We start from the raw sequence: 72089 nt of genomic DNA, 5'->3' as shown, positions 1-72089 counted from the left end.
CAATGTATGTTGCAGTGTTCAGTTCTGTTATCTTAGGGAGATGATATATGAAAAGCAAGGTAGTAAAAAAGATTGAGCAGGAACATCAGCTATTAAGATAATTCATTATTGCAAAATGAATTTTTTTTACTGCACTACCAGGACTGATTAGATTTTTCCGAGTAAATTAAAATCAATGGACAACTACGGCCAAATAGTTTCTCATCTAAGGAAACTAGTGAGCATTTCGCAGCTTATGGAGAAATGCATAAGCAATGATAGTTTTACGAATTTTTCTGATGGCAGGCAATTGCCTCCTACCAAACTTTATAACTATCCCGAAAAGCTTGTTTCATTTCAAAGACCAAACAGCAAGAAGAAGAAAAGATGGAACAAGATAAATGAAATGCAAGTCATCTTTTTAATCAGATAGTCAGCTAATAAGTTGAATGTGGAGTACTTAATAACGTTCAAAATGGATTATGAGGTCAGATAATGTCTACTATAAATGCAATAAACAACCGAAGTACAATACTCTTGGTGGTCATCAACTCATTACTCGATCGCTAGCTATGATGAATTTATACGGATTATAGCTACCAAAGGAGCAAGCAGCGATCGGTTGATGCATTTTTTGTGCATAATATCACCGCATGAGTATAAATTATTTTGGGGACATCAATCTCCTTAATCCTGTCCACTTATACCAAATCACATTGCCCACTAACAAACCTATTTCTCATATTATGGTGGAGCTAACACAGCTGTAATTAATGCAGTGTAGGATAACAAGTATAGTGGTGTAGGTTAAGAGTTTTAAACTTGTGGCAGCCGGCCTGTTTTAGCCCCTGCAAAGGTCCGAAGCTTAACCTCAGCTTAGCTTATACTTGACTTGCCATATTCGTAGCCAACCTTTAGAATGAAGTTAGGAAACGACTGAATTGAGAAAAAACTGAAAAAAGAAATCAAGCAACAAAAAACTATAGATAAGATCACTTTTACTTGGATACAAAAAAATGGAAATTAAGTGTACGTGGTGGATAGGATCAGATTGTAAGAGGGGAATACTCATTGAAGCTCCTACAATGGAGTTGCTAACTCTGAGCCTTAGTGGATAAAGTTTTACGGACTAAGCATGCTTAATATGGTACTGGTTATCCAGATCATTAAAACAATTTCCAAATCAAGAACTGATCATCAAACTTATAGATGGAATGTTTCAATAGTCTGTACAAGTTATAGAAATTATAAGTGGATAGCATCATCCAATAATCCGAATCATCAATGCAACTACAAACTTATCCACAACTTTTTGTAAGCTATATATACTCATCCATAACTCATTAACCAAACTACAACTCCTTATCTTTGCTTCTTACAATCTTATATCTCTGCTTACCAGTTTACTCATAGTTTGTTTGTTACATTGTGTGATTTCATCTGTTTTTTTAATCATTGACATGGATAAAGTGAATGATTCTGCTAGTTATGATGATCGATTACCACCCTCAAAACTAATCACAGTTCTTTGTATCGATGGTGGAGGTGTCCGAGGAATTATTCCTAGTACCATTCTAGGATTCCTTGAAGCTAAACTACAGGTATAATAATAATTTTCTGAGTAATGCATGCATTGATTTTATTGTATGTTTATAACTAATATTGAATTATGTTGTGCAACTAACTATAGGAATTGGATGGTCCGGATGCAAGAATTGCGGATTATTTTGATATAATCAGTGGGACAAGTACCGGCGGACTTGTGACAGCCATGCTAACTGCACCAAATGCACAAAACCGCCCACTATTTGCAGCCAAAGAAATCCCTCAGTTCTACCTCGACCACTGCTCAAGGATCTTTCCACAACCGAATCGGTATATTATACTATACTTTTGTTGATTTTTTGGATTGCTTGATTAAGTATTATCGCATTATTCTTGTTTGTACTATGTTCTTAATATGCTTTTTTTTTGCACATGTAGTGGGATTTTTGACAATGCCAAAAAGTGGATTCATGACATGGTTGGAGGACCAAAATATAATGGTGAATATCTTCATAGACTTTTGGAGCAGTTACTTGGAGAAACTCGATTGCATCAAACATTAACTTCCGTTGCTATTCCAACTTATGATTTGAAACTAAAACACAGCTGTATCTTCACAACCGAAAAAGCAAAAACCTCTCTAATAGAGGATCCTTTACTTTCCGATGTCTGTATTGGCACTTCGGCTGCACCAACTTACCTTCCTCCTCACCGTTTCCAAATAAAAGGCAAAGTCCGTGAAATGGAAGAAGTACGAGAGTTCAACCTCATCGATGGTGGGGTAGTTGCCAACTCCCCGGTAAGGAAACACACACTAATTAACGGATTTAAAATATAGAAGTTTTGGTGACAAATTTTTTTGATTAATAAACTTCTCTTATGTTTACAGATAATGCTTCCATATGGATTGGTTCCTGGAGTCTGCAAGGGAAATCCAAATTTCTTCACCCAGGGAAAGGGAAAAATTCTGATACTATCATTGGGGACAGGATCATCGACAATAGTAGAGGCAGAAAAAAAGGAAATAACAGCTGACGTTGCAGCTAAATGGGGAGTTGCAGACTGGTTACGCCACACAAATGGACTTAGTGATTTGTTCTCTCCAGCAGAGTCTGACATATCATATTACGACAATGCATCTATCATAGCTCTCTCCCAACTCTGGCTCGGTGCTAGTCAAATCGAGTTCTTCAGAATTCAACATAACTTCACCAAGAGTGAAAGTAGTTCATTATCTTCAATGGACATAGCAACAAAAGAAAATCTCGAGAATCTTGTCAGACTAGGCCAGGATTTGTTAAAAAAACCTGTTACACAAGTGAGTGTCGAGACAGGTCAACTTGAACCCGTGGTGCATAACGAACAAGAAAGTCGCCAGCAAGAAACAAATGAAGAAGCACTCGCGAGGTTTGCCAAACTGTTGTCAAGTGAAAGGAAGGATCGGCTTGGAAGAAACTACAGTAACGAATCGGATACAGAAAGTGCCATGGATGCTAGTTTATTATCGAGTTGTCTCTAGTGCTCGTAATGTTATTGTAATACTCAAATTTGTGCACATTATCTGTCCATGATATCTTTTATTTTCCTTGTCGCATTATTCACGAAGCTCATTGTTTCTCTGTACTGGAGTACTGGTACAGTCGATAATTATATATATCTTCTTTTTAATTTAAAATGTACTTCGATCGTTAACGTATCCAAAATAAAAGATACAGTGATAAAGACAAATAATGGAACATGCCTTTATGAACGAAAATATATTGCGACCCTTTGCAGAAGGAGGCAAAGTCTAAAGAACAGATCTAGACATTGAGGACAAAGCGCAATATATTACCGTGTACCATTACCATAAAAAAAAAATTCCTCCCAAAATATATTGGTTATCTAGACAAATGGGAACTGTATTAAGACCACCAAGTGAATTCCACATAAAATCTGAATTCGCAGAAGGATTTGTTGAGAGAATGAAGGAATCTCAAAGAGGGTTTTTAGGGAAAAAAATGGGCACCCCAGTTGGAGAAACTATGTCATTACTCTACCGGTGCATTTCTTAGTTCCTGTGGATGGAATTCAGTGTTAGAGAGTCTGACCCTATAATTGGATAGTCCTTAGCAGCAGAACAATGTTATATTGCAAAAACGATGGAGGAAACGGGTGTTTTTATGGAATTACTGCAAAAACAATATATTTTTTTTCACAATGATGGTCCTTAAGTGCATCTCATCCCAACGCCAACGGCTTCAGCCAAATACTTAACCAGCAAAATATAGGTTAAGACAAACCTATGTACTTACACGAACTATATGGTGTTACCATTTTCCATCCGTCAGCAATATCTTTATGCTATAGCTCATCAACAATCTCTGGCTGTATTGCTCCAGCGAAGCCTAGTGGTGGGATCTCAATGGCCCGGCACCCCAAAACTGGCCAAATATATATGGGCTACCAAGTTCTTGGCATGAATGATGCCACCAGTGGGTGGGCCAAATGATTTGCAGAAATTTTATGCAACAGGTATTACTTAAGGAAATCGATATCATCATTTACCTTAATATAATTGTACTCTAATCTTACATCAAGGTGCTCATCATATATGTAAATTTGCTTGTGTCAGATGGCAATTGTTAGGAAATAGCACATGGTCCCCCCACCAATGAAAGCCAGTCATAAAAGTTCCTTACTTATAGTGGTAAATGTAGGCTTTCCTTATCGTGTCATCGTAAAGATTGTGTTGCCATCATCCCACCTGCAATAATCAGGGACATCCATTGGTGCTTGAGGTAAGTACTGCAATATAGTACTAGTATATCCTGAAGTTCTACAATGCAGCAGCAAACATGTGAACACGTAAATCACGAAGGCATCTATGTGTTCACAAACAATATTCACACTCTAGGTACCAACTCGTGCTGATAATACAATGGCATCGATTCCTTGGCTCAAAACCTTCGGGTTTATCATAGCCTCATCTAAGAACACTGCGAGTGGCGTTTACGCAAGGGAAGATAAAGAAAACGAAGCATAAAAGTAAAACTCATGAAGCGTTAGACAAAAATAAAGTGGTGAAGTGTAAATGAGACGGGGATTTACGTGGTTCAGCACTATGGCCTACATCCACGGGGTTGTTGTTTCACTATGTACTTGATGATTACAAAGATAGTCGAGTGACTTTGGAGTTTACATAGGTCTGTATATTGTAAAGGACTAACTTACACTCACAATCTTTCTCCCTCCTTCTCCCCCCATATTTTTGATCCCCTTACTCTTGGTGGAGAGGGGGTATTTATAGGGTTAGAGTGTGGGACCCATCTCTGAGGACCGTTGGAACCTTATCTTCTTGTGTTCTGTGTCCATCCCGCGGGGGTCTTCGTTTATTACTTCATCACGCAGAGTCGCCTTCGTTCGTTCCACGGGTTGATCGCCACGTATGTTGCTCAGAGTGTTTAATGCGGGTAGTTGAGGTGCCTGCTCGTGTCAGGCAAGTGTCTTCTGCCCCTGTCACATCCATGTCAGTTCATTTTCTCTCCACCGTTGATCTTGGCTTCTTTTGGGGATGAGATAAAGTAACTCTTCGGGAGTTATCTGGTGCTCCGCAGTACATCGTGTTACCGGTACGGCTTTTTAACTTCTGCCCTTAGATTTGTTTGGGCAAAGATCCAACGTCGGCGGGATGAGCATCTTAGCTGTGGGCACATGTCATCATGCTTTGATGACTTTGTCCGCATGCTCTCCACGTATGTTCCTATATACACGTGTTTGATGATGAAATATGTGCACACAATTTGCCCCTTTTCTTCGGGCTTGAGTGTTTAGTGGGAGCATTGAAGAAAACAGTCGTTACATATTCTTCCTCTCTCCTAATAACTTCTCCTAGAGACTTGGGCATGTTTCGTATTCGTGCATTAACTGCTCATTTAATGGGCACGTTTCCCATTCCTCCCTTAACTTACTTCTCTTTCTTTCGAGTATATTAAGGAGGGGAGAAAAATTAATTTCATTCTCCTTCGAAAATTAATTTCATTCTCTGTCATTCTTTGTTCTTCAGCCATTAAATTCTCTGTATTTCTTTGTTCTTCAGCCATTCAATTCTCTGTCTTAGTATTTATCACGCTCCCTTCATTGTTTCTAGTTTGTTTCGTTATCTGTCAGTCTTCATTCTTTGTTTTTCGACCATTAAATACTCTGTCTTGGAATTAATCACGCTCCCTTCTTCATTGTTACTGGTTTTTTGTCCTCTTCCTGCTGCTGTTTATGGTGGTAACGTTTCTTTTCTTTGTTCTTTTTGTTTTAATCTGTGTCAGTTGTAAATTTGCTGCTGTTGATCGTATTGTAGCCTCCCATTTTTACTGCTGTCGTCCTTGTTTGTGATGAAGAACCCTTTTCTAATGCTTGTATGCTAGTTTGCCCTTGTTCTTCGTCGAAAATCAAGGAGGCCATTGTTTTACGTGTATTGAATGGATTTTTGAGTTTGGCGTTTTTAGGGTTTCTGTGTTATGTTGAGATGGACTTCCTATTTTTTGGTTTTTGATCTTTGGTAATGACCTTGTGTTTGTTTCTAACTTGTTTATGTCGTATCTCTTCGCAGCCATGTCTGACCGTCCGCGTCCTCCTCATCAAACTGGGGGTTCTAGTCTACCGAGATCTCCTCCGCGCAGAGAGTCTCAAATGGATCCTCATGGTATCAGAGTTTCTTCTTCAGGGGCGAAGGCCTCTCCTCCTAGGAAAGATGGTCCAAAAAATCCTTCTGTGTCTCGAAACGCTGCCGAGCGTGCGGTTTCTCGTCCTCGTGATGACGTTAGGTGTACGCAGACACCTCCTCGTGCGGTTGCTTTTGATGTTCCTCCGCTGCGTTCAGTAGTGCCTGTGCAGCACCCTCTACCTCCGCCTCCAGTACTTCCTCTCAAAGGGAAGAATACCAAAGGTTGTGTCCCAAGGACTGAATCGTCTAAAAATCCTTCTTTGAAAAGACGAGCTTCCGAGGCTTTTGTTGGTTCGTCTGACCCCGCGGAACAGGATGAGGCTGCCCCGGTGATACGCAGTGTTCCGGTCAGCAAGAAGAAAGTGACGTTCAAGCATATAGACCTTGAAGTTTTCAAATAAAAGCATGAGCTTCAAGCCTTCGAGGTTCGTTTCTATGCCCCTGAAGATGATATTACTTATGAGCTCCTCTCGAAGTATCAGTTTGACGAGTTCCATCTGTTGACTACGGTTGGAGCTTTCGAGGCGGGTCTTATGCTGCCGTTATACAAGTCTGGCGACTCCTTCTATTATGATGTGCTTGCTGGTCGTGAAGGCTCTTCTACCAATACTCACAGCCGTTCCGTGTCGCAATTATCGGGGAATTATCTCCGTGCACTGAAGGAGTGTTATCTGCGGAGTAAGGGGCAGACGACGATGACCTGTTACGTTCCAAATCCCGCGGAGAGGGAATGGTACACTCCTGAAAATTTCAACAACTCTTTTGGCGATTACGTCAATAGTAGGAACCCTAAGCCGTGGAGTGTTAGCCTTCGGAATCTTGCTGCTCCTCGGGGTGTGATTCGTCTGTTAAGTGAGGTTAGCGATGCCAAACTGAAGTATGTTCCGGGCACCGAGGGGTCTAGTCAGCGGAAACTTTTTCCGGCCCGTGAGAGGATCAAGCGTGACCATGACTACGAGTGGCACGCTACTGTGATCGATGTCGTTGGTCCTTGGGCGTACGGTTGGATTCCCTGTCCACGCGGTTGGCGTCCTTCTGGGAGTAGCAGGCCACGTGAATCTCCTCCAGCTCATTATGGAGATTTCTGTCCCTGGCGTTTAAACTTCGCAGGTATGAACTTTCCTTACGCCCTAGACGTCGTTGAAGGAGACGAGGAGGAAGGTTCTGGTGCCATACTTCCACCGAAGAGTGCCACTACTGCTAAGGTATGGTTATATCAGTTTCTGGCCGCGCTTGGTCGAAAAGTAACTCTGTAGAAAGTAATTGTTCGGGAAGTAACTCTGTGGAACATGTGTTGGTTTGCAGGCTTCGAAGAAGAAAAATATTGGGCCGAAGCAGTCTTCTACAATTGTGATGGGTGAGGCTGAGGTTCATGAAGAAGTTACCAGTCCGGTAAACGAAGAGTTTGCCGAGGATGAGATTTCTGATGGGGAAGAACGTACTGATACTTCCCCCCCTAATGTTGAGGATATTGGTGCGGGTTTTGAAGGGGATGGAGGAAATAATGCCGCGGTAGCTGATGGCAGTGTTCTTGCAGATATGTCAGTCCCTGCTGGTGATGCTGCGGGAACTCTCCCCACCATGTCTCAAGAATTCTCGTTTGACCGGGTTTATTCCGCAGGGGATCTCCTTGACGATGCTCTTGATTTTCCTGAAGACTTGTCTCTACTTTACCCCAATGATGATTGGGATGTGCTCGGGGGATCTGGTAAGGACGACGCTGCTGCACAGGACGGGGGCGCGGGTGATCACGATGTGCGTGTTGATGCCGAAACTTGTGTTGATGAGGCAATATCAGCCAAGGGGAAGTCCGTGGTTGATTCGCCTTCTGAGGATTTCCCTCACTCGCTGACTTTTGAGGATGAGGACGCCATAATGGATTGGCTTAAGAAAAAGGGTTTGCTATTTGTCCCTCATCCTTCCCCTGTGATTGCTGGTGAAAAGGATTCCGATGCTTATACCCGTCGGATGATGGAACTCTCGTCCAAGGCGCGGGTATCCGATATGTGGGGAAAATTTTTTAGTGTTCCCGAAGCTTCCCTTGTACCGGAGCCTCCTACTTATGTCGAGGATATGATGGCCATAGCTGACGGTTACCAGTATGGTTTTCCTCAGCAGCGTGTCTTGGAGGTAAGTCTTCGTTCATATCTCTTCATGACGATTGAATCTTTCGGTGTAATAATGTTTGCCGTTTTTATGTGTAGATGATGAGGAGTGAGCATTGTAACCATGTTCTGTATCAATTATTCAAGGAGAAATCTTTGAAGCTGGAGGCTAAGCTTCGTCACAAAGAAAAGGAACTATCTGCGGCTGAGGTAGAAATAGAAGAACTGAAGAGGAGCCTTAAAGAGAAAGAAAGGCTGGGTGAAGCGAAGGATGGTCTTCGTTCAGAGCTTACTGTCGTTGGTTCTGAGTTAGAGCAAACTCGCGGCCAAGTTTCAGCTTTCACAGGTTTGATTATTTTTCCTCTTTTACCCTCGCAGTGCGTCGTAATTCCTCTATTCCTTGTTCTGTCTGAGTCTCCCCACCCTATTTCCAGTGGGTGGTGTCCCCGAGTTGATATGGCTTCGAAACGAAAGGGCACGAAAAAAATCTCGTATCAAAGAGCTGGTCGAGAAAATTAAGAGTGAAGCCAAAAAGTGGGACGCGCGGGCTGAGGTATGGCGCGAAAGGCATGTTCAAATGGTTGATATGCAGAATCAATATAACCATGACCGTACTTTGTTCAATGGTACGCTGCTGTGGACAAGTGAGAATCTGCGGGAATCCCGTGAGCGATCTTCGTTGTTGGAGTCTAGGATACATCTTATGGAAGAGGAACTACAAAAGGCTCGCTCCCTTCCTTTTCCGGGAGTTGATGAGAGCATGCTGAGTCTTACCAGAGAACGGGACGATGCCCGAGCCGAAGTTTGGGCTCTAAGCAAGGCCCTTGCTGCGTCTCGCGCTGAAATAACACGTTTGGCTGAGTCTGAGAGAAATTTTGAAGTATGTATGTACAGACTTGGCATAGGTGTATCAGAGATAAACAACGAGGTCAACCATCTTCGTCACATGGATTCGATGAAGCAGGTAGAACTAGATGTCAGTCAATTTACTCTCACCAACCTTCAACTAGATTATAAGAAATTATCCGCGGAATATGACCATCTTGATGAAGCGCGAGATGCGGTTGTTAATGAGTATGAAGAGGCTTCGGCTTGTGTCGAAGGTATAATTCTATTTCACCGAGTGTGATTGTGTCTTTACTGGGCTAACTCCCTTGTGTTGTCTTTTTCAGAGCTCGAGGGACAACTCCGCGTTGAAAATGAAAAATTGGAAAAGGCTCAATCTTCCTTAACGCAGCAGGAAGAACAGACTAATCATTTTAAGAGTTTGGCGGCGTCCCGCGAAGAGGCCGTTGGTGCAGCTTCTAAAGAAGTGAATCGTCTGTCTTCGTTGTTATCCCAAGCCCAACAGCGGACGACAGTTATTATGCATAAGGCTCGGTGTCAATTGGCTGAGGAGACAAACAAGATGCTGGAGAAGATTGAGCTTGGACTTAAGACCGAGCATGCCTTTTGAAAAGCTATCCGCGTCGTTCAGTGCCTGCTTCCCTGCCTGGCTCTTCGGGACCCTCATCTGGTTGGAGCGTCCCTTCAACTCTTCGGAACAATCCTGCTGATGGGGCGGCATCTTCTAAGTAGAGACCGCGGCATCATTATCCTTCTGTTGAGATTCCTTGTAAATTTTTGGTGTAAAGAGAATATTTTTGGTGTGTATTCCTTGTAAATTTTTGATGTGTATATTTACAATCCATGGCCTTGCCGCCTTTTGTAACCAACCTTTATGAAATTGATCATTTTTTTGATATACCTGCAATATCAGTTTGTTGTTTTATTTTAGTCATTGTGATGAAAGACGCTAAGAATAAAAGAGGATTTTAAGTGTTTGGGTGCGATACCGAAGGGAGGTACCTTCGTGATCGGCTTGAGACCTGTCACCCCGCTGGCGAACCCTTGGCCAGAGGATTCCCAGACGGTGGGGGCCGAGGCAACGTTCTAGGATATGGGGTTAAAAAATTTACATACACCCATTCTGTCGACCCGTTGCCTTAATATTGGTTGGGTATCTCTTTCTGCTGGGTGTCTTTCCCCTGGTCTTACACTTATGGACACTGATGGGGGAGCCCTGAGAGATTGTAGATTAACTACTTTCTCCAATATTGTTGATAAATTGATTTCTTGAATTTTTAGGAAAGATTGTTTGATTGATAGGTTGAGGCCTGCAATTCCTCGTCCAGAGATAGAAACATGTAGAGCGGTCACGCTGCCTTCTTCTTCTGGTACTCTTCACGCAGATGCAAAGCTGCGTTGCTCCTATGGGTAATATGGTTTAAGCCACTTAGCATTCCAAGGATGTCGGAGGACCTCGCCTTCCAGATTGCGAAGGTAATAGGAACCGCTTCCCGCAATGTCGTGTATTATAAAGGGTCCTCCCCACGTAGGTGCTAACTTTCCCCATCTCTTTTCTCGTTGATACTGTGGGATAGTTCTTAACACATACTGTCCCTCTACAAAATTCCTAAGCTTGAAATTTTTGTTGTACTCCCTTGCTAGTCTTCGTTGATAATTTTCCATCTTCTGCAATGCTGCTTCCCTTCTTTCCTCTAGGTCGTCCAATCTCTCTAACATCATGTCTGTTGTGAGATTTTTCTCCCATGCTTCGGTCTTTGTGGTTGGCATGAGGATCTCTGTCGGGATGACTGCTTCAGCTCCATAAGTGAGGAGAAACGGGGATTCCCCGGTGGCAGATCTTCTTGTTGTTATGTATGCCCATAACACATTATGCAACTGTTCACACCATCACCCCTTATGTTCGTCTAATTGTTTTTTGAGGATAAGGGCGAGGGTCTTGTTGGTAGCTTCCGCTTGTCCGTTGCTTTGAGCGTATATGGGGGTGGACTTGTTTTTCCTTATTTTGAAAGTGTCAAAGAGCATGTCTATGTTTTTCCCCTGTAATTATTTACCATTATCAGACACGATTTCTGCTGGTATGCCGAATCTGCAAATAATATTCTGGAATATGAAAGTAAACACGTCCACGTCTCTGATCCTGGCTAAGGCTTTGGCTTCCACCCATTTACTGAAGTAGTCCGTGGCTACTATCAAAAACCATCTTTTCCCTGACCCTTCGATGAAAGGCCCGACGATATCTATGCCCCATTTCGCAAATGGCCACGGGCTATCTACAGATTTTAACAGTGTTGCCGGCGCGTGTATCTTTTTGGCGAAGCGCTGACATTGTTCACACCGTCGGGACATCCTTGCGGCATCCTGTATCATTGTGGACCAGTAATATCCTTGCGTTTTTGCTTTGTCGTCTAGTGACCTCATGCCGCTATGATTCCTGCGTCACCATAATGGATGTCGTTTAGAATTCGGTGCCCCTCTCTCCGGGATAAGCAGCGTAGTAATGGCCCGAGGAAGGATTTTTTGTATAGGACCCCATCCCGGAGATCATATCTTCCTACTTTGGAGAGTATTTTACTAGCTTGTTTATGATCCGCGGGTAAGCTTCCCTTTTCGAGAAACGCATGGATCACCGTTCTCCAATCATCTTCGTTGCTGAAGTCTTCGTCTTGATTTGCTCTTGACAGGATGTCTTCTTCGTCAAAATCGTTATGGATGTCTTCTCTTATTTGGTCTTCGATATTTTCTTCCACTGTCTCTTGATTGGCAGTGAAGGAGAATTGAGATGCAATCGAAGGCTCGTATACACTTGTTATTTTAATAGCTTCGACGCTTTTATCCTTCAGCATGGATGATATATATGCTAGGGCATCCGCATGCCTGAGATCCTTTCTGCATAAGTGCCGGAATTTGATGTTCGGAATTTGTGACACCAATGTTTGGACCAAGGCCATGTAAGCTGAGAGGGTGTCATCGTACACATTGTACTCGAGCTCTATTTGCCGTATGACAAGCTGCGAATCACTTGTCAGTCTTACATCGGTTACCCCCATTTCTATTATTATACGCAGGGCATGTACGACTGCCTCGTATTCAAAGATGTTGTTGGTATGCTCTTTAAATTCTAAACTGAGTGCCTGTACAATCCTTTCTCCGGTTGGGGTGGTAATGACAATGCCTATTCCTGCTCCTTCCTTATTTTTGGAACCATCGACGAAGACTTCCCATTGTCTTTGACTCGCGGGTTCGAGGATATCCATTGGATCTTTGCTTTCTTCTTCGGCTTCTGGTATTCCCTTAATCTCTTCGTCGTTGTCGAGGGGGAGGTCTGCTAAGAAATCCGCCAAAACTTGGGATTTTCGAGAATGTTGAATTTCATGAATGATGTTGAATTGGTCCAGGTGAGTGTTCCACTTGGCTATTCTGCCCACTTTTCCCGCACTTTTGAGGACTGCTTCCAGTGGTGCTTTGCATGGAACGCGGATGAAGTGAGTTAGGAAGTAGGTTCTCATCTTTTGAGTAGCCCAAACCAATGCTAGGATAAGATGTTCGATCTTTGTGTAGTTCCTCTCCGCAGAACTTAGGGTCTTACTGACGTAATAGATAGGCTGTTCTATCTTCATATTGGTTTTGACCAACACTGCGCTGACTGCGTCTTCTGTTGCTGCCATGTACAATGCTAAAACCTCATTAGAATCCGGTTTCTGCGGGATCGGAATTGAAGCTAGGTGTTCTTTGATTTTTTGGAAGGCTCCTTCGCATTCTGCGGTCCATTCAAACTTGCTCCCTTTTTTGAGAATGTTGAAGAAATGTTTGCATTTGTCCGGGGATCGAGCAATAAATCTGCCCAAGGCTGCAATGGACCCATTGAGTTTCTGCACTTCTTTTAAGTTCTTTGGGGACGACATTTCTACTATGGCCTGAATCTTTACTGGGTCTACCTCGATGCCCCTTTTTGTTACCAGATACCCGAGGAATTTTCCCGAGGTGACGCCGAAAGTACATTTCTCTGGATTTACTTTCATGTGATGTTTTCTCATTGCTTCGAAGATATCTCTCAGATCCTGGTGATGATCTTTGCGCAGTTTGCTTTTTACGAGCATATCGTCAACGTAAACTTCTAAGGTACTACCAATCCATGGCCTGAAGATAGCATCGACCATTCTTTGGTATGTTGCCCCTGCGTTGCGAAGTCCGAAGGGCATTCTAGTGTAGCAATAAAGGCCATGTGGGGTGTAAAACGCTGTGTGTGGCTGATCTTCTTCTGACAGGGCTACTTGGTTGTAGCCAGAATGTCCATCCATGAATGACAGCTCTTCATATCCTTCTACCGCCTCTACCAGCTGATCTATGCTTGGCAAGGGATAGCTGTCCTTTGGACATGCCTTGTTGAGGTTAGTAAAATCGATGCATATCCTAACCCCTCCATTTTTATTAGGAACGACGACCATATTGGAGATCCACGTAGGGTACTTGACTTCCTTGATGAAACCTGCGTCTAGTAGTTTCCGAAGTTCTTTTTCCACGGCCTTATGATACTCCGGTGCAACTTTTCTTATTTTTTGCCTGAAAGGTGGTGTGCCTGGTTTGATGCGCAGTTCGTGTTGGATTACTTTTGGGTCAATCCCAGGCATATCTCCTAATTTCCAGGCGAATACATCCGCGTATTCTTTAAGTAATTTGGTTAGAGAATCTTCTCTTTTTTCGTCCATTATGGTCCCTACTTTGATCATCTTCGGGTTTTCTTCCGTTCCTATGTTGATTTATTTTACGGGCTCTACTGGCGTGAACACCGGCTTCGGATCCCCGAGGACTGGGACGTTCTTTGATTGCTATTTAGTATGTTTCTGTCCTTCGTTGGCTGTTGAAGTACTTGTCTCTGTGTTTAGGACATTATCATCTTTGGTCAAACCCCTTCCTGTAGTTTCCTTGAGGAACAGGTCTATGGCCTTCTCTTTCGCGGTTTCCTTGTTCTTAATTCTTCGGGTTTTTCGCTGCTCTTCTTGTTCGTTGTTGATGCGATCCTGAGTGGCTTGGCACTCCCTTGCAGAGACCCGATCTCCCTTGATTTCCATTACTCCCTCAGGTGTAAGGAATATGAGATATTGGTAGTACGTTGCCTCCACTCCCTTGAGCTTATGTAACCACTTTCGTCCGATAATGGCGTTGTAGGGGGATGGGGCGTCAACCACGTTGAATCGTATCTCTACCTTCATGGGTCCGGCGTTAACTTGCAACACGATGTCTCCTAATGGCTTCGGGGGTGAACCATTGAATCCATAGATGGTGTAATAAGAGGTCATCAGCTGTTCTTCATGGAGTTTCATTCGTTTGAATGCGTCGTAGAATAGAACGTTTACTGAGCTTCCCCCGTCTATGAGGATCTTTTTGAGGTTACATCCGGCCACTGGTAGTGTGAGGACCAGGGGGTCGTTATGGTATTCCATGTCCTCTTCGATATCCTCAGCATCGAAAATAATAGGCGAGTCCATCCACTCTTCGTGCTCATCCACCTCTATCCCATCGATCTTATACAATTCGCAGCGGTCTTCGAACTGCTTCCGTAACCTCTTTCCTATATGTGCTGTAAGTGAGGGACATGCGGCTTCAGAACACGAAATGGTGTTGATTGTGCGGTTCCCTTATGGAAGCTGAACTGGCTTGGTTCGTTTGGATCTATCCTCGGCGACATCCTTTCGTATGTAATGTTTGAGCTCGCCAGCATCGATTAATTTTTGGATCATTATTTTGAGGTTTTTACATTTTTCGATCTGGTGTCCGTTGAAGCAGTGATATTCACAATAATCTTTAGACTTCTCGGTTCTCGAGGGCTGCTTTCCCTTAGACCATGGCCACTCCAGGTTTTCCCTTCCTTTGATCTCTCTCAGGATCCGAGCATAGCTAGCATTGAGCTTCGTATAAACTTGATCTTCGAATTTTCGATCGCCTGATCGTCGTTCGTCCCTTCGTTCCTTCCTGTCTTCGTGAGGCCGCTCTGCTGAACAATTCCTTTTGGCCCCATTGGTTTGTTCTGCTGAATTGGTACGGTGAGACTTCTGCGTGTATGCCCTAGGATTTTCACGCTGGATTTCTTCAAGGCGAGCGTGTTTTTCAATAATTATTCGAAGATCTCTGTTTTAGGTACACTTCCATGAATCTCAACGAATAGTGGACTCATTCGGTCTAATCCCCATTTGTAGCAGTTGATACTTACCACCGGGTCCACGCTCCTTATGGCTTGGCATACCTTGTGCCATCTGTTAGTGTATTCCCTCGTGGTTTCCTTATAGCCGATTGCTAGCGAAAAGAGCTTATCCATTCCTGTATTAACAGCCTTGTTGTACATGTAAGTTCTTAAGAACTTTTCTGCGAGTTGGTCGTAGGAGTGGATGGAGTCTGGCGGCAGATTATAAAACCAAGACAATGCCGATCTTTTCAGGCTCGATGGGAAGTATCTACAGAGTACTGCGTCGTTTTGACTCCATCTAGCCAAGACACGGTTATAATACCGAATGTGTGCAGCGGGATCACTGGATCCGTCATAGCATTCAAATGTCGGGACAAGACACTTGAGTGGAATAGGGGTGCTGGCCAGGCGATGAGTTAAGGGCGTGGAGTTAGCCTCTCTCATAACCTCTTCTAACCTTCCCCCTCCTTGTCTACTTTTTAACTGCCTGATATCTGCCATCATTTCATCACGCAACTCTTCCATCGCGCGGTGGTTCCCTACGCTCTTCTGTTCGTGATAGCTTGACTCCCCGTCGTTATAGTCCGAGTCGGATGCACTACTACCCCTTGCCGCTTTTCCTTTTGTTGTTACGATGACTCTTCGGTCTTGGTTTGGTTCTGGTGCCTTTGAACTTGCTTCATCGAGTTGTTGGCTCGTCTTGGTGCTTAGGGTAATCCAGTCTTTTAAATCCTGATTTTCTCTGGCTAACAGAGCTACAGCATCTGCGTAAATCTTCTGGCTCTTCTTCAATTCTTCAAGCTCGGCCATCAATCGATGTGATTGGTTCGACCCCTGATTGGGAGTCCCGGCTCGCGCTACTATGGCAATGGTGCCGCCTTCTTCTATGGTTTGCACTAAAGGTGGGGGAGGTTCAGCTTCGATTTTCGGCGTTTCCAGATCGGGCGAAGTGCCCATCTGCGGCGTTAGAGCCGTCGGCACAGTTTGATTTTGCTCGTTTGTTGATGGCATTCCGAAGGTCGGTGGGTGCGCGGGTTGGTGTGTTCCAGATTCATCCACCCTTTCTTTTGGTTGGTGAAACTGATTCGTAGCAAAAGTTTTGCTGGCTTCCGTAGCCTTAGGGGTAGCCGCTGTTATACTATACTTTGTTTCCGCTGCTTTGAGGGTCGCGGCTGCGATGGAGTTAGCGTTCATAGGCGAAGTGATTTCCGCAGTGTCCTACCTCTGACTGGTCATTTTGACTCTGTCTCCTTTCTGCTTGCTCCGGGTGACGATCGGGGTTGTCCTTGGTGTTTCCTTTGTCGTGAGTTTGGATTTTCCTGCTTCCTGCATCTTTCCGTCGTGGGTCCTTTTGTCTCTTTCGTTTTCTTCCTTCACAAGGGAATTTCAAACAGCGAGAAACATAAATGTCCGTGTGGATCGGGTTAGTTTACAAAATTCCTTACTCCAAAACCGGGAAAAACTGCCCGAGGGCCATAGAGAACTTTAAAAATGCGGGTTCATTGAAGGTACGTGAAAGGATCCCCTTGAAAATGCACATAGATCTTTTTGAAATTTTTTGAAAGCAACCCACTGGAAATCCAGGTCCGTATGAGATCTAAAAAATGTAAATCCATCGATCTAAGCGATAAATCTTTTAACCAGTTTAAATCGTTTCGATGGATACTGCCAGGACCATCGAAGATAACAGATGCACTTTTGAATATAGTAAAGTTAACAAAAGGTAAATATTGCTAGAGCTGATGAAATAGAGCAAGCAGATGCTAACTTAATATGAAATCACAGGATAAGATAAATCTTTTACCGGGACGAAGTCCCTGTTTCTAGCGCCAAATTGTGAACACGTAAATCACGAAGGCATCTATATGTTCACAAACAATATTCACACTCTAGGTACCAACTCGTGCTGATAATACAATGGCATCGATTCCTTGGCTCAAAACCTTCGGGTTTATCATAGCCTCATCTAAGAACACTGCGAGTGGCGTTTACGCAAGGGGAGATAAAGAAAACGAAGCATAAAAGTAAAACTCATGAAGCGTTAGACAAAAATAAAGTGTTGAAGTGTAAATGAGACGGGGATTTACGTGGTTCAGCACTAAGGCCTACATCCACGGGGTTGTTGTTTCACTATGTACTTGATGATTACAAAGATAGTCGAGTGACTTTGGAGTTTACATAGGTCTGTATATTGTAAAGGACTAACTTACACTCACAATCTTTCTCCCTCCTTCTCCCCCTGATTTTTTCGATCCCCTTACTCTTGGTGGAGAGGGGGTATTTATAGGGTTTGAGTGTGGGACCCATCTCTGAGGACCGTTGGAACCTTATCTTCTTGTGTTCTGTGTCCATCCCGCGGGGGTCTTCGTTTATTACTTCATCACGCAGAGTCGCCTTCGTTCGTTCCACGGGTTGATCGACACGTATGTTGCTCAGAGTGTTTAATGCGGGTAGTTGAGGTGCCTGCTCGTGTCAGGCAAGTGTCTTCTGCCCCTGTCACATCCATGTCAGTTCATTTTCTCTCCACCGTTGATCTTGGCTTCTTTTGGGATGAGATAAAGTAACTCTTCGGGAGTTATCTGGTGCTCCGCAGTACATCGTGTTACCGGTACGTCTTTTTAACTTCTGCCCTTAGATTTGTTTGGGCAAAGATCCAACGTCGGCGGGATGAGCATCTTAGCTGTGGGCACATGTCATCATGCTTTGATGACTTTGTCCGCATGCTCTCCACGTATGTTCCTATACACACGTGTTTGATGATGAAATATGTGCACACAAAACAATAACTGATTTCAATCCAATGTTTCTTTAGCAATCAAAGTGCCAACTTAATAGGAACATACGGGCAGCTATGTACATGAATGAAATTCTTGTACTTTCACCACATTAGTACTTTTTTTTTTATTTACATTAGTCACTAAACAATACCACCGTTTGTACTATTGTTCGACATACTCAGCTCTCTCGTTCGCAAATGCAGTAAGTTACTATGAAGACAGACGGCCACCAGACCTGCATAGGGCAAGTGTGCACTTATGCACGTAACGCGTCCCTCCCCTAAGAGAATACTGAATAAATTCCATGCGCATGTCTGTTATTCAGCAAGAATCCAACTTTTTTGATGCTAGGAGATGTAGAAAAATGGGGGAATGCTGTTCGGTCAATATTAGTTCCCCAACGCGGACTTATTACTTAAAGAACTGTTTGGTGGGGGGATTTCCTGCATATTTTTTTTTAATCAAGGGAAGGCCATGGTGACCTTTTCTGACACGCCTTAATGGAAATCTGTTTGGCGTTTCAAATTTGGATCATGTTCTGGTTAAATTATAACGGTTGTTGGCACTAATTTTAGATGGCTTTTAGCTAAGAGTTTGAGGCATTAGCAATGTCCTTCCTTACGTACCTGTACTGTTGTTCTTTTTTGCACTCGTAACTTTTTTTTTGTAACTGGAAAATTTTATTTGAGATTAAGAGGAGTTTACATTGCGGGCATCCTCCTGAAGAAATACATAGCAGAATTACATAAAAGAAATTTTATTTGAGACTAACTTTTTTTTGCACTCATAACTGAAACAACGAAACAATAGAAATTTATGTAATTGCATGATAGAAAAAGAAATACATAGCAGAATTACATAAAAGAGGCTTCATCATCAAAGGATGTCAACGTAGCTCGAAAAATAGGGCATGTTTTCGAGTAATTAGATTCTGACCATCGTTGGATGCAATTGAGATGGAAAGAGTGTTTACACCTCGTACATATTTTATTACTGTTATCACCATTCTCTAGTCTTAAATCCTCCAAACATATAGGGCAGCAAACCAAGCCATCTACCAGCACTGAATCTCTATAATTGGAAGGTGGAGCTCTTTGTTGAGTATTCATCAAAAAGTCTACATCACCCTCGATGTTATCGTTCACAGTTATAACAACTTCGTGTTGATAAGCATATGAATCTCTTGGCAAAGCACCTGGTCGATGAGGATGCATAATTTGTCGTTGTACTCTTGGTAAAGGAGGTGGTTCCTCCCGCCGTCTAAATAAAAGGGGAAAATACGGTTTAGTCCAAAAATCAGTCCAAAAGTATAATTTAGTCCACCCCGAGTCAACTAGGTACAAATTAGTCCAAATATGTGGAAAATACACTAATAACCCTTATTACTTACAACTTAGTCCAAATATTTGCATTTTAATCCAAAATGACTCATGACTATGTCAACAATTTTAAATAATATACAAATAATTAAAAAAACATTTATCTTTCTAGCCGCTTGTCCAAAATTCAAAAACTTTACATATTCGGAAAGCTTTTTCCGAGATCTACAAAAAGAATATCCATATGACTATATAATTTTCACATTTTAAAATTTATAATTCACACTAGTGTACAATGTACTTATCGACAAAAATATAGAAAATCCAACATTCATATAACCAGACTGCGAGTCTAGTCTGCGCATACTGACAAAAATATGTAATCACGCCAAGCTCTAGCTGCATAATGGCTGGATTTGCATAGGATGTCTTAGCATTTAACCTGTATTCAGGACAAAGATACGGAAGCCACAAGATGATTTGCATATCGAAGCACGATAACAGACTGACATGGTTTTTCCTGCAACAATAGATACAGAATCAACTGTGAGTTCCCAACGAAGTCACACACATATAAGAGTCAGTTATTTGGAATTGTGAATATCTGCAACACCTAACAAAAGAGTGTCCCATGGGCTTAGTCGATATCTTATGGGAGCTCAAATAGCATGGCTTAGAAGCTAATGGGAAACTCATGTTTTTACTTGGCAATACACCGGAAAATCTAAATTTTAATTCCAATTGGACATCATAAAGCTCAAACTCAAACAATAGCATCACCAATCAACCCACATCTCCTTCTAGTAAAAAGAACATTGTAGTTCAACAACACATTTCACTCCGAACGAAATTGAATCAATAAACGGACAAACTAGAATACAAGGAAATGAACTACTGTTATATTTCGAAACAACAGTTCCATACCAAAGTGTTCTAACCTATCATTGTAGTAATTGATGTCTCAACCAAATTACTCAAACTTTTCTCCACATTATACTCTAATCTCTTGTTCAACTGGTAAATCTCAGTCGATCTAATTATACCCGGTACTAAACCAAACAACAGTAACAGGTGATTAGTTGTCATGGGATTCCGTTAGTGTTTCAGTAATCAATTTATCTAATCAAAATATGAGTGAGATCATTAGGACAACAAACTATACCTATTCAATGTTATACTAGTAACATTTGTAACTTAATTTATAAATGTTTGGTACCTTTTTCCCATCTATAGTAATGAGGATGCCTGATATTACTGGAGTAGATAAATGAAGTCCTCACAACCTCTGCTTCACATCATCATACGTGACAAGTCTTGATATCGTTTTTTTCCCTTCATCCTGAAAAGAGTTCTCTACTTAATACGATGACAAGTTTCGATAAAATGTTTCGTCGTGCTACACCACTTATAACATGGTGAAATTTACACGTACATACTAAATCAGGGCAATGAAGGAGTGCAAAAACATCCCAAATAACAACAGATACATTGAAGGGTCAATTACGAAGTCGACTGAAATGGATGATTGTGTTAGATTTGCCATGGAGCACATGAAAAATGTCGATCAAGGAGGTCAGAAAGAAAATTTGGAGCCTTCTTAAAGGATGAACACGAATTCAACGATGTGGGTTCTGTGTTTGATGAAAATCCAGTTCAGGTGAGCCCTATTCAGTGGATGCAAATATGTTGGTGGGTAACTTTTCGGAATAATCCAGAAGATCTCGATATTTATTACATGTATTGGTTGGCCGTGTTTTGTTTGTATGTGGACAATGGGTTATTCTATTTAGATTTTAATACTATGTATGCTAAATGTAGGGATTATTGTGAGAATTGTGAAGCTGATGGGGTTGTAATGGAGGAAGTCGAGATGAAAACCAAGTTCCTTAGTTGGCTATATGAAAAAGTTTGTATTGGCGCTCCTGTTTGTTAGCGTAGTAATGATGCAGTATGCTGATGTGTTGATTTTCTTTTCTCTTTCATAGCTTATATCAGAAGACAAAATGGATACAGATTTGTGGCGTTACGTTAGAGGTCTAGTCTCTTAGAAATAGTACAAAAGATACCGTGTGAATGGATTTAATTTTTGTTCCCAAGCAAACCAGGAAAAGTATAATACCTAGGACAGTGGCGTCACCATGGTTGCATCGACCACTTTTAGGAGCTCGAAAAGGGACAAAAGACTTGTTACTAACCTAACCCGGTGGTATGGGGGTATTAGACAAATCCTAGAGTTGAACTATGGTACATTTAAAGAGACTGTATTCTACTGTGATTGGATGAAGGTAGAGAATGGAAAAAAGATCTGTCAGGATTCAGATTTTCCTTTGGTAAATCTTTCAAGATTGAAAAGCCATACCAATATTTTGGACGAGCCCGTGATTCTCGCTGAAGATGTTTCACAAGTTTTCTACTCCAGAGACGTGAAACATCCAGATTGGTGGGTTGTTATTCATGCGCCGAGAGGAATGACTGCAGATGTGGAAAAAGCAGAGATACCAGGTCTCGACAGGTTTCAAGATATTTTAGAAGAGGAACCACATCTACGTAAATTGCTGGAGAAAAAGTGTCTACCTAGATCAAAGAAATGAAAAATCTTCAATATATGTGCGATCAATAAGTTTCCTTTTTTAATGATGGTCTTGAATGTATGCAGATTCCAATTGCAAGATACTTTGCATTTGATCAGATTAATGCTGGTCTTGAATAAATATTTGTTGTTTTTTTCAACCCCCTCTAATTTTTTCACATATTTGCTTACAGATCCCTGTGTGTAAGTTACTTTATTTTTTCCGCCCCACTTTTTAGCCGCCTTAAGTTAGAAGATGTTGTTTCCACCCGATATCTCCTTTTATCACTACCAAACAAACACTCCCTATCCCAACAAAATCATCTTCTTTGGGAAAGTAGTTTATGTTTTCTACTCAGAGACAAAAAGCCATCAGTTATTAGTTGCTCTTCAATAGTTCAGAAGCTGAAGTAAGTGGGAAAACAACAGCAAAATCATCTTCAATTTTAGATGCCTCTGAATCTTTAAATAAACCATACTCTTCAATCTTCATCTACACAGGTATGGGTTTGTATTCTTTTAAGTGTTGTTTTTCTTCATCTTTCTCTGCATGATTGCATCAAAATGGATTCTCTTTTTAATGATACTTTTTCTTTGTTGCAAAGAGAATGCAGAGAAGTGTAATAACACTTAATGTATTATTTTAATTTATTTATTTTTACTCTGTTTTGTGGTAGACTATCTAGTGGGAACAATTTGTTTGTGTTGGTGGTGTGTGATTGATTTAAGAATTAAGTGTAATCATGATATGGGTTTTGTTTGAATTACATTATTCTACTATGCAGATGTGTTTGATTTAAGTTTTGTGGTGGTTGTTAACTTTTTTTTTCTAGGGTTTGATCTGTTTTTTGAGTGAAAATGCAGATTGTTTCTGTTGTTGTTTCTAGGATTTGATCTGTTTTTGAATGAAAATGCAAATTGTTGTATCTCTTGCAATGTATTTGGTTGTGCTTAACACCAAAGTAATTGTTTTGCAGCAATACTTTTTATACACTGTTGTATGGCGTCAAGGGGGAGCCGCAGTCCTGATTCATCACATGAGAAGGAGAGAGACAGGAAAGGAAAGAAGCCTAAGGTATGTTGTTAGGATGATGAACCAGAGGCAAGCAGCTCCAAGGATCCTCTTGCTGAGTCTTATAAACTGATTGAACTCATGACCCCTGAACAGTTGAAACAGCTCCAGAAGCGTGTGAACAACTTCGTCGCATGTCATGAAATAGGGCTCAAAGTTAAAGAGGATGACGCGGCACGACGGAGGAAGGCTGCTGAAGAAGCTGCTTTGCAAGAGGAGTATGACAAGTTCAGAGACGAAAAAATCCGTCGTGCACAGGCATTACTTGCATCAAGTATGCCGCGATATCCTCCACAAGTAGATTTGCTGGCCTCTGTTGCTTAATCAAAGGATGAACCAGATTGGGAACCTTTCAGCATGTGCCTGAGCCATACTCACCAGATGAGGAGGTAGAGCAGCTCGCGCATGCTGATTTGGAGGAAGAATTAAAAGCAGACAATTGGAATGACTTTCTCATGGGGCCTGTTGATCCAGAAGAGGAGCAGTATGCTCAAGCACTAGTGGATGCTGAAGATAACGACGATGATGATGAAGACTATGAGGAAGATGAGACAAGTCAAGTCATCGACGAAGATGAAGATGAGGAAGAAGAGGATAAAGATGTGGAAGAAGAGGAAGATGAAGATGAATCTGAGGAACATAATGGATATGACTTGTATGAGGAAGATTCTAAAGATGATGATGAATGAGGAGATTGTTTTAACTGCTGATGGATGAACTAACTTTTTGCGGGTATGTTTTGGTATATATATACTTAGTGGTGATACCTAGGGGTATATTTTTTGGTTTACTTTTTGGAACATGGTTAACAAAACAAAACAATTGATATGTGGATGATACGACGACGATATAATTTTTGTTCAGAGATCGCTATGTGGATGTGATCTCTGTTTTTTTGTTTTCCTGCACCACACCCTTTGAAGACATTTTGTGCGTGCTATGTAAAACAGATATATTTGAAAGCTCAAACCTCACCTGGATGAGAACATCGGGTCTGTATATGGTAATCTTGCAACCTGAGTTCAATAATAGGTTGCAGTTTCATCCAATCTGATATATTTGACACCTCAAACCTCACCTGGACGAGAACATCGGGTCTGTATATGGTAATCTTGCAACCTGAGTTCAGTAATAGGTTGCAGTTTCATCCAATATGATATATTTGACACATCAAACCTCACCTGGACGAGAACATCGGGTCTGTATATGGTAATCTTGCAACCTGAATTCAGTAATAGGTCGCAGTTTCATCCAATCTGATATATTTGACACCCCAAACCTCACCTAGACGAGAACATCGAGTCTGTATATGGTAATCTTGCAACTTGAGTTCAGTAATATGTCGCAGTTTCATCCAATCTGATATATTTGACACCTCAAACCTCACCTGGACGAGAACATCAGGTTTGTATATGGTAATCTTGCAACCTGAGTTCAATAATAGGTTGTAGTTTCATCCAATATGATATATTTGACACCTCAAGCCTCACCTGGACAAGAACATCGGGTCTGTATATGGTAATCTTGCAACCTGAGTTCAGTAATAGGTTGCAGTTTCATCCAATCTGATATTTTTGACACCTCAAATCCAACTTGGACGAGAACATCGGGTCTGTATATATGGTAATATTGCAACATGAGTTCAATAATAGGTTGATGTTTCATCCAATCTAATATATTTGACACCTCAAACCTCACCTGGACGAGAACATCGGGTCAGTACATGGTAATCTTGCAACCTGAGTTCAGTAATAGATTGCAGTTTCATCCAATCTGATATATTTGACCCCTCAAACCTCACCTGGAATGGAACATCGGGTATGTATATGGTAATCTTGCAACCCGAGTTCAATAATAGGTTGCAGTTTCATCCAATCTGATATATTTGACACCTCAAATCCACCTGGACGAGAAACATCGGGTCTGTGTATGGTAATCTTGCAACTTGAGTTCAGTAATAGGTTGCAGTTTCATCCAATCTGATATATTTGACACCTCAAACCTCACCTGGACGAGAACATCGGGTTTGTATATGGTAATCTTGCAACCTGAGTTCAGTAATAGGTTGCAGTTTCATCCAATCTGATATATTTGACACCTTAAACCTCACCTGGACGAGAACATCGGGTCTGTATATGGTAATCTTGCAACCTGACTTCAATAATAGGTTGCAGTTTTATCCAATCTAATATATTTGACACCTCAAACCTCACCTGGACGAGAATATCGGGTCTGTATATGGTAAACTTGCAACCTGAGTTAGTAATAGGTTGCAGTTTCATCCAATCTGATATATTTGACACCTCAAACCTCACCTGGACGAGAACATCGGGTCTGTAATATTTATATGGTAATCTTGCAAACTTGGTATGCCTTGTTTTGTTTCTGATTATGTGTTTGACCACAATTTGACCAACTTGACCACAAATTTGATCAACTTGACCACAATTTTGACCAACTTTACCTCGATCCGAATGCCTTTGACCTAGATATTTTGAGAGAAAAGAAAATTTGTCCTCTATTATTGTACTCTTCTATCTTGTCCGAAAAAGTAAGGTTTCAGTTTTGGGTCTCAAATTTCGTTCCCTCTCAAATCCCCACTCTGATACATCTTTTAGATTAAAATTTCCTCTCAAATTTGAGAAACCTTTTCTAATTCCCTCTCAAATTTGAGAAACCCTTTCTTATTCCCTCTCAAATTTCATTTCCCCCCTTCTCAAATTTTCAAAATGATTTCAAATCTAATCCTTCTCTATAAACAGAGGGAGATGAAGATGTTAATTTCTTTCCCTTCATTCTCACCATCCTCCTTCACGATTCTCACTGATACCCCTTTCTTCTTCCGTACCTCTTACCTCGCATACATCTCTGTACCTCGTTCATTCTCCAGAGGTAGTCTATGTAGCTTTTACTTTGGAATATATATTTCAAATTAGGGTTTCTTTTTTGTTGGTTGGTATCTCCTTCATAGATTTACTTGTATGTTGTTATTTACTGCTTTGCAATTCTTGGTATTTGGTCGTTATCTCTTTCCATAAATTACAACAAAACTCAGGGTTTCTACATGGTTATGAAGTTTTTCTTCATAGGTTGTTCTTATTACTTTAAAATTATACCTTTGTTGGTTGTAATCTCCTTCCATAGATTTAAACCAGAATTTGGGGTTTTGTATTTTCGTTCTGCATCTGATGTTCGTAGTACTCCATCTCATGGTGGTTATGAAATTGGTTCTCTATCTCATGATGAAACTCAATTTGATTCTGACTTGGAGGAGACACAACTTCCACCCAGACTCTTGGTGGAAATAGATCAATTTGGAAGACCATTTGGCGAATATGCATCAAAGTTTTCAACTCGTGCAGGGGAACTCATTCGAGTTCACTATCCAATTGACTAGAAAGATTGGCGGATCATTCATGCAGCCTTCAAGGACCAAGTCTGGAACACGCTCATGGTAGATACTCATAAGACTATTCTAATGGATTACAGAACCAACCTAATTGAATTAGTAAACCTTATTTATGCTAAAGTTAGATAATAAAGAGGTATAAATCTATAAATGGGCTTAGAACCATTAGATAGCTCACTTAACCTATAATTAGATACTTATATGAGATTATGTTATGTACTTTGTATGATCCTTTTGGATAAACTCTTAGAGTTATTGTGTGATTAACAGTTAGTCCTTATTAACAATGATCGATTCAAAGGATGAATTAGTGGATTGAGGTTCTCAAGGTAGGCGAGGCTTGTCATCAAATCAGGTGGGAACTATGTAACCTTCTTATAATCATTAAGTTTACTTTATCTGCGAGCATGATGAGTCTTTAATTTATGTAATCATATTGTTTGTAATTCAATGACTATGTTGTGTGATATACGTTGTGTGATTTCCCCGCGAAGAGTGTCTGTGTTTCCCCATAGATCTTGGATAAGTTTAGCAGGGAAATGCTACGTTGTTTGAATATTATTTAGTAGTTCGGATGTACCCCGGTTGAATATTATTACATTTTATTGTCTTAATATAGTAGTCCGGCTTTACCCCGGTTGATTATTACTTAGTAGTCCAGGTTTACCCCGGTTAGATATTATATATGAAAAGTCGAGGGTACCCAAATATACCTCAAGATAAAACTTTTCCTTCCTATAAGTCCTTTCTCCGAAAGTGATTGTCTATGAACTGAGTCGAGACAATACAACAAATCGGTTCACACTTCGTGTGATCATCTATGGATACGAGATCGAGACAATACAACAACGAAGTATGTTTACTTGATACAAACGTTCAGACTTGACCAAACACAATAGGATTTCTTATCAAGTAAATAGGAATTAACATTTGTGTAATTTACTTTAATTATAATAAAACAATTATAATGCGGAAATATAAAGTAAATGACACAACAAGATTTTGTTAACTAGGAAAACTGCAAATGCAGAAAAACCCCAGGACCTTGTCTAGAATTGAATACTCTCCAGATTAAGTCGATATACAAAATAAACCAACTTCGTATAGTTGAGACCAAGCAAGTAGACCTATAGTTCACCTAGTTCCGTCTGTATTCCCACGACTCCAACATGTAAACAAGTCATGTACTTGGACCAATTCCTTTGGTTCGTATTCCAAACAGTAAAGGAAGAACACATCTGTTTGGTATCAACTCTCTTCAACCAAGTGATATGAGTTGGACAAAGGCTCTTCTATTTATCTTAACATAAACTCCTTTGCCAGGTTCCAAGATATATCTTATGTCCAATCACCAAAAGGTAATTGTTAAGATTTTGCAATCAATACCTTTAATCCCAAGGAAACGTATTGATGCCGATCTACACAACTATTCTATCAAAATACCACAAGGATAGATCGATTATAGTTGGATCCTATTTTATCGAAACAAGTATTGTGCACATCAAAGATTTATATAAAACCAAGTCAGAAATCTTCTATCTCTTCTATGTCTTCAAATCTTCTTAGATTTTCGATAAAAACCTACACACAATCACTTGAATCTCTTGTGATCAATCACGCACAGAACGGAGTCTGTTAACAATGGATTATCACAAGATCGTCTTTAGAACTAACAACAGTCTAAATATCCCTGTCGAAACTCTGAACTAGTTTGAGTGAATCTTATATCAGAAGAGAAGATTCTCAAGAATAAATAAAACAGGTGCAATCCGATTTCAACCACCGTTAGCCAATCAAATCAACCGAAAATAAAAGATAAACCGCAATTATCTAGTTTCCCACAAACGGTACACGCTAGAGCTTCTCAATCCCAAAGAAGACTTTAAACTGAGTGGTCGTAAGAGATTTCGCCTAATTAGGTTACTCTCCTCTCCGAATAGGCGGCTACACCAGTAACAACAACAGAAGAGGAAGTTTGTTGTTACGAAGGATTAGTTTATCCGAAATGCAAACTTCAAGTATTTATAGACAAGGAATTTTGGACACCAAGGAATTTCCAAAACCGAATATATTCTCAATACATTCTATAATAATTTCCATAATCGGTTTTCATAATTCCTGAGAATGCTCTGTCCAAAATAATGATCGAAAATCTCCTTGGAAAAACTTTAACTTGCAAATGCACATTACTAATTCTTATTTTCCATATATAATTAAAAACCTTAATTAAAAGATTCTTAACTTATTTAATTTCGATTTTGGGATTTACTTCCTTCTTAGCCATTAAGGAATATCTTTGAACAATAAAAAATATACGCATTACTGCATGTGTTCAAAGTGTGTCGACATCCTTTCTTTGTAAGTCCTCTTTCATACTTACTCACTTGAAACCGATTTACCACACTTCCAAACAAGTTTAGAATTGGTTCATCTGACTTTCAAGAGCTATGCGATTGATTAAGAACTTCTCAATCACAAATCATGGGTTTAACGGTTCTACCAAAACAAGTTTCGGTTCTACCTCCATGTGAGTATTGTGCATAGTCACACTAGCTTCCCAAAATTTGCTTGACTAGGTACTAGGATCGGTTCCCCACATATATATGGTATCTAACTCATATGTGTTGCACATGTCCATAGTATCGGTTCCCCTTTGCCTAAAAACGTGTTGCACATGTCCATAGGATCGGTTCCCATTTCTTCTATAAACCTTGCTGCACCCCGTACAAGGATCGATTCCCCTTTGTGACGTGTTGCACCTCTTACTAGGATCGGTTCCCCTTTACCCAGTGTTAGGCCTTACAAACTAAATAAACTCGATCATACCAACAGGTGATTACTTAAGATCGGTTTCACTAATAAAAGTCATACCAATACAAAAGTCAGGCCTCATGTGAATAGTTTTACCAAGAACACAAATAAGTAATGAGCGGTTATACTATTGACACATATTTCTCGTTCATAAGATATGCAATGAAGAACAGCCCCAATAACGCCTGGCGATTTCCTTTTCGGTTCACAAACAAAGTTCATGAACTTACTTCCTTAAAACACATGTAACAACATTGTTTCCTAGGATGAAATCCTCACCTCATACCCATACATAATCAAAATAACATTCATACGATTTTGTTGATGTCTTATCTACAAAGTTTAATGGTTAAGCAATAAACCCCGTATTGAATTCCTTAATACTATGTCTATCTAGAGTGTTTATGCTTCGCAGTTTTGTTTTCAATATGCACTTGAAAGATAAGCTAGGGAAAGAAACAGTTCAAGTCAAATATTACTAACCTCAATTGGAAAGATGATGTTGTGGTTGTAGCTCTGTACTTCTTCACTTCTTCAAGTCTTCGCAATACTTGTAATGTCTCATATCCTAATACTTTTAAGCTAACCTATACGAAGTTGACTCTAGTACATTTAATCAAGCGACTCTTAAATGAGTTTTAGTTCACTAAAATATGACAACCAAACTTGACATACCAACGCTTGGTGGGTTCAACCGAGCTATTCTCTAACAATATATACTATAGTTTATTTGGGGAAGTCGCTATGTGCATACCATACTTGTTTGTTCAGTCTTTGTAGTATGACTGGGTTAATATGACCTTGACTTGGGAAGAAATTCTAGGTTCATGACTGGATGTGGTCATTATTGGAGACTTCGGCCTACAAATAATGATTGGGCCTTTTGTGAACCTGCTGTGTGGGTTCAGATCATAGTAATCAAAACCGTATTTTATTATAGACTTAGATGGTGGCATATGGATTTATGAGGTGTACGCATTCCACATAATATCTTACGGTACCTGTATTCATGCTATCATTTGAGACTGGAGTTATTCCTAGCATCTTATTATCCACTGAGTGAGACGAGGTTAAGATAATATAAGTTTAGGTTGTTTAACTCTATTCTCGTAGATCCATCCAGTGATGGATCTTTCACGGATATTTCCACGATGGACGCAATATCTGGGGAAAAGAGTTGAAGAAATCTTCTGCTTCGTGTTGTGTGTAAAAGGTGTTACCTGTTTTCTTCTATTATTCTCTTTTAATTTCATCATCTTTTAGAACTGTGAAGCATGTTAGTGATTACTTATAGGTTATATGTTTCCAATGGGCACCCCTTTGGGATGATGTGCTCACTCGTTCCCACTTTAGTTTCAGTAATCAGAAGAAATGGTGCACGTGAAGATATCCATTATCGTAGCTTAAAGCTTTTTGCGATATTAGATATGTTATGAATCTTTTATATATCTTTATTCTTTATTTATTCTTTAAAACAACACATTAATATAGTCATGTCACAAGAGAGTACTTCATTTATATAATATCAAAGTGTATGGGTTTGTTTTTGGAATTAGCTTATGCAACTGAGTTTCTTAAGATCAGTAAAATAGGTTTGATACTTCAATTAGGTTGTAATCCTATTAGCTAAGAAGGTGATTATGTTGGGGCGTCACATGTTGGTATCAGAGCTCACTATCAGATCTTACATGGGTGACACTAAGAATAGCCAGTGTCAGGAAGATAATTAGATTTGTTTAGAACTGGTTTGGGTTGTGAGATAAATCTTAATTCACTAAAGGCTATCAATAAATAAACGATTTATTTGGTTGTTTGATTTGTTAGTTTGATTGTATGTACTTTTTTGAAGTAAAAACTGTAGGGTAAACCAATTATCTTATTTTTGCAAAGCTAATAGAACTTAGAGAATAATTAGTCTAAAAAGTATGAACATGTAGACAATCTGATACTAGAAAAATTAGTGAGATTAGTACTCCCTCCGTCCAACTTTACTTGCCTAAATTGTGTTTTTTTAACAAATTTGTACCAAAACTATTGGTATATTTCCTATTAAAATTTTCTTTTTATCAAGAAAGAAAAAAAAACTATGATATGAAAACTAGTATATTGAACAAACAATTTTAAAGATCGATGGTGGATGTGGAAGTAATTTGAATTTCTTTCAAATTTTTGCAAAGTCCAAACTAAGCAAGTAAACTTGGACGGAGGGAGTATATTTGATAGATCAAAAAAAAAATCACATAGCAACTTATTGAGTACCTTGACTTATACGTAAACCTATCCAATTATTGAGATAGAAAAATTAGTGTGAAGAACTTAGTCCTATTTATTTATTAATGTTTAAAATAGTATACTTGAGGTTGATAATTTTGATTGATAAATTACAGATCCATATAGAGCCTTTATGAAAGAGTATCTTCCAATGTACTTAGAACCAATAGTCTATTAAAACAGAAGTTAGTCTACCAAACCTAGAACTACAAATTGTAAATATTAGTTGTAGAAAGACATATAGATTTGTGTTTTGTATATAGAGATATTTTATAAAAGGGTCGTGTGTTTATAGTTAAATTAGTGTCTGGGTCGTAAAACATGGAGTTGATGCGTTAGGGTCGTAGACTAAGGTTGACCGTCTGAATTATTTACCGAAATATCCTTGTAAAATAGTCATATGACATTATATCCTAACCCAAGTTAAATACCTAACCAAATTATAGAGACATTTCATCAAACAGCTTAAGGAGGATAAAAATTTCACCCAGAACCTAATTGCTTAATCGACACCGATTAACACCCTAACTAGTTGTCTCATCTACTGTCCATCATCTCCTCTATACACATTTCAAACAACCAAACTAACAAAGCTTTTCACATCTTAAACGTCTTCCTCTAACATTGTTGAATCAAGTGTACATCTATAAACTATATCGGTTTCACTTTGACTTCAAAAATTCCTCAACAATCATTTTTGTAAAGAAAGAATGATGGGATGGAAAGAACGACTTGCAGTTCCAATATCAAATGGAATCATATTTGTATCCAAGAACTTCTATACCAAATATGGAAATAATACTGGTTTGATTATCCAACGGGAGGTGTTACAATCCCTTGTAGGAAATAAACATTTATAAGTTAATAAAACTCAACTTTATAAAACTCAACTAAATGACTTGACATCAAGTACAGAGAACTTTCTTAGAATATGTAAAATACAGTCATGTGAATCTCTTGTATAAATTGATGGAATTGAAATACCAAATCTGGCTAGAAATTATACCTTTTAGCTGTTAATTATTTCGCCATCTTCATGTTCAATTAAAGTGATCATGTGGTTTAAATTCTCCATCATGATCCACAAATTATCCCCTTAAAGTGTATGTAGTATGTACGTAGCACCCAATTGTGGAAGAATAAAGAAAATTCATCAGATGGAAGGAAGAAGATGGGAGCGGAGAAGGGGATGAAACCTAGATTAATGGAAAATACTCAAACCGTCAACGTTATCCAATTGACAGTCAAAGCTTTTAGCAAAATAAAGAGGTCAACTAACAATTTTCTAACAGTCTCCGGTTAGTCTACGACCCTAATACATCAACGGCATCTTTTAGGACCCAGACCCTAATTAGGATATAAAGATACGACCCTTTTATAAAATATCTCTGGTATATAATGGTTTCGAACTCATTTAAAATGAGTTAATTTTCATGCATTTGTAAGTATGAGCAGTACTAACATTTAGTCGAGAGATAGTATTTCTCTATAAGGTGGGAGTTTCGAAGACTAAAAGGATGGTTCGATTTTCGAGGACGAAAATGAATAAGGTGGGGAGAATGTAAGGACCCTCAAGCTCGTCAACGCTATTAGACCAGTCAAGATACGACTAAGCCGCTAATGACTCGATTAATTAGAGATAAACCTTAATGATTAGAAATTAATCTAACAACGATCTAGATACGAAAATAGTACCACTAGATAGTTCTCGAAAAGTTATGTGATATGGTATGCTCGAACGCGTTAATCGGATATTGGCCGAAGAAGGAATCATCATTTTAGTAAAAAGGGTAAAATAGTAATTTTGGATCTTAACCTTGTGGCTTCCCTTGGTAATACGCCAAATACAAGGTAAAACACGAATGAACCTTCTCTACAAAAATACAAACAACTAGTCGCAGAACTATCAACAAAAATACCAAGCATAGATTGGAGGCATATATGCAGGAAGGACAATCGATTTGCATATGCGTTAGCATTTGTCTCCTCTATGTTGGTAGATCCGACAACGCGATACATAAAGGTAGAGCCGCTCTCTTTTCCATCAATCAAAAAAGATGAAGAAGACACAGACGTTATGCTTGTGGAAAATCAAGAAGAGCGGCAAAATGAAGCAGGGTGTACTAGAGAACACAACTTCGCACCTATCTGGAAAAGGGCGAGGTACAAGAAACAGATTATAAGTGCATAAGCTTAAGAACAGGGCGACAAGTTACGAATTAAGAGAGGGCGTCATATATAGAAAATCTTTTCTTGGGACATCACTCAGATGCTTTACGCGGAATGATGGAATGGAGATACTAAATGCCATACACTATGGAAACGCGGGGAACCATAGCGGAGGAAGATCACTGGCTTTCAAAAACAAAGATCCAAGGATACTACTGGCCATATATGCATGAAGACGCAAAGGAAGTATCTAGGAGGTGTGAAGAATGCCAACGTCATGGAAAAAGAATACATGCACCAGGGGCGACACTAAACTCATCAACAAGTGTATGGACCTTCCCAAAATAGGGCTTGGACATTGTAGGGCCATTCATACCATGAATAGGGCAAAGAATGTATTTGAGAATGGCGACAGATTACTTCACAAAATGGGTGGAGGCGAAAGAAACCCAACATACCAGAGATCGTGATATATTCACTTTCATATCTGAGAATATCATCTGCAGGTTTGGGATTCCAGCACAAATAGTATCTGATAATGGAAAACAATTTGAGGGCGAAAATATAGAGATGCTATTTAACACGTTCAAAATCCAGAGTGTAAAATCAACTCCCATGTACCCACAAAGCAATGGGCAGGCGGAGGAGACAAATAAAACACTCGCGGATACATTGAAGAAGAAGTTGGAAGGGTATAACAAAGGATGGTGTGAGAAGATACATAATGCTTCATGGACGTATAGAACAACAAGAAGAGAAGCTACAAGAATGTCACCTTTATGTTTAACATATAGAGTGGAGGCGGTAATCCAACTGAAGTCATCATACTGACAACAAAGACAAAAGCATGGGAAAAGAACTTGAACACAAATTTGATTTTAGCAAAGCTTGATGATTTAGAAGAAAACAGAGAAGTTGCCCTATAACATCCATAACAAATTATCTCGTGAGTATAACAAGCGCGTCAAGAAAAGAGAGTTCCAATCAAGATAGTTAGTATTAAGAGAAATAACGCCTTACCAGAAGGGAGGAGACGGGAAACTGGAGAAGACATGGGATGGACCGTACATTATATATAGAATTGTTGGAACTGGAGCGTATGATTTAATGGATAGTGAAGGAAGAGACGTAGGACGCAAGCTCGATCATCTATGGAATGGAATCTACTTAAAGAAATATCATCCTTAAAAAGGAGAGTGCGAAGAAAGCAATATGTACGCACATTTAATGAAGAAGAAAGGCGGCAATAATGTATTAATGACAATATGAATAAAATTGAAGAAATCTCATTTTTATCAGATATCAAATATAATTAAGAAGTAAAAGAACGAGGCAAAAATAAGACCTCATAATAATACCTCAATAGGAGGCAATAAAATTCAAAACCTCTAACTAGGGAGGCTAGGCATCCAATTATGGTGTGCACCCTAATTTACATAAATGCAAGAGGCAAGATAAATAATCCCTAACGCGCGTCATAATTGGGGAAAACCTAGTAATGCCTGACTTGGGGGAAAGCCATACCAACCCTGAAACCTGAGTCATGGAGAATTGAGGAAATCAGGAGGAATATAAGGACGTCACCCTCCATTAAGGAGCTGAATTGTGTCTAAGACGTCAATATTATAACTCTTACTCACGGGAGTAAATAGGCTTGTCGTATTGGCGCGTAAACATATCTTGCAGAGACAAAAATACGAAAAGATGATAGAGCAAAATCAATGGGTTATTACTTGAAAGGGTAATGACCGTCTGCGATTTTGCCGCCCGACCAATAAAAATACCCTGGGGCAAGGATAAGTTTTATTAACAGGGGGAGGCTGATTAAGACCTCTACTTAGGGAGGCACAATAAGACCTCAACAAAAAACCCTTAGACCTATTTAAACAAAACGTTAATTATTTTTGCAGAAGAACGCACACAGCATGAAGTAAGATAGACAAATAAAGATCATATAACGGAGGCAGGTATGCATTTAAAATTTCATAAGAAGGCGTAATTACCGCCCACTAAGGATAATTGTAAATTCATTGTTGTCTTCACAGCCGAAAAACAGAGGCAAGTATGGGAATAAATTACTTAGAAGAGGTGTTATTCGCCTTTTCCGAAAAGTAAGACAAATGGATAATAAAATATATCAGAAAGGCAATAAATGTATAAAAACATAGAAAACAAAAACATGTCTCTTTAATCTGTAGCTAAGAACAGGTAAACAGAAGTCGTGCTCCACAAGCTTCGGAACGTCTAGTTACACAAAAGGTAGAGAAAGAAAAGGAATTAAAGATCATTTTGTGGAACATCTTGATTTGGTGCGGGAACTTCAACATTAATCTCAGATCAAGATTGGGGTCCTTGGTGAATTCACCATCAACTTCATGTTCCCCTTTGGAGAGTTCACTATCTGTATTTCCCTGGGCTTATTTTCTTGAAAAAGGAGTTCCATATCATCATCACTCTCATCAAAATAATCACTATCAGGTTCAGGAAGCTCTTCGTCAGCAGGAACTTCAAGAGGCTCCACCTCCACCAAAGGAAGTGAATGAGTGAGGCAGACTTGATCAGCAAGAATCTTAGACTTGACAAAAAGATCACGTGCAACATTTTTCTTGACATTCTCCACAGAAACTTTCATTAATCTTTCAAGATACAAACATCTCTTATTCTACTTGTCTCGAGAAGATGAAAGTGTAACGGAAAGCTTGCCGCGTTCTTTTCGCGCCTTTGAAAGATCAGACCTTAACTTCTGGATGGTAGACTGACTGACATGCTTTCTCAGACGCCACAAAAATAGAAAGATTTACGAATAAAACAAGGGCGGTAAAATAGAAACAAGTAAGCAAATTACAAGTAAATAAAAACCGAGGCAGTCAGCTCAATTCGACTACCTTCCCACTGAGAAGCGAAATGATGGGATAAGGAAAGACCACTATTTTTCATATCTTCCATATACTTATCAAAGTCATCACCAACCAAACCTTGAAGACGGGATCGAATCCTTTTTTCATCCTTGGAAAGAGAGGCATTCTCCTTTGCTAAATTATCATAAAAATTCTTTAACTGTTTGTGCTGATCTCGGAGTTGGTTCATATTCACAGTCACGTTTATTTTACTCTGAATTATTTTTTCATTCTCTAAGGTTAATCTCTTCACTTCTTCATCATGTTGGTTTTTCAAGATGCGAAGAGATTCTTCCTGATAAGTACAGGTCTTCTTAAGATCTAGATAGTTCAGTGTAGTCGATCTCGGTCATCTCGGCCGAGATATCGCCGATTATTCCGGTCTCGCTAGTGGAGCGAGACGATAACTAGATATCGCCGAGACGAGATTCTACGAAAAATATCGGCTGTCTCGGTTAAAACCGGTCTGATCGGTTAAAAATCGTCCGAAATTCCGTTTTGGTTAGATAACAAAGAGAAGAATAAATATCATCAAACTAATCTCTGATGAGATAAAAAGATCATCATTCACTGATTATACACAAACCCATCTTATGTTTTCTCTAGATACCAGCACAAAACTTCAAATCTGGAGGTGCTTTATCAGTTGACGGTGAAAATTGAAATGATCAAAAGTTGCTTCATATCTTAGGTGATCGATTAAATTAATGATTATTTGAATTTTTGTTAAGACTCCAGAGTCACGATATGTTGCTAGTTATGGGTGATAGTGGACAATGGAGTATGGTGGAGCGTGAGTTTTTCCTGAAAAAATTTTCTGAAAGAGGGAAAGAGAAAGCTAGGGAGAAAAGTGTTGATAAGAACGAACAATATGAAGCTTTTTTTTTCTTTTTTTCTTTCTTTAATTACACGTGGATGCAAGCTTTAAGATTTTGGATTTAACTTATTGTTTATCCTCTTAACTTTTTTGTTTGAGGTGTAAATCCTGGAAATATGAGTATTAATGGGCATATTTATTTTTTGAGATGTAAATTCCGGAAATATTAATAGGCATAGGCATATAAAATTGGGATATATATGTACCAACAGGTGTAAAATATATAATCAATATTACACCGATATTTGGTACCGAAATCTCCCCGATACAATGTCATACCAGTGTACCGGTGCTCCGCCGAGACAAACCGGTATCCGATATTAACTATATTGAGATAGTTACGCGTAAACTTTGCGTTCTCATTCATAAAAGACCGGTTCTCTTCAGCAAGGGTTCGATTTTCATCTGATAGAGTTCGATTTCTTAGATCAGAGATATATAATAATCCTGAAAGATTGGATATTTGGGAACCCAGGAAATCGTATTGGTTACATATATAAAGGTTTTCGTTCTTTAAATTATCGATTTGGTCAAACAAATACGAATGATTACTAATTAGCTGGTCCAATTGATTCTGCAACTTCTCATTATCAGCACGGGCATCTTCAGCAGAATGTTAATAACTAAACCTCTCCATGACACGCCTCTGGTTTAATCCTTTACATGGGTGCGAAAAAATTCAAAGAATAAACAAAAGTGCAACAATGCAAAAGTAATTATTAGAAAGAGGAGCATACCTCTGAGTTCTTGATTTTTCTTGCGAAGATTGTCAGACACAACAGATTCAACTAAAAGATGCACCTTTAACTTAGTAATTTGTTGAGAAAGCTCTCGGATAGTATTGCTCGATTCAGAAAAACCCTTAGTTTGGATCAGGCGACGACGAGAGTCCTAGAGAATAAGTAGTACACAATATAAATGAGCGGTAAAATAACATAAGTCAAAAGTGTAAATGGAAGAACACATACCAGACGATCAAAAGCAAGATTAAAGCTTGGATCTAACAGGGAGAAAATCTCACCCCTAGTAGACTTGTCTAGAAAAGGTTCACATAATAATTTAGCAAGGGCATCACAAACTTGAACTTGATAAGGATCACAATTGGATGAACGGGCGGCATTGATAATATCCAGCAGCAACGTAGTTCCAGAGTCGACCCTCTCAAAACGCACTGATCAGCAGAAGGGGTATCCAAGGAAGAGGGAATAACCATGATAAGAGGAGGAGTAACTACAACATCACCCATGGAAGAAGTAGTGGTAGCATCCTTAAGAAACAAAGTAGCGGTGCCCTCCATAGGGGTGGTAACATTCTCAGAAGAAGAAAAGGTAGTATCCATTATAGACGCGGTAACATTCTCAGGAATTGATGCGGTAATATCCTTCGCGGGAATGTTGATATTTTACTAGAAGAGACCTTCTGTAGCTCAACGGAAGGGCCAGACGCGGCAAATGCAACATTAACTTCAGTGGACGACAATGAAGCGTGACGCAACGGGTGAGGACGAAGCTTATAATCAAGCACTGGCAAGTCAATGGTTGTATCAATTTTGGGAATGGAGCGTAGTTTCTTGACCTTCTTCTTTTCACGATTAGGTTCTCCCTCAGAATCCTTCCCACAAACAAGACAGATAAGAAACAGAGGCAACAATATTGTTTTTTCTCTAAAAAGCGAAAAAAAAAAATTAGGTAAAAAGGTATTTCTTACTACCTTGTTGCGCGAAGGCTTCTTCTTATGAGACTCGTTACTCTTAGAACTCGAAGAAGAATTAGGGTTCGGTACCTTGAAGATCAGATCACCATATGAAGAATCCTTGCTGAAATCAAAGCAGTATGGGAATACGAAGAAAAACCAGTAGCAAAAGAACATCAGCAGAACAACAATGGCGATTGAAAATCAAAGAAGAAAAACATAGCAATGGAATAACAAACTAACCTGGCAGTTGAATCCATGAAGCCAAGAAAAGATTGACACAAATGAAGATTCTGAGAAGAAATAAACTCGGAGAAGATGAAGATGATGAAAATTCACAGGAAAAGAGGAAAAGGAAGGAAAGAAAATTGTTTCCTCACTATAGTTATTAAATAGGGAGATTGTTGAGAAAGAGACAGCCGGTCAAATAGTGAAACGGGTCAGTTAAAAGGCAGAAGTCAACACCCGTAGACGGTTACCCGTAAATTCAGGAAGAATGTTGGCAAAAAGAATGGGAATAAATGAGTTGGTGCCGAGAAATAAGGTCGTACGACTTCTCTTACCGCCTTTTCCTCCGAAAGAACGTTTCGAGAAGAGGCAAAATGTAGATACAAAATACCGCACAACTATCAATAGCGCGAAGAAGTCCATTTAATAACAGGCGGATATAACGCATGAAGTATATTTCTGTTGACGAACAGGATGACGTCACCAAGTCACACCAAAAGTATGGAGAACAACGCGGTAGTTAAAAGATCAGCGCGGTTATATAGAAATCAGGGCGAAGTTGACGCGCTCCAGATCCGAAAATAAGGGCTTTATTAGCTGTCCTCCACTATGTAACCCCCATAAAAGGGACAAGAAGCCATTGTAAAGAGGGAGATCTTTTTGAGAGCTAAGATAAGAATTTTAGGAGAGAGAAAGTTGTTTTGTTCTCCAAGTTAGGGTTTCTCTTCATCTCTTTTGTATTTGTTCTATCTTTTAATAAAATGATTTAGAGTTCTTTTTATGATGTCTTGAATTAGGTTCATAGATTTACTTGAGTGTGGTTGTAGGATTTCCTGCAACTACAAAAATCATGGAAATAATGAAAACCATCCAAGTACACGGACTTCGTGACAAGAAATTTTTTGGAGGACATAACATCGGATTCGTAGAAATGGCATTTGGGACCAAGATATTTGAAACTTGTACCCGTTTGCAGGCATGTTTCGAAAGGTTTAAGGAAGAAAACTTACGAAGTCGTGATGTATTGGTCGCTCGTTATAAACCTCGTTAGTTGGTTAAATGTCACTAGAGTCGTTGAACCAATCAATAACAGCTTGTAGCTTGTGATCAGTTCTTGTAACTTCTCTTCATTGCTAAATAAAATGTGAGGTTTTAAGTCTGATATAATTATGACAAGAACTTGTGCTAAACCCCAGTTCAGAACTTCGAATCCTAAGAATACAGTATGTTTTAGCTCTACCTATTTTACTTGAAAGGTACCAGATTCATGTTGTTCACAACTTTGTTTTTTACAACCAAAAAAAAAAAAAACATGCCTGAAATCTTCATCGAACTTGAGAAAAAAAAGATTGGGGCGAGAGAGGCTCGAACTCTCGACCTCAGGATCACTCTATATAGCTATGAGACCTACGCGCTAGCCAACTGCGCCACCGCCCCAAATGAATACCAAGAACACTGACAATAATCAAGTGGACTGATTTGCACGTTCGTTTTTAATACTCATAGAATCCAGGTATGACTTTCCATCAAGTTTCCGTGCAAAGAAGTTCTTCAAGTACGTCTCCCCCGTCTCTCTTCGGAATAATGCTGGTTTATGTGGTGGATTTATCAAGCTATGTGCAGGGCCTATCTCTGCATCTAAATTGATTGAGTGGAATGCAGCAACCGAAAGCCTCTCTTTTGTTGGATTTACAACTGCCCTGTGCTCGATACTGCGGTAAACACCATTGCTCATAATCTGCCAAACCAATGGGTATGAGAAATGAAACACGTTATGCTTGCAAACCAAATTTCTAGTCAAATTTATTGATGCAAATAAAAGGTCTGATAAAGTAAGAGTATTGGGTTACCTCCATCATGTCGCCGATATTGACTACAAAAGCATTATGGATAGGTTTTACTGGCAGCCATTTTCCATCTTTACGGATCTGAAGGCCTTCTGTTTCATTAAGCTGAAGTACAATCGTCAAAGCATCCCCATCAGAGTGTGGTGAGAAACCTAAGACCTGCTCAGCTTTAGGACAAGGAGGATAGTAATTCAACCTCATCGCTTGATAACATTCACTAAATAAATCTCTCATCTCATCAGAATCCATCTCTAGAGCTTTAGCCATTTTTTCTAATATATTTATGGTCAGATTTTTTAATCCTAGAGCGTACTCTTCCAAAGCCTCCCTACAACCAGAAAAACACAACCAAATAGAATTAAGGTTGGACAAACTAGAACAACCTCAACTGTGGCACAAGCAGGACATTGCAGATTCACCCATGCATATGTGCTTGAATGGCAAATTACAAAGGTCAAACTGCGTATACCTTAAAGGTAACGGAACTCCTGCGAATATATGAGGCTTTCTCATTATAGTTGGTAGCGTGGTTATACCGAACATGTCAGACCAATCAAGTTTCTGCTCATCTGAAACAACAAAGAGCTGCCCAAATCCCTCAAAATCCCCTGGTTTCTGCCATAGCTTCTTTTTCTCCTCTAGTGGGAGTTCAAAGAAGTTATGTATTTCCAACTTTATTTTCTCAATTGTTGAGGTGCTAACTCCATGATCTACCACCTGTGCATAAAACAACAACATAGGACAGACATAAAAGCTCAGGATGATGAGTATTTCCTTACCTGGCAGTTTTACAATGTGTGCATCTCTATATGCCAGGTCAACGGTGTTTTCATGATACTATGGAAGATATATTCTAGTATAAGTAAGTACATGAATCCGCCAACAGTATTACCTGAAAAAAGCCCCAGTCTTTGCAGGCAGAGTGAAGTTTCTCTAATTCATTATCAGCCAATATTGACTCTCCAGAAAGAAGGCTCTCAATGTTGATCACAGGTATTATGTGAGCAGCGGAGTCACTGTGATTAATTTCATGATCAAGACTAATGCTACTGCAGCTTGTACGGATATATCGGTCTGGGATTTCAGTTATCTCTTTTCTAACCAACTCTTGAACGGAAGGAACTATAAGTGAACTTCCAAAGCTGCTCATTTTTTGTGATCGATTCAATTCTAGAGGTGCGTTTCTAACTCAGTTGCTCTGATCCTTAAGAAGGGTGGCTCACCTCACACTTGAGGATGAGATTCAATCAAGTCTTATTTTGTTTTCATGGTTGTCTTAATGTTCATTTTACCTATTAGTTTAGTGTGTTGCATCCGTCCATATTTCCTTAAAATAATTGGCCATTGTTTCCATCGAGTATAATACTCATCTTTAATTTACATTGCTAAAGCCGGTGATACCTCGTTTTCATATTTTACTTCTCCAATGCTGTAAATTGGGATTGAAAACTAAAAAGCAGCACATCCACGCCAGGAATGAGCTTATCATGCACTACTACATTGGTGCGGGCTTTGCATGAGCAATGAGAAGTGAGTTTAATAAAATTCTTGCTGGAAAGCATAAAAGGTAGAAGAGATCAATCCTTGACATTTCTCTCCAATGTTCAGGCTCAAGGTTAGACTTAATGAAGTAAGCCAAGAAATGGAAAAAGCAACAAAAATAGATTTACTGGAAAGTAAAACGCACAAGCAATTGACTGGACGGCAGTATGTGGTATCGTAACATGGAATATATGGAAGGCAAGATGCTAATTGTTTTTTGGAGACAAAAAGCAAAATCCAAAAGACGTAGTTAACATCATTGAGGGTGACTTAAGGTCTACTCAGCGGCATTCATCAATTTAATTTCTGTACAAACAATTTGTCTTGACTAAATAAGGAACAGGATGCTAATACAATTTAGACCAATCCATCATCCTTCAACTCAAACTTTCACTGGGGCATTTCCACAAACAACTGAGAGGAAGTAATTTAAACAATACTCAAACTTTTACAATTTAGATCCAAAAGTGTATACATACCGAGATGATTTGCAGCATCGAAGAAAGGAGAATGCAAATGAAATTCGGCCTGCATCAGCGTGTTGGGGTTTCTTTCAATTGTTGAGTCATGGTATTCCTGAAACCGTCATGGCCGAGCTGATACAAGCTGTTGCTACATTTCATGAGCAAGATACGGAGGTGAAAATACAGTTTTACTCGAGAGATTTCACTAGAAAAGATTTGACCAGTATGCTTATTGCAGTATTTAATTTCTCTCAGTTCAACATGTTTTAGAATCCCAGCACGGTGCTTATAAAAATGTTTATCTGGAAAAGCAAGAAATATGTGTTGTACATCTCAAATTAAATTTACTAATACAGTCAACCTCTTGGAAATACTCAAACCTCTTGAAGATGCTGCAAGTTTTCTACTGCCACTGGGTTTATCAGCAGGATGTAAAACCAAAGAACCCAGGTTTTGCTCCAAAAAAAACTAACCTCACACATAACCAAACTGTAACACAGTCATAGAAGAAATCCCCTAATTCTGGATCTGAATACAAATATATACTCTACGAAACTTAGTTGTAATGCATCCAATGTTAGTTCTAAAATTAATAAACCCCATTTCTAACCAAATCCCCAAAAAGGAGACAACCTGGTGTTTAATGCGTGAACTACTCTCTATCGACAGTCTTCAAATTTTCAAAAAATGGCATTCATGACATGACAACAAATGATAGATCCATGAGAACAACATTTTTAACAGGTAATCTGTGGTTGATAAGTGTCAACCATAGGAATCAGGAACATAACGTGATGTGAATGTGATAAACTCATTCAAATATTAGTACGCAGGAAATGTAAATGTGAAATGCGTCTATTACCTAGAAAAGAGTACATTGCACGCAGAAATGATGATGCCCATATAAAAATACACCGCATAGTATATATATATAGCTATGGTTGAGTATCACTGTATCAGAACTGGCTTTCTAGGCCGCATATCGATCAGTTAGCGCAGAATTTCTGCTCAGACCCCGGTGCAAACTTCATCATATACTCAACCCAACTAACTAATCACAAATTTGAATCAAACCTAGCCGAATCAGAACACACGACCACAAAGACATTGAACAGGTCAAATCAACGAAAATGTAATTTGTTTTATCAGGATACTCAGAAAAATGTTTTTCTTCTTTCAGTATTATCTTTCTTATAAGCTGTGTACCTATGCCTTGCAAAAAACTCCACAACAAAACCAGTCTTTAAATATCCAAAATCCTATTCATCCATCAAATGAAAAGAGACACACAAAATAGACTGCAAAACTCAATAAAAGTGCATTCATCACAAATATAAGATGGAGTTGGTAGACAAACATCCCAAATGGTTGTTGTCTTGCTGCTACCAATTGATAAAACTAACCTGTAATAACGACTGCAAAGGAATTCAGACTAGATTAACCCAATGAATGCAAATATTTGATCAAGCAACAAATTTAGTACTCTAGCATTCAGTTATGTATGTTTATCTATGCCTTTTGTTTTATTTACTTACACTATGCTGCAAGTTTTCTACTGCGAATTATCAGCATGCCAGTGCAAAGCTACCCCTTGAAGGATGATGTTGAGCATATCCCAATTGCCGGATGTTTGTTAAATAAAGAACCCAGGTTTTGCTTCTTCAAAAAATAACCTCAAACATAACCAAACTGTAACTCAGACCTAATTCTGGACTTAATTAACCCAATGAATGAAATTTATTAAAACTAGTTGTGGTTAAGTATCAGAACTCGCTTTCTAGGCCGCATATCGATCGATTAACGCAGAACTTCTGCTCAGAGCCCAGTGCAAACTTCGTCATATACTCAACCCAACTAACTAATCCTAAATGTAAATCAAACCTAACCAAATTAGAACAGAGACAACACAACTACAAAGACATTAAACAAGTCAAATCAACGAAAGGTAAATTGTAAAAAAGTCTACAACAAACCAGTCTTAAAAGCCATCTTAAACTCACATTATAACAAAATCTTTTCCAAAAAATTCATTACAACCCCTATTAGCCATCCAAAAAAATCCTGCTGCCGTATTTCTCCAAACAATCCTGCTGCCGTATTTCTCAGGGGAGGCCGGTTTTCTGACAGTTTGGATAGAGATCCTTTCCAATCCCACGACCCAAAAACCAGCCAGCCCGACTTAATCCTAAGAAGTTCAGACACTCCCCTACCATCGAATTCCCCTCCTCCGGTCAAATCATCCAGACAATCCTGCTAGACTAACCTTGTCTGGACTTAAGTTTCGTGAAACATGAAAGGAACCCATAGTCAAAAGATCCAGACCTTGTTAATCCTGAGGAGGAAATTGACCTCCCCCACCCCCCAAGACTAACAGGGGCTGGATGTTACACCGTGAGTCCCTTCCCTATCTCACTTAGGATAAACCATGGTTGGGATATCATTTTCCTAATCAAAAAATATCCAAAATCCCATCCATCCATCAAAAGAAAAAAGAGACACAAAAAATGACTACAAATCTTAATAAAAATGCATTCATCACAAATATGAGACGGAATTGGTAGACAAACATTCGAAATTATTGTCTTGCTGCTACGAATTGATAATAATAACCAGTAATAACAACTGCAAAGGAATTTAGACTTAATTAACCAAATGAATCAAGCAACAAAGGATGTCAAAACTTCTTGTTAACTAAAGAACCCAGGTTTTGCTCCTTTAAAAAATAACCTCAAACATAACCAAAGTGTAACACAGACACAAAAGAAATTTCCTAATTCTGGATCCGAATACAACTTTTTTTGGACTCGTCACGATACAAATATTTTCTCTAGGAAAATTATTAAATCTATTGAAACTAGTTATGGTTAAGTATCAGAACTGGCTTTCGAGGCCGCATATCGATCAATTAGCACAGAATTTCTGCTCAGAGCCCAGTGCAAACTTCATCATATACTCAACCCAACTAACGAAATCTAAATTTGGATCAAACCTAGCCAAATCAGAAGAGCTACAACCACAAAGACATTGAACAAGTCAAAACAATCCTGCTAAACTAACCTTGATTGGACTTTCAGTTTGTCCGTGAAAAATGAAAGGAATCCATAGTTAAAAAATCCAGACCTTGCTAATCCTGAGGAGGAGGAGATTGACCTCCCCCACCTCACAAGACTAATAGGGGCTGGATGTTACACCTTGAGCCCCTTCCCTATCTCACTTAAGATAAAAACCGTGGTTGGATGTCATTTTCCTCTTAATAAAAAAATATCCAAAATCCAAAGAAAAGAAAGACACAAAAAAAGACTACAAAACTTAATCAAAATGCATTCATCACAAATATGAGATGGAATTGGTAGACAAACATTCAAAATTATTGTCTTGCTGTTACGTATTAATAATACTAACCAGTAATAACAACTGCAAAGGAATTCAGACTCAATTAACCAAATGAATCAAGCAACAAAGGATGTCAAAACTTCTTGTTAACTAAAGAACCCAGGTTTTGCTCCTTCAAAAAATAACCTCAAACATAACCAAAGTGTAACACAAACACAGAAGAAATTTCCTAATTCTGGATCCGAATACAACTTTTATTTTTTTTGACTCGTCAAGATACAAATATTTTCTCTAGGAAAATTATTAAATTTATGAAACTAGTTATGGTTAAGTATCAGAACTGGCTTTCTAGGCCGCATATTGATCAGTTAGCACAGAATTTCTGCTCACAGCCCAGTGCAAACTTCATCATATACTCAACCCAACTAACTAATCATAAATTTGAATCGAACATAGCCAAATCAGAACAGACACAACCACAAAGACATTGAACAGGTCAAATCGACAAAAAGGTAAAGGGACAAAGGTACCATCTAATTCCCCTCCTGTCAATAATCCAAACAATCCTGCTAGACTAACCTTGACTGGGCTTCAGTTTGTCCGTGAAACATGAAAGGAACCCATAGTTAAAAAATCCAGACCTTGCTAATTCTGAGAGGAGGAAATTGACCCCCACCCCACAGGACTAGCAGGGGCTGGATGTTACACCGTGAGTCCCTCCCCTATCTCACTTAACAAAAATGCATTCATCACAAATATGAGATGCAGTTGGTATACAAACATCGCAAATGGTTTTCTTGCTGCTACCAATTGATAAAACTAACCAGTAATAACAATTGCAAATGAATTCAGAGTTAATTAACCCAATGAACGCAAATATTAACAAATTTAGTACACACTATAGATATAACAATAGGCTCATACCAAGTGTAATTTTGACTCAATCACTGTGGGAAGATAAAAAGCAATCTGATATCATAACAAAAGAGGAGAATAGATATTCAAAAAGATACCTTACCTTTGAACCACAGATTTACATACATGATTGCTACAGGGAAGACCAATTTGCACTACTATGATTCAAAAGATGGCACATATTCTAATCTTCTCTTAATCATGAAATCGAAGAGATTCAATCTTATGGTACCCCACTGGAGCCCTCTCTCTTTCTAATCACCGCCAGGAATCACAATCTAAACAACATAAATCTGAGAAGTGTAAGAAAATCAAGGATTTTTTCCAAGAAAAACTAGTTGATACAATCCTCACACTTCCTAATCACTGCAAAAGCTAACCAACTCTTTATTAAGCTTGATTTTGTGCAAAATGGATGTTAACATGAATATTTGAAACAAATTAAAACAGGCAATTGCATTCACTGTTTTTGCAATTTAGTACGACGCATCCGGCACGACAAACATCACTAAGAAAGAACAAGAGCAGGCGCAAGCAAATTTTGCAAAAAAGAAAGGAAAAAAGAAATGAAAAAGAGAAATGTGTCAGTCTAGGTTTGAGTACCATTGAGAGGACTATTGGAGATGTGTTTTTGTGCTGCTACTCTTCTCAAAGTTTGCTATTGAATATGACTTTACTAATTTGCATTTCATTGCCAAAAAAAAAAAAATTGATAAAGGGGATACCAGTAATTGCGAGGTGATACCAACCAATACAAAACAAAATAATCTTGATCACTGGGTAAGTGGGTTGGTATCCCCCTCCTAATACCGGTATCTCCTTTATAAATTATTAACAAAACAGTCCGTGTTGACACAAAAACAAGCGGCCACAGACTTGAATTAGTAGCAAGTATGAGTGCATAATAAATATCTTGTTCTTGAATGACATCAATTGCTTTTAAAAAAGGCTAATTCTGTTCTTGAGAGCATCACTACGAAATTTTCGAACATCCCAGGCACAACAGTCTGAGTTATATACATAAATTTTCGAACTTCCCAGGCACAACAGTCTGTGTTATATACATTCAAACACATATTCCAAACAATGTTGTTGATTATGAATTACTTGTGAAACATAAGTCGAAATCAGATGATTAACAAGGCCTGACACAATAACCATCAATAAGTAGTTTTACACAAACTTTTTAGACACCAATTTCCTTTTTCATCTTCTACCAAGTGAATCTTTCACAAACAATTTAAAGCTTAGCAAGATTTTAGCACGTTCACGCAGAAGAAGGCTAGAAAGGATCCATGGAAAATCTCTGTTTGGACACATATTAGTCAGACTTCCGTGGGGCATTAACAGTTCATAAAAATCATCCAACCTATATGGCTATGCATATGGAGAGCCAATGTAAACAAAAAAAATAATGTAATTAGGCATTAAAGCACAGCCATGATAACATTTAACCAAGTCCTTTGAGTAATTATTTTCATGGAAGAAAACATACCGCAAAAACAAAAGGAGGAAACACCATTTGGCAAGGGAAATCTTGCTCACAATGCACCTGTTGCAAGTCTTACTTCTGGACCGAGTGTAGAAGCATCTGTAGTTAGTTAACTCTATTTAAGAACTTTCGTCTGACTACTTTTGGTTGCAGGCTCTAGTAAAGCTCCCATCGTCACCTACTAAGCTTTAATGAAACACCAGCTCGATACTTGAAGAAGCTGTAGGAACTGCTCTTAGCTTATCCTTGAATTGCTTAACTTGTTCCACTCTATCAGGTGAGCCAACACCAGAACGAAGAAATAGAGCAACTTTCTTCAAAACCATCGCATTTTTCAACAAAAAACTCAGAATTTTGAGCTCAGCATCACATCCTACCACTTCTTCAATCTGGACAGACTTGAGGTGAGACAACATTCCTGGCAATGTCAATCCTGCTTCCTCCCGGTTATCTCCAACGTCGGCTAAATTTGACTACATCCAAACAATCCCAACAACTGATACGTCACTTAGTGACAAAGATAATAGTACAAAATAAATAAATAAACACTCAGATTTTCCAACATTAGTATACAACAAAAAAATGTCGCCAAATGAGATACATGAAAAACTTAGATGTAGCAAATAATGAAACGGAGAGCTTAGTTAAACGTTACCTCCTTCGACTCAAGGTAAATCTCAACTATTTTAGGAGAAATACCGAGTAAGAAAGCTATAGCCCGCAAGAAACCTCTTGCAGGCCACATTTCCAGCGTCAAATATTGTAGATTACATAAGTGAGGTGGTTGACAGTCTGATAAGTCAGGAACTCGTGAGAGGACCTTGAGAAACAAAAGAAATTTCTTAATCACTTAAACCATTCAAAATATATTTAATCACTTCTACATATATGTAAAGATGTTTGATTCAAGGAAGAGAGGAAGCACCTATACCTCAAGCAATCCAGATGATAATTTCATTGTTTTCACCATATTAACCGCTCCAAGAAATTGCATCATACGTTTAACACACACTTCTTTGTCCTCCGAAGTGAGACTTGAATATGCTTCTGTATCCCCATCTTCTTCTGGTTTCCAGCGTAAAACTACCTCAAATAGTGAAGAACAGTTTTTCTAAAGAAAAATCTTGTACCAAGAAAGATGTCCAATTGAAGATTTTCAAATTTGGAGCGCATAACTTGATACTGTGATCCATTTCATCAATTAGCCAACAACTGTACGTAAACTTCTTAAGGCTGACAGAATCAATAATCGAAGGAATCCGATTATTAATTTCCATAACGCAATCAACTATCTCTAAAGTTTCAAGAACTGGACAATTAGATAAGAGTCCATTAAATAATTCTTCTTTGGAGATTGATAATCCATATAAAGTTAGTACTTTAAGCTGAGGTAAATTCATTGATCTTGGTAGAATGACATCTGCAAAGGCTTCACTTAACACTTTTAGTACCAGCTTTCTCAGTGACTTACAATTCAGGAGTCTTCGAGGAATTTCATATGGCGAATAAAGCAATTCATCGATTACTATACTTGTTTCCTGAACATTATACTTGACCGCATTTAGGCTCCATCTATTAACATTCATTATCATCGTACTGCAGAGTCCTCCCAACCCACATACAGACTGAACTTTTGGTGTCATCACGATATAGGAATACCATGTAAACAAAATCAATGAACTTGTCAGCTTTCTCATGGGAAAACGAATTCCTATTGAAATTCTGGAAGGGTAGAGATTTCCAAATATCAATCCACCTTTTCGACAAAACACTAGTCTGGACTGCATATTTAGTATCAATGAAAGACAGGATTTGGTGAATTAAGGAATCAGGTAACCTACTAATTCTATCGATCTCAAATGGTGCATTTCTTGTTTCTTCCATTTTTCTAAAAAAACCCTAAAATTTGTTGTTCAAAACCCCAACCTCCAACTTGCAATGAATCAATCTTAGCAGAACCCTAAATTAGAAGATGAGATAGAAAAAACAAGGTACCTTTGAGTGTGGAAATGGCTGATCTTCAAGTGTAATGTTTAAACCCTAAAACTCCGATTTGAAGCCTTCAAGTGGAAATGTGAAAAACCCCGAAAGTATAACTTCGCCTCTGATCACTGTAATACCTAAAGTTTATAGAGAAACGCCATAAAATCCGCAAAGCTTTATGGTCCGATTAAGGAGCTGATTTCTGATAAAGATAAGAGACTGGTACTTTTCTACAGAAATGTTCCGGACTACACGAGGCACTGTTATTCTGAAGGAGATGACGGCATCCAATCTAAGTTGTGAAGTCAACGATTGTTAAATGGGAAACTAAGGGGAGATCCAAAAAAAAAAAATATTTTCATTGTCACGTTCACAATTAATTTTTGGTATCGTGACACCCATAATTATATTTGTAACATCCATGATTATATGAAATTATTAAAAATGTCTGCACGACGGGTTATGCATACTATCTTTTCAGGGATAACTCGTTATGCATCCAAATTTTTCAGGGGTATAATTGGCAACATAACTTGGATATAACATGTCTAAAAAACCGCGTCTTGGAATTTAACAAACTTTATACCATTGGAAAGCTTTTAAAGAGAGTTATGCAACGAGCATAAACAACAATATCAATTTTTTGTTTTTCACGAAAAAATCGGAGGTGATCATCATTTTTAGGCAAAATTTTCGAAAACTTGATACAGAACCACTATGCAGCCACCAATAAGGATGCATAACGCATTATGCAGACGCATAACGAATTATGCAACCATTTTCTCGACTGCATAACAAATTATGCATCTGCATAACAAAGTTATGCATCTATAACAAGTTATATAGTCATTGTTTTGGTTGATTTTAGTGCATACATAAAAAATTGATGCATAATGCGTTATGCATTCATATTTACAGATGCATATCAAGATTGTGCAACAATTTTCTCGATGCATAAAAGATTGTGCAACAATTTTCTCGATGCCTAATGCATTATGCAGCTATATTTTCAGCTGCATAATAGGTTATGCATGACAAGGTATGCAACCTAATTCTTTATTCTTTATTGGTTTCAAAACCTAGACGTCTACTGATCTCCACGTCATCGGGCAGAACTGGGTTTCGTTGACACGTCTTTTACTGTGTGTGATGACTGATGCGCTGGCGAGTTGCTTGGTGTTATCAATTATAAGAATTTAGGGTAGCTTTGTCATTTTCTTAAATGAATACCTATCTTCTTCCGATCTGCAGCCGACAGTAATTACAAAGAAATTACATTAACTACTCTCCATTAAGACTAATTCCTATCAAAGTAAGTAGGCCGCGTAACCACCTCCTCTCCCTCCACTAACATACAAAGTCCGTCCACATCCCTCCTCTTTCTTCATTCACTCATTATTTCGCTTCTCTCTCTCACTGGAGCGCACCCTTCAATAAACAATCACAGAAAAAATACACCATCACCACCGCAAAAGAAGAGAAGAAGAAAAAGAAAAAAGGAAAAGAAAATCATCATCAAAACAAGAAAAATCATCATTAGAAAACACACTTAGAGAAGAGTTTGATCATCAATCGTGGTTGTATATCAAGTAAAGAATGAAGAAATTTCTGGTATTAACCACTACTTTCTTGTTGATCAGTAGTATCTTATCAGCATCAGCGTCTTTGATTCTGAGAAAAAATCTTCCAATACTCTCATTCGATGAAGGTTATAATCATCTGTTTGGAGATAGTAATCTCGTCACTAATCACAAAGATGATGGTGGTAAAACAGTTCAACTTCAACTAAACGAAAGAACAGGTAATTCCATTTTTTCCTTTGTTATGGATCTGCTGTTGGTTTTGTCGGAGGTGGTGGCTGTGGAAGTGTTTTCGGAGGTGGTGGTGGAGGTGTTATCCGTAGAGATGGTGGCGCTGTGTGCCATGGTGGAGCGGAGGTGGTTGTGCTTCTTATAGTATCTGTGGCTTGGTTGCCGGTGGTTGCAGTGGTGATAATGGCGGTAGTGAAAATGAATAGAGATGAGGATTATAAAAGAAAGAAGGAATAGAGACGAGAAGAACACTAGTAAACGAGAGAGAAGAGAAGAGAAAATTAGACCCCAATATAATTTTACAAATTCTGGGTTTGTGAGATTTTCTCACAGAAAATAGGTGAACGTCTTTGTTTTTATGGGGTGGATTTCACGGTAGGAAAATGTGTAAGAAAATATGTAAGAATGGGTCTCCTTGTAGTTTCCACTTGTTAAATCCAGAATACTTGTGGGCCACAAAAAAGGAGTCCAGATGTGGACCATACATCAAGTGGTTCATGGTATTTAGAAGAAGGTTATTATTGGGGCGTCACATTCCATTAGAGAGGCGTCACTTAATAGGACACAAACGGGTCACCATAAGTAATATCAAAAACCCTTTATCTTAAATAGTTTTGTAATGACTAAACAATCCTTATTTAGTTAATTTTAATTTAATTTAATTAGATAAAAATTAAATTAATGAATTTTTTTTGTATACTTGGTGAATTCTGGGACAAAGTTTTTGTGGGAAGAAAAACTGGCCGTAAATAAACTTCTACAGTTCGAAATAATTCAAATATAGACGTAAAATCACTTCTACGGTTGGAAATATTCCAAACCTGCACGTAAAATCACTTTTACGGTTGGAAATATTCCAAGTCTGAACGTAAAATCACTTCTACGGTTGGAATTAAAAAGAACCTGGACTTAAAGTGAGTTTTTACGGTTGGAACTAATTTAAACCTGGACATAAAAATACATGCAAATAAAATTCTACGGTTGGAATTAATCCAAACCTGGACGTAAAATCACTTCTACGATTGGAATTAAAAGAAAACTGGACGTACAATCGGATTCTACGGTTGGAATTAAAAGAAACCTGGACGTAAAATGAGCTTCTATGGTTGGAACTAATCCAAACCTGGACGTAAAATTACATGCAAATAAAATGCTACGGTTGGAATTAATCCAAACCTGGACGTAAAATCACTTCTAGTTAAAGGGTAATCTAGACATTTTGTATATTTGTTAGATATCCCATAACCATTTTTTTGGACATTAAGAATTTAAATGAAGCCCTTTTATTGGAGTGTGACGCCCCAATAATAGCCTTTATTTAGAAAAAGACCAACCGCTCTCCCTCTAAGATGGCTCACCATTCCTAATTCTAACATTTAGATTGTTGAACCCTATTTCTTGCTCCACTGTAGGTCATGTCCAAGTTAAATATCTTAAATGGATTCAAGTTTATTGTTGAATGGGTTTTCATTGACTCCAATAAAAAGGAAGTCAGGAATTCAACCGCGTAAAATTTCGTATTAGTCTACTAGTTGGATTTAGTAGATTGGGTCTGGTAGCGGGATCAACCCAACTAGCTTGGTTCCAAAGAGGCTTGAACCCAGTTTTTGCATATTAGAAAAAAATAAAAACAGATTAAAGGTTAACCAAATCAAATGACATTCCGAATCCTCCGTCGCACGTTAGATAATGTGTTTTTTTATATTGTTTTATTATAGTGGATATAAGCTAGTTTGCTCGCCTAACTTTTGGGCTTGCACATTGTCGTAGGAATTGACATTACAGGTGGGAAGGGAACGTGCACCCTGTGTTGAGTGTTGTACGAAGTCACACTCGGACTTTCTTGGATGCATGAATGAATTAAGAAAAAAATCTGCTGCAAAATATCAACATTGCTAATGAGGGTGCCGGATTACTGGGAAGGGGTATCAAAACTCATATACGACAGAGGATTTTTGTTTTTGTCCTATATGCATTTTGTTACCCTCACCAGTAATCCGTCACCCCTCATTAGCAGCCATGCAAAATATCTTGTAATCTAGATTAAAAAGTTCAACAGAGGATAATCATTTTTTGTGACTTGTTTTAAGTGGGAATTTTTAATCAGCACAACCATCTCATGCCAAACTGCGTTGCTATTATCTGTTCCTATATAACTTTGCCTTACGGCCCATACATAACCAAGAAAAACCTGGGAATCATATTTAAAAAAGAGATTCAGTGTTTGTTGCAATGCATTGATGAAATTGTGGCTTTTGGGGAGTATGTTGACGAAGCTTGCTAAAATGGTGAAGTTGAGACAATTCTTTGGTATAAGTTCTTGCCACCAGCAGTAACAGGCGCATGGCCGGTTTTTGGTCACCTGCATTTGTTTGGATCAGGTGAGCATCCACATGAGATGTTGTCAAAGTTGGCAGAAAAATATGGACCTGCCTTTACAATGAAGTTCGGGAAGCACACAACACTAGTTGTGAGCGATACCCGAGTCGTCAAAGAATGTTTTACAACTAATGATACCCTCTTCTCCAACCGCCCATCTACCACAGCTTTCGATCTTATGACTCATGCAACCGACTCCATAGCTTTCACTCCTTATAGTCCTTCCTGGCGTGAACTCAGAAAGATATCTACTCTCAAACTTCTCTCTAACAACCGTCTTGAATCGATCAAACAACTTCGAACCTCAGAGGTGAGCGTATGCTTCAAGGAACTATTAAACCACCATATCAAAAAATTCATGGTTACCCCATAAAAACTACTTTAGTTAACAACAAAATTCTGCCCGTCAGAATTTTTCAAGAACGTTTCTCAGTTTTGTAAAATATCAAAAAAAAAAATTTACAACTCCAAAATTTCTGAAATTTTACGTGGGTAACTATCAGGATGTATACTACTTTGTGTCAAAAGGGTTCATCGAAATTCCTTCTAGGTTAAGAGATAAACTCGAAACTCTATAGCTGACCAAAAATTCGTTTTTGTTTTTCACTCCACAATTCACATCCATGATTCACAAACCAATCAACCATTTTTTTATTATTACAAATACTAATGTCTTAAGATTGTTGGGTGCAATAATCAAAAACAAGGAAAAATCAAATAAGCAAAAGTTATTGATACTTAGCTCCTTTATAATGGAAGTGATCGATTTGATGAAACGAATGAGCTCCCTATATCTCCGCAACAGCAACAAGGAAAAACTTAGGAAAAAACAGAGTGAGTCACGTGTTCAACACGTTTCCCTTAAGACATTAGCGCCCGGCTACACTCAAGAGTGATACTATAGCCCTCACAGGACGGATATCTTCAGGATAAAACACCCTAATACACCTACTACTAGCATATGTAGTAGATGCTCAACTTGAGCTTGGCAACTCCGAAAAAACATAAAGGAAAATCTCGAACGCTTGAGACAGCAATATAAAATATTTTTTTCTCTTGGGGGTCCCTCTAAATATAGAGCAACCCCTTTCCCATAGATTTTACAAAAATAGTGAATTTGTTTATATAATTGACAAATACAACTTAAGAAGAAACACTCCCCGATGTGGGACTAAAAGGTTTATATAGTTTCTTAAAACTACTAAAAAATGGAAACTCCACGATGTGGGACTAAAAAGTTTCATTCACAAAATAAAACAATAAATTATAATTTTTTATTAAAACTTTAAAAAATTATTTTTTTATTAATCGTTTTCCAACAATCCCCCACATGAATGAAAACTCAATAAAACATGAAAACACAGATAGATCTTGGTAAATCAACATCCCAACCTCACGATCCAAACAGACTGATCGTGCAAGTGTTGAAATCATACTAGTCATTTCTACGTTCTCTCCCTCACACAAAAGTGTGTTGACCCCAGGGTCATACTATGGATTGCATAAATCATAATGGTATTGAAAGCTTTCATCTTTAGTTCTCACATGGTGAGACTATAGGTATCTTTCACCAAAGTGAAAAAGCATGAACTAGTGAACCCTTAGTGACCTTTAGGTCCTAAGTTCCAGTAATATCAAAACCATCAAAACGAAAATCACATAAAAAACGCAGGAAATACCATTTTAGGCAGAGGTGTCCATGAGGTCTTGAACCTTTGCTTAGTGAGATATTACCGGAATTACTTGCTAGAGACAGTGAACTATGTCTTGAACTGCTAGCATTTGATGTAATTCGTGATAACAACCACGGGTGATATCTCCAAGATTGCTCCCAAGCTCTTGCCGTTTTGTCCAATTTGTCCCTGGACATATCTTGTTTCTCAGAATGCTCTAGAGAATCAAAGCTCATATTCTCATAGGAAACGGCCCACTTCCTCATTCAGATAGGTGAGTTTCCATAAAGAGTGTTACTGCTACACCCCACTTCAATCTTAAATTGAAACTATAGAACTCATTAAGACTTCTTAAAAGTCATCCTTCACATGCAGTCACACTATCACGTCTACACCATAGGGAAGGGACAGAGAATAAAATTCTCTGATAGTGTTTACCTTTACCCACCACAAATTAGTTGTCTCATTCGAAACCTTGATCTTGGGATCTCCAATCAGCAAGGTTGAGTATCCTTCATGACAAGTTTAATTTATGAGTTTAATTTTTGATTTTTGATTTTTTTTTTATTTTTGAAGTAAAAACACTTTGAGTGTACTCCCAGTCCACATAATCCACTAGTCCAAGTGTCGCTTAAATAGGTGAAGGAGCACTAATCCTTAAGTCCACTCTACTATCAGCTTACGCACTCGGTGAACAAATAAATCCACTTTGGTCACAAGGCCTTACCACGTTAGGCAACATCTCCTTTTCCTTGGGTACCGTAATACCACAACAAGGTCTTGAATGAATATATATACAATATAATTCTAGGTAGGTTTATATATAAGAATTATCATAAATCAAAGACTCTACTAACATTTCACCCCGTTATGATATGTACGAGTTACCTCATCTACTTTAAGGCAGGTTCCCGAAAGTGTCATGGGTACATCTGCTAGATAAGTACATGAGAAACTTGTAGATATATAATGTGTATGTTCTAGACAACCTTATTGAAAGCACTTACTATATGTTTGACGAATCTGACTCCCAAGCTGAAAGAAAAATTGTAAAAGAATTCATGAAACATATGAAACTAATTAATTGTCTTACCCTTGAAAATCATAGACTAGAATTAGAATTTAATGGTCTTCAGGATGTAACAAGTTACTAAAGACTTGCAACTCGAAATCTAGACTAACGAGAACGCCCTGTTACTGAAGAGGAACTATCCTAATGAACCTCCAAAATAAGAAACTGAACGTTTTCCTAAGTATGAAAAAAAAATCCCAGGAAGAAGTTTTCTAAAAGAAGGTGACAAACTCATGTTTCTGAAAGATACTCAAGTTAATCTACCTGAAAATGTCAAAAGTTTAAAAAGGTGATTGTAAATATGAAAACGAGATCGGAAAAAAACTAATCTTGAATCACAATAATGTTTGCCAATGAAATGACAAGTTTTCCCTTCTCGCTCCAAATATAATTTCTAATTCCGAATGACTCAAAAATACCTAATAAACTCAAAAGCATACATAAGATACACAATTCACAAGATAAATAGTAAATAAAGCATAAACAATAGATCATAATCAAGGTATTTTAGACACCTATCAGTATACTTACTTAATGTACTAGTGTTTTGTTAAGGTCAAGAAAAATATTGGATACAAATTTACTTGGTTCATAACTGGCAAGTAAATTTGTTAATGTCTAAGAAAATCCTTCTATTGTGATTAGAGTAAAGGGCGTTCATGATGTTCTTTCGAATATGACATCAAATGGGAGAGAGTTCTTTTGAACTTGTGCTTAATTGACATATCTTTGAGGGGAGAGCAGATGCGGAACTGTACAAGATGTTTGTAACTATATATCTCCTTGATGAAATCGCCGAGTTTTCTTGGTGAAATCGATAAACTAAAATCTGGTATGTGTTCTCTAGTCTTGACACTCTTTTGTTTAATTCATTATGATCCCTATTTTTCTCCTTTGCCAATTTTGTTGAAAAAATGGGGAGAATTATTAAGTAGTATCTTACTACAACACATGACTTCTCGGAGCATTATGTTAGGGGGTGGATTATGATCTGTAGGTTTACCTATTTTGTAAAAGATGTAAGTATTGACTATTGAACATATCACTGTAGTATTGATTCAAATTTGTAGATAAATTGAAGTTTGACGAAGGTAACAATAACATGTTTATGTGTAATTACCATTGAGTAGAGTTATTTTTCATTCTAACAAAGCTCTTTTTAAGTATTTTCATAAGTTTTATCCCTACGGATCTTCAACAACAAAGGTGATGAACGAAGACATGCAGAACCATAAAAGAATTGAAGTACGAAGAATTCAAGACGATTGTTGAAGAACCAAGGAAATCAAGCATAGTGGATTTTGAGCTAAAAGATCGCTTTATTCTGAATGCATATGTATTGAATAGTTTTGTTTCTAAAATTGACAAAGGGGGAGATTGTTAGAGCAATGCTCGTTTGAACCCACAAGTTTTGTTATCTCAAGCTTGTTGTCAATGTTGGTTGAAAAAAAACATATTTTGATTTCTAGTCTACTAAGTCAAGTCTCGAACTAGGTAAGAATTTGGTAATTGAGTATCAGTCATCACCCTCTAATACTTAAGATCGACGAATACATTTGGAGAACTTCATTAACAAGGTATGTGAAGATTGAACCATTCTATTTTACTCACTATCTTACCATTCTCTCTTATGAGACTATGTCGTATACGAATTCTAGTATATTTATTGCAAAGATGAAATTTTTAATAAAACTTGTCTTGTTAAACATCTCAAAATATGATTCAAGCATTGGATGTTCAAAGTTCGGTAACAATATTAGTTTGAAATAATTTTTTATTCAAGAATTAATTTTGGATCATTTGAAAATATGTCGTACAATGATTCTATCATTTGGTAATGTTTCAAACTTCAAAAGAGAGAAATTCAGAACTTCTGTTATTTATTTCGACTCAGTGTAGGTTGGCGAACTAGTTCGTAAACCATGGATATCTGAGTTTGTGGAATACAAGAAGGTTGGCGAACCAGTCACAAACCTTAAGTTCAGAAGGGGACTTTGTTCACGAACCGTAGTGATCTGAATTTTTATGTTGGTGGAAAAATGCTAATAGTTGGCGAACCCGGTTCGTTCACAAGCCAAGTAGGGTTAGAGAACCCAGTTCACAAACCGTTGCACCCTAACTCGTGAACTGCCTATACGGTGCAAGAACCGTTTCACCAGCGGTCCCAGTAAAAGTTCAGCAGATGCTGAAAGACATATTTTTTTAAGTATATTTAGCATTGCTATGACTCCCATAAACACCTCTAAGACATCATTGATTATTACAACGCTGGTGTATGTATATTATTTTTAAATTCTGAAGTGTTTAAACGAACATCAAATTGGTTATAGTTTATAAGCCATATTTTTCAGAACAGTCATTATACACAGTTCCGTAACCGGACCACTGTGTATATTCTTTTATATTTTTTCAAAACTAATTTTCACATGCTTACTTGAAAACCTAATTGAAGTTTCATATAAACCGAGAAAGTGTTTGCTTGAACCTTCAAGTTATCTTAGCTTGTATTCTAAACAACCCTCAGTCTCGAACACCTCGATAAATCAATGTTCGATAAACGAATAACCTCGTCAAATGAATAATTATCTTTAGTCCCGACTTGGGCAAAGAGGCTAAATGAATAACCTCGCTAAATGCATTAATGAATAAATTCTTTCGAGTCCTTAACGACCCTACGAAAACATAAATGAATAATTACTAAATTTGGTACAACAAATATATATAGGACCAAAGTATTTCATCCATTCAACAATGTTTATACAAGAATTCATTTATTTTCAAAAAATGCATGCAAAGTTGATTGTTTTTTCCTTCCTCCTAAATCAAAATGCATCATGTCATTAATTTTAGGTCATGATGCACAATTTCTAGAATATTTTGCTATGTGCAAAAGGTAATTTTTTTATGGTGATTGTTGCTTAGAAAGCTTCATTTGATATTACACTACTATTACGGGGTTCAAGATCATTCTCATATTTTATTAAAGATTCAATAATTTCTTCACAGGTAGGTAATTCCATAATTGCATATTCTTGTTAGGATCGATAAATTAAAAGATGTTCAACGCCTATCATAATTCTATAGCGTAAACTAAATTTGACATCAATTGATAAGATGGAGAAAAAAATATCTAAATGAAAAAATATTCAATTTCCGATAAATAAATAACCTACCACACGAATATTTTTTATGGTCCCAAGGCTATTCACCAATCGAGGTTAGACTATAGTTGATAGCTAGAGTCGTCCTCTATTGATCTAGGTTTCCCCTAAGAAACATAATCAGGTCCAACTATATTTTACCTTGATAGTTCGTGTATCCTTATCTTGCTTTTCTATTGTCGAGGTTCTCGTAATTTCTTTCAGGAAAGATAGATAGCAATCACGAAGTTCTCTTCGTCTCAGACTTTATGATTCCTCAAGATAGATATTTATTCTTATTTGATAAGTTGAAGATTGTTCTTGAGAGGTGGTAAAGAATCCAGGCTTCTCATCTAAGTGAGAGTAAGTGTTTCAGATTTGTGAGGTTTGTTAGCTTTGTCTATTACAAACAGGTTCCCAAACATTCATCTCTGACTTAAAGGAAATCAAATAAGCTAGAGACAGATTGGTATCAAAAGTATTCATTTAGGTTGAAGAAACTGTTAGGCTTTAAAGAACGTCATCTACGAGAATCAATTGCGTAGAGCGTTGCGAGGTTCAATAGATATAAGGACTAGTGCAACTGTAACTGTATTGCTTGGAGGGTGGATTCGGTCTCAACTACATACAGTCCGAAGTCTGATAGTATGCTAGTGTCTGTAACGGATGAATACAGTTTAGTTTTCAATTCTGGACGAGGTCCAGGGGTTTTTCTGCTATTGCGGTTTCCTCGTTAGCAAACTTCTTGTGTTTGTGCGTGCTTTTTACTCTTCCGAAGCTTTTTATTGTTAAAAGTACTACACAGGTTCATGCTCTTATCAAAAACAAAAAATTTAGTGGTGTACTTGGTACCTTCTCATTTTCAAGATCAATTAAAAAATAATTCAAAATCCCTAAGGATGATATGTTGGAAGGCGGGCGAAAGTTTCTAATACTAACAAGATCATTAAACTGAGATTTACTCAGAAAAATATGAACTTAAGATAGAGATTTCGAAACCACTATTGAATGAGACTGATAATATACCGAACTCTGTTGCTCCCTAAAATGGTTAAATATGTAAGGTAACTGCAAATCAACAATTTTTTATCATTAGGAAAGATTAAAACATGAATATAAATTAAAAATGATAGAAATATGGAGATATGAAGAAATAAAAAAATGCTCGAACAGTAAAAATATCGTATCTATAGTCATTATCAGAGAATTTCCTTCTTCATCCTTTTCGTTTTTTAAACATCTAGGAATTTACTTATTTGATATCATTAAATAGTATAAATTTAGACTAAATGACACCAATTTAATAAATAAGAACGTAATATTTTTTCGAATTCTCTTCTTGAAAGAATTGAGCATTTTTTATTTAAAGGAAGGTTTGAAAACGATAGCTTTTCCCAAAAAAACGACCGTTAAAACGGTCAAAGCTATGTAGCGGTGTTCATGAGGCTCACCGATACCCATATATTTGTAACCGATAAATAGAAAATAACGACGTTATTAGACCCATTATAACCATTTTCACACACCTTCTCTAGAATTGGATTTTATGTTTTTTACTTTCCAAATAACATTTTAACGTGAGTTTTTTAGACCATCTGTTCCTTTTTCATACCCGTTATAACAGTTTTTATTAAAAAAAGAACACAAATATTTTCTCACACAACTTTTTTATTTTTGATACTAAAGATTAAATATTACAATTAGTTTCTTAACAGTAAAACAATAAAATATAAAAAATATAAAAATATTTTATCAGTGTTTTAAACATATTACAATTGTTTTCATGCACTTAAAACCGTTTTGGAAATTCTAATCATAATTCGTTTTATTTTCTAATTAACTGTTATAATCTTTAAGTAACATATAAAGAAAATGCCTTTCTATTGCTAAATAACGCCCTTTTGGCCCGAAACGTGATACCCGTTAAAACACGTTATACGGTCACGCATAGTAGCCGTGACCTAAGTCATGACCCGTTTACAAACCTTACTTTAAAGAGAATATCGAAAAACAACTAGTTGTTTGATTAAAGGTTCAATAATAATTTTAAAAAATAAATAAATAAAAATTGAAGGCAATATATAGATTTTGTCATTTCAAATTAGGAAAGTATCTCTATTGCAGGTGGATATAACCAAATTGAAGAAAAGAAATAGGTTTTCCAGGCGTTGAATTATTACTAAGAAAAGCAATGCATATGATAATAATGATGAAAAAACTCAAAATTAACATAAACTCAACATTTATTATTTCTGGTAAATTTGAGATTATTCCAATACTGAACGTACATTCAAAATAAGCGTCTCTGCTGCAAACGACGATCCAAACATGCTCTTAACGTATAAATTATAATTAACAAAATGAAACGTCCTAAAATGGTCGAAACTTGATTTTGAAACCCTAGATGGATGAATTTGACTAAATTTTGAAGACCAAATTGCCTTGATCATTGTTCTTTTTCATCAGAATATATCTCTCTTGAGATGATTCACGAAAATCGGGTCTTTAGTATCCAAATTACGTCATTACAATATCATACTTGCATGAACCATAACATGTAATCCAAGATTAGGACAAGAAAGAAGACGATGTTAGCACTTGAGATGATAACTGTAAAGGTTACAACCATGTGAAAAATACTACATTATGCATCATTTTGTTTGGGGTGTACCTTAAATATTTAAGTGATGTTTTTTCTTATATGGATTTTGGTATGCCCTCAAACGAACTGATACCCTATTAGTTTCTTTTTTTTTTCTTTTATCATCAAAAGGGAAGGTTTTATTACTAAAATCAAACCTAAAGACATGTATAATTTAAGTTCTAAATATCTCCCAAGTTTCTACGCAAATGCACTTGGTTTTTATGATGAGCATTGACTCGTTGAGTGACAATGTGTATACATGGATTTGCATAGGGAGACACTATCTAGATCTCAAAACTGAAAACTTAATCCTTGTGGTCTCTTGGTATATTAATCAAATATCCTCCAAATGAATTTGGTTGGTTCCGGTTATATATTATTCTTGAGACTTACTAGAAAATTTTGAAATCAAGAATTTTTGCAAAGGATTTTAAAGATCTTACTTGGGTCAACATTAGCAATTTTGGCAACACCTCTGAAATCGCAAACGGCACCTTGATTCTTAAACTTTTGATAGTAACTGTTGAAAGCATATGAAGCATGGTCTTCTAGTATGTCTGGGAGATAACAAGGCTTGTATTGTTGTATATTAAGACAAATATCACTCCTTTGCCCACACGCCCAGTTTAGTGCATCTTCAAGTTTTTCTTTGGATGCTTGACGATCAGCAACACACCATTCACCAGCTGCCTCAACTATTATCAAACAAAACCCAAAACATAGAAATATAAAGATGATTATGACTTTGATTAGTTTTTTCAGTACAGAGACTTGCCTAGAAAATTACTTATTGTGTTTAAAAACATACAAAAATTCAGCAAAAAAACATTATTTACTGATCATGCATGTTACCTGGATTTTGTGAGATAACCTCAACAAGGAGAGCAGACAACACAAATGCTAACACAAAAATGGGTGACATCTTCATCCTCCTTAGTTACTTGTAGAAGAAAGTGTTTATCTCTGACTATTCAGTCTCTTCACCACCACAAACTGTGAAACCTCTCTGTATATGAAAACAAACAAGGAAAGATGAATTTTCAGTATAGGACTTGCACTACCTTTTTATAGGCCTGAATAAACAAGAATATATTTCTCCGAATATCCGGCCAATTTTCTGGGATTATCCAATTCAAATAAAAAAGATATTACAGAGAATCAATATTTGGTGTACGATCATAAAGTCGTCTATATCCAGTAATGCGAACATGCAACAATAAATATGAAATATATGTTGCACTTAAGTATATTAGAGTTGTATATTAAAAACAGGCGATTCACGCATTTAATTGAAAAATATGAAATATATTTTTTCAAAGAAGTATGTGAGGTTTTAAAAAGATAACCCGACTTTGTCACACTCAATCTCCCTCCTTCTTATCTATCTCTGTAACAAAATTGAGTCTAGATTTTATAATAAACTTTGAGTTTATAGTATGTAGACCTTTAAAAGGATTTTTTTTATTAATGCGCTATAAAAGGGCTCTTGTGAAAAAAAAAGGATATTGAAATGTTAGTGGATCATTTTTTTTCATAACAAAATTAGACTTTCGAACTCCATATTTCATAATGAGGGGAACAAATCATTTTTTTGGTTTTCTTTTGACGTATGTTAAAACATCAAAAACCAAGAGTACAACACCAAATAGATCATTGGAACGCTATCTAGTAACTAATAAGAACTTGAAACCTTGCCTGATTTCTTTATGTTTTGCAACCAGTCCCTTGCCTTAATGAGGAAATAAAAAACTGACTTGCTATTGATAATCAAGTTTCTAAATTATTTTCTGTTTAGTAAAAAAATTACTATGGAAATAATGATGGACAATCAGAGAATAAAAAAAGGTGGATCTATATCTTTTTGTGGAAATATTCAACAAAACCAAGTCCGGTCTCCCTTTCTTCCATAATTTATCCTTAAGATATTTAGCCCAAAATATGAGATTTTTAGGTAAGAACGGTAAGTTTTAAATTTTATTTATATTTTCACATTTTTAACATGACTAAACTAACCTTTATTAATTTCTTACATATTATTAACAAAAGAAATTAAAAGGAAATTTCATTGATTTACGGTCAAACAAATATGGGCATTACAAAAAAAAGGAAATTCTTTTTTTTAATTTCTTTTGTTAATAATACGATAATAAATAAAGGTTAATTTAGTCAAGTTAAAAATGTGAAAATATATATTTGATTTAAAACTTATTATTCTTAGGTAGAGATCTTATATTTTGGGCTAGCCGGTGTCGCTGTAATATAGTGGTAAACTTACTGGGTGATAAAACCACTGACCTGAATTTGAAACTCGTCAGCACCATATTCTTTACCAATCAAAATAAAAATATGGGTGTTATTTCCGGGAGTTATTAAATTCGGTCAAATAAATTTCATAAATTTACGTGCTAACCTATTTATCTAGCATTGCACATGCACAACCAGTCAAATATCTCTTTCTTATCTAATAATAAAAGTGAATAAGGATACATTATATTCTTTTTTAGAATCTTAACTACATGCCCTAATTTGTATAATAAAATTTTGATTTGCAAAGATACACATTGATAAAAGAAAATATAGCAATGACTTTATTATTTGATGAAGAGTTATGAATATCCGATGATGATGATCAGGTGCGGAGCCATGGGTTGACTAACCCTGGATCTAGCCCACCCTAAACTCATAATAACCACTTAAGTACCATTATATTTATTTTAGAATTTGTATTTATCCCACCTAAAATTTTACATTTTGTCCACTGAACTCCAGGTATTTATATAATTTTTTTAGCTCCCCTCCCCTCAACTCTAGTTTCTGGTTCCGCCACTGATGATGATAATGAAGAATGGCTAGCTTAAGTGAAAGATTCAAAGAAGGCAACCAGCCAAGGATTTGATTTTCACATTGTCACAGATGATAACTACAGTGAATCATGTTGTTGAGTCATGTTGTGATGAGGTCACCCTCGTAATAAATTCTGTAAGGGTACACGTAGTAACTGATGATCGAATATTTTAACAAAATTAGGTACATTTATCGAGGTAATTTTTCTTGTTTGTCCAAAAGGCTCCTTCTATGCTGGCTTAAAATATCGAGAACACAAGTTTTAATCCGGTAATTATACTGAACGGTTATTTTATCTCCTTCCTAGTCATACCAACAACTATATAAACGTTGCCAAAACCATAGTTATCTTTCGTATATATATTATTCGAACAAAGTATTCAAAGTTTTAAACCCAAGGAGGAGGTTAGTTACAGGTATAACAAATGGTCGCAAAAGAACGTTAAAATCAGATGAAAGCAGAAAAAACTTAAAAATTGAGAACAAAACATAATTGACGGTGTATGAAGAACCATTTAGAGCCTATTTGGTACAGTTTTCAAAAACAGTTTTCAAAAGTAGTTCTCCACTATTTTAAAAACATACCCTTTTTTCCTTATTTTCATTTTCTAAAAATTGTTTGGTAAACTGTTTTTGAAAACAAGGAAAATAAACTAAATTGGATCAAATGTAAAGATTCTTCTAAGACATAGTAATATTAGCCATGAGTCAGTTGCAGTCGTTCCCCCGATCTCTTATTTGTTCTGAAAAGAAAAAAAGAACAAAAAAATGAAAAAAAATGAAAACACAGAAAACAAATTAAAATAAAATACATGAAATATATAAAGAAGATTCAAGCAACAATAAATTGAAGAGAAAGAGTAAAAAATTTCAAAGTTCTACGTAGTTCAAGAGTTTATCATCAACAGTTGAAGCCGAAAACACAAATTAAAATAAAATACATGAAATAAGAGAAAGAGTACAAATTAAAATAAAATACATGAAATATATAAAGAAGATTCAAGCAACAATAAATTGAAGAGAAAGAGTACAAATTTTCAAAGTTCTACGTAGTTCAAGATTTATCATCAACAGTTGAAGCCGAAAACCAAGAAGATGAAGACGACGACCGAAGACGTTTTTATTAGATGTTGTGAGAGTGGTGTTATCATTATTGACGATTGAATGTGAAGGTGAATGATTATTCTCATCCTCGCATAGTGGTTGATTTCTTTTCTTATATATTATCAGAAAACGATTTTTATTTCCCATTATTTTGTGGGGTCTCCAGAAATTATTTCGGAAGGTTTCCTTCGTACCAATCAACGTGTGCAGTATTTCTATATTCATGCATGCACACATGGGAGACCCATAAAAAAGTCGTCTGACTGAGTGCAATTATCATAAAACCCTATTGTTGAGGCAAAAGTCAAGGTTAAATGCTTATTGGTCTCTCTCGAACCTGAATTATTTCGTTCGGTGTGGTTATTTCTCGCTCAACACTTAAACATGAGAAATGTGTTATTTGGTACTTTTAACTTTTTATTACTAGCGTGCAGAAACTTTTTGTCCTCGTAGAGTCTTGGATACTTGGGACTCTGGAATGCTTTGAAGTTGGAGAAAGTTTTGTGTGTACACTTCTTGTTAGCCCTCACGAGACTATAACTCATCCACTAGGGATGCCTAAGGATTTAAAGGCTTGTTTCATATGCTAAGTGCAACCGTTTTCTCAACAAAAGAAAATTTTTGTATATTAGTTTAATTTTCTCGAGGACTAGAAAAATCCAAGTGTGGGGGAATTTGATAAGTGCATAATTTATATGATTTTAATGTCCATTCCACATTTGTTTTAGCTATATTCTTACATATTATTCTTTTTTTCTATATTTGTTTCTATTAATTGAATCATCTCAAAAGGAGTGAAAATTACTGTAAAGAGCTAGGAAGTGTAGTACTCCAAGTATATAAATGTCGAAGTCAAAGAGAAGTGGAAGAAGTGCGACAAATGGAGGAAAAATGCTCAAAAACATGAGAAGAGTCAATCACCAAGTTCAATTCACTAAAATCCAGGAGTTCCTAATACGATTTTAAAGAGAACAAAAATACAAAGTGAACGCCAAAAGGATGAATTCATTCCGATTTCGGAAGAAGAAGTTACGGGAAAAACAGTTGAGACGAAAAACGACGTTCTACAGCACAACCGTCGACATTTCTAGTAACAATACCTATTGTAGCACTATTTCGGTCAGAGAAAGTGTATTTTAGATCCCTACAGTCGGCATTGCTCATAGGAAATCGACAATACCGACTGGAGAAAGTTTTGGGGCAGAAAGTTGAGTTATTTTGACCCATAGAGTCGGCATATTTATCATTGAAAATCACCTATGCCGACTGAGACAAACTTATTGGGTATCTTTTGAATATTTTGACTTTCAATTAATCAAGGAAACTTGGTCCGGAATGGATTCTAAGACCTAGATATCATGAATATGATATAAGAGGAATCCCAAAACAATTAGAAGAAACTTTTGACACAACTTTGCAAGTTTGGAAAGGAGAAGCAACAAACAGAGAAAAACTAGGGTTTCAGAGCGGTTCTCATCAATCGTAACGATATCTCTTCTAGTTTATTATTTTTATACCATGGATGCTTCTACATCCTCGAGTAGCTAAACCCATACTTGATTCAGGATTATGAATTCAAAGTTCTAGACTTGGTTTGACTTAATATATGCATCTATTTTGATTTCTTCATATGATTATCGTTTTCTTCTACTAGGATGAATGATCATGATCGATTGATTATTCTAGGCGGCCAACTATAATAGTTTCTTGATTGATCGTTTGCTAGTAAAGAGTTAGGATATCCGTGTAATTATTGAATAACCCCTACACAAGTAGAAAACGTGAGACCTTGCAGAGGGCTTTTGTGGAGCAATCGCGTGTAGAAACAACATTAGAAGGACCTTGCGCTAAGAGTCTAACTACTACTATTGACCTAAATGTTAGAGCACTGCTCGGTCGAACTCGCAAGCGTTGCTGTCTCAAGCTTTTTTGTCAAATTTAGTTGCCAAAACTATAAGTCTTGATTTCTTGTCTACTTATAGCTAAGTCTCGGACTAGGATAGAAAGTGTAGTTGAGCTCTAGACTCCACGGCGTTCATCAAAGACGAAGAACTAATCAAGGAACTAGTGGATCTTCATCGACTAAAAGGTATGTGAATAGTTGAACTTATCTATCACTCAAAAGTCTATTTACCTTATCTCCTATATTGAGACAAAAAATCGTATTGCTATACAGACTTCAATTATACACGTATGCTATTTCGAGCCGAGTTTATCTGGCTTATCTATTTCTCGGATTATGTGTTGGTAAGCTTTCGCTTTGGCCAAGTTCATCTTTACAAGTGACGAAAGTCATGTTGATTATTTTAATATCTTGAAGATCGCTTTGATGAAAAATAGAGTGTGAATAACCTCTATATAACATCCTCTAAGAATGTTTCAATGATTGAAATAAAGAGTTTAGAGAATGTAACCATCTTTGGATATAAGCATATAGTGTGTTCGCACATTAGTGTATAACTCCAAAACCGGGAACCAAATGTATGCATACTTGTGTGTGTACTAAATGGTTGATGGAGACTGGGTAAGTATGCGTACCCGTACACATACTGGCGGAAGTTCACGACCGTGAATTTCTGCTGAGTTTGGAAATCAAAACTAACTCAATCCGGTTACCTAAGTATGCGTACCCGTACGCATACTGGAGGAAAGTTCACGTCCATGAATTTCTGTTGAGTTTGAAAACCAAAAAAAACTCAAATCCGGTTACTTAAGTACGCATACCCGCACGCATACTTAAGTGTGTTACTTTCTCAAATTGGTTTGTTCATGAACTATAACATTTATATAATAAGAAATGCAATTTTTAAACTGTGGATATAATGTTCATGAATCGATTCTAGTGAATCAAAACCGATTTTGCTTCGATTGTGTCGTGTGTACTTCTATGAGATATATGCAATTGAACAACTCTCTAACTAGTTATTTTGAGTCATTTGAACTATTTATGGTGAAGATGAATAAGGTTGATATGAAAGTGCTCATATGGCTAACCATTGGTTAACTACTGCTGAACCAACTAGGTGTACACGTTTAGGTACGGTTACACAAACCAAAATGAACGTGCATTTCATTTGTATATAACAATCTAAGTTCGATCTAATGCTTAAAAGATATTAGCTTGAATCTAATCAGGTTTTCATCTAACGGTGAATATTAAATGCTTTGTTACCAAGGTAACTTAGATTGCAAACCCTGATTTGGAGACTATATAAAGGAGAACTCTAGCAACTGGGAAACCTAATCCCCACACCTCCTGTGTGATACTAGTTGTATAAGCTAGAGTCGATTCTCCTTTAACCTTAGGTTTCTACCGAGACCCTGTAGTTTAACAACTTGAAGACTTCATTGGGATTGTGAAGCCAGACCCACCTATTTTCTCTGTAGTTGTGTGATCTAATCTTGTTGTTTCTATAGTGATTGAGTGCAATCGTAATATTGGCTTGAGATTTATATCTCTGATAGGCAAGATAGAAAAGTAATCACAAACATATTCGTCTCATCGTTTGTGATTCCACAATATCTTGTTTCGTTAGTCGATTAAGATTATTGTGAGGTGATTGATATTTCTAGGCTGTTCTTCGGGAATATAAGTCTGGTATATCAATTGGTTCATGTTCACCTTGATTTATCAAAAGACGGAACAAAACTCGTAGGTATTTCTTTAGGAGACAGATTTATCTATTCTTGTAGACTTTTTTGTGTGATACAGATTTGTTTATTAAAGTCTTCGACTTTGGGTCGTAGTAACTCTTAGTTGTGGGTGAGATCAGCTAAGGGAATCAAGTGTGTAGTATCCTGTTGGGATCAGAGACGTAAGGAGCGCAACTGTACCTTGGATCAGTGTGAGATTGATTGGGGTTCAACTACAGTCCAGACCGAAGTTAGTTTGTAGTAGGCTAGTGTCTATAGCGGCTTAATACAGTGTGTGTTCAATCTGGACTAGGTCCCGGGGTTTTTCTACATTTGCGGTTTTCCTCGTTAACAAAACTTCTGGTGTCTGTGTTATTTATTTTCCACATTATATTTTGTTATATAATTGAAATATCACAGGTTTTGTATCGACCAATTGGTAAATCCAACCTTTGGTTGTTGATTGAAATTGATTGATTCTTGAACATTGGTCTTTGGTACCGTTCAAGTTAATTTATCTTGTATTCAATTAGGATCGCAAATTTCTATTTGCTTGAGTAAGGATTGAATCGAGAAATTGAGGTATAACTCTTTGATATACATTTATTAAGATTGAGTCTGACTGTCTAGTTGATTCTCTTAAAAGTATATTGGAGTTAGTCCATACAGATTGCTACATGAAATATTGGGTGAGGTTGTTAGACCCCCGCTTTTTCAATTGGTATCAGAGCAGGAAAACACGTTTAAAGACCTTATAAGTCTGT

The 72089-nt window shown here is 37.5% G+C and overlaps 3 protein-coding genes and 5 non-coding genes across 13 annotated transcripts; 1 reads left to right on the top strand and 7 right to left on the bottom strand.

Annotated features, from left to right (window-relative positions):
- Nucleotides 1-1439: 1439 nt before the first annotated feature.
- On the top strand, nt 1440-3043 carry LOC113343290 (patatin-like protein 2). Its single transcript, XM_026587530.1, has 4 exons — nt 1440-1580; nt 1670-1854; nt 1963-2323; nt 2414-3043. The coding sequence occupies exons 1-4, from the start codon at nt 1440-1442 to the stop codon at nt 3041-3043; spliced, it is 1317 nt and encodes a 438-aa protein (XP_026443315.1).
- Nucleotides 3044-35876: 32833 nt separating this feature from the next.
- LOC113343304 lies at nt 35877-39618 on the bottom strand. Of its 4 annotated transcripts, XR_003357147.1 has the most exons (5): nt 39465-39618; nt 39240-39345; nt 38498-39140; nt 38267-38420; nt 35877-38186 (listed from the first exon to the last, which is right to left on the bottom strand). XR_003357147.1 is itself a non-coding variant. In XM_026587538.1 (3 exons), the coding sequence occupies exons 1-3, from the start codon at nt 39479-39481 to the stop codon at nt 38868-38870; spliced, it is 396 nt and encodes a 131-aa protein (XP_026443323.1). In that variant the 5' UTR covers nt 39482-39618; the 3' UTR covers nt 35877-38867. The 4 variants fall into 4 exon arrangements, 1 of the variants encoding a protein (XP_026443323.1); XR_003357145.1 differs by having other exon boundaries at nt 35877-38420; XR_003357146.1 differs by having other exon boundaries at nt 35877-38420; nt 38551-39140.
- Nucleotides 39619-40771: 1153 nt separating this feature from the next.
- LOC113343241 (probable 2-oxoglutarate/Fe(II)-dependent dioxygenase) lies at nt 40772-51290 on the bottom strand. Of its 3 annotated transcripts, XM_026587494.1 has the most exons (7): nt 49974-51290; nt 49698-49862; nt 49046-49515; nt 43318-43450; nt 41766-42013; nt 41300-41624; nt 40772-41187 (listed from the first exon to the last, which is right to left on the bottom strand). In XM_026587494.1, exons 4-7 carry the CDS (start codon nt 43333-43335, stop codon nt 40915-40917), a joined length of 864 nt encoding a protein of 287 aa, XP_026443279.1. In that variant the 5' UTR covers nt 43336-43450; nt 49046-49515; nt 49698-49862; nt 49974-51290; the 3' UTR covers nt 40772-40914. The 3 variants fall into 3 exon arrangements, 2 of the variants coding, with proteins under 2 accessions (XP_026443279.1, XP_026443278.1); XM_026587493.1 differs by lacking the exons at nt 43318-43450; nt 49046-49515; nt 49698-49862; nt 49974-51290 and adding an exon at nt 42189-42459; XR_003357125.1 differs by lacking the exons at nt 40772-41187; nt 41300-41624; nt 41766-42013; nt 43318-43450 and adding an exon at nt 48512-48856.
- On the bottom strand, nt 40800-40886 carry TRNAM-CAU. The gene is given in 2 exon segments: nt 40800-40835; nt 40849-40886. It is a non-coding gene; the product is annotated as a tRNA-Met (tRNA).
- LOC113343394 lies at nt 44256-44340 on the bottom strand. The gene has a single exon (XR_003357225.1). It is a non-coding gene; the product is annotated as a small nucleolar RNA snoR118 (small nucleolar RNA).
- Nucleotides 45063-45147, bottom strand: LOC113343392. The gene has a single exon (XR_003357223.1). It is a non-coding gene; the product is annotated as a small nucleolar RNA snoR118 (small nucleolar RNA).
- LOC113343391 lies at nt 46171-46255 on the bottom strand. Its single transcript, XR_003357222.1, has one exon. It is a non-coding gene; the product is annotated as a small nucleolar RNA snoR118 (small nucleolar RNA).
- Nucleotides 46967-47051, bottom strand: LOC113343393. The gene has a single exon (XR_003357224.1). It is a non-coding gene; the product is annotated as a small nucleolar RNA snoR118 (small nucleolar RNA).
- Nucleotides 51291-72089: the final 20799 nt, after the last annotated feature.

Source organism: Papaver somniferum, unplaced genomic scaffold (assembly GCF_003573695.1).
Source record: "Papaver somniferum cultivar HN1 unplaced genomic scaffold, ASM357369v1 unplaced-scaffold_57, whole genome shotgun sequence".
In the NCBI taxonomy this organism is placed as follows: domain Eukaryota; kingdom Viridiplantae; phylum Streptophyta; class Magnoliopsida; order Ranunculales; family Papaveraceae; genus Papaver; species Papaver somniferum.
The sequence above is the reverse complement of the archived record's forward strand: the minus strand, read 5'-3'. Positions and strand labels throughout refer to the sequence as shown.

What these genes read in the sequence shown, in the direction of transcription:
- LOC113343290 (XM_026587530.1), top strand. Translation starts at nt 1,440, where the DNA reads ATGGATAAAGTGAATGATTCTGCTAGTTATGATGATCGATTACCACCC. An exon ending in TCCTTGAAGCTAAACTACAG is followed by an intron (nt 1,581 to 1,669) that starts GTATAATAATAA and finishes AACTAACTATAG; the next exon opens with GAATTGGATGGTCCGGATGC. An exon ending in GGGTAGTTGCCAACTCCCCG is followed by an intron (nt 2,324 to 2,413) that starts GTAAGGAAACAC and finishes TTATGTTTACAG; the next exon opens with ATAATGCTTCCATATGGATT.
- LOC113343304 (XM_026587538.1), bottom strand. An exon ending in AGAAGCCTTCGCGCAACAAG is followed by an intron (nt 39,141 to 39,239) that starts GTAGTAAGAAAT and finishes GTTTGTGGGAAG; the next exon opens with GATTCTGAGGGAGAACCTAA.
- LOC113343241 (XM_026587493.1), bottom strand. Translation starts at nt 42,446, where the DNA reads ATGAGCAGCTTTGGAAGTTCACTTATAGTTCCTTCCGTTCAAGAGTTG. An exon ending in AAGACTGGGGCTTTTTTCAG is followed by an intron (nt 42,014 to 42,188) that starts GTAATACTGTTG and finishes TTTTATGCACAG; the next exon opens with GTGGTAGATCATGGAGTTAG. An exon ending in GGAGTTCCGTTACCTTTAAG is followed by an intron (nt 41,625 to 41,765) that starts GTATACGCAGTT and finishes TTCTGGTTGTAG; the next exon opens with GGAGGCTTTGGAAGAGTACG.